This window comes from Zeus faber (assembly GCF_960531495.2).
Source record: "Zeus faber genome assembly, chromosome: 13".
In the NCBI taxonomy this organism is placed as follows: domain Eukaryota; kingdom Metazoa; phylum Chordata; class Actinopteri; order Zeiformes; family Zeidae; genus Zeus; species Zeus faber.
This window is the reverse complement of record NC_137198.1, coordinates 31075095-31147183: the sequence shown is the minus strand read 5'-3', so window position 1 is coordinate 31147183 and position 72089 is coordinate 31075095. Positions and strand designations below refer to the sequence as shown.

The 72089-nt window shown below is 44.1% G+C and overlaps 2 protein-coding genes across 7 annotated transcripts in view; both read right to left on the bottom strand.

The window, feature by feature from the left end:
• Nucleotides 1-3293, bottom strand: part of c9orf72 (C9orf72-SMCR8 complex subunit) — a 60832-nt gene extending 57539 nt beyond the window's left edge. For 4 of the 6 annotated variants that reach the window (XR_013844452.1, XM_080012186.1, XM_080012184.1 and 1 more), the window contains exons 1-3: nucleotides 3147-3293; nucleotides 2270-2734; nucleotides 1383-1478 (exon numbers count right to left, since the gene is read on the bottom strand). Coding sequence is in view for 5 of the 6 variants with exons in the window: in XM_080012186.1 (XP_079868312.1) it covers nucleotides 1383-1478; nucleotides 2270-2716 (543 nt within the window). In the remaining variant the exon portion in view is untranslated. The remainder of the gene's footprint in view (nucleotides 1-1382; nucleotides 1479-2269; nucleotides 2735-3146) is intronic. The other 2 variants (XM_080012185.1, XM_080012187.1) reach the window with 2 other exon arrangements.
• Nucleotides 3294-38291: 34998 nt separating this feature from the next.
• lingo2b (leucine rich repeat and Ig domain containing 2b) lies at nucleotides 38292-40160 on the bottom strand (the record flags this gene model as incomplete). Its single annotated transcript, XM_080012138.1, has 1 exon — nucleotides 38292-40160. The coding sequence occupies one exon, from the start codon at nucleotides 40158-40160 to the stop codon at nucleotides 38292-38294; it is 1869 nt and encodes a 622-aa protein (XP_079868264.1).
• Between the last annotated feature and the right edge of the window lie 31929 nt (nucleotides 40161-72089).

Sequence of the window (72089 nt, the reverse complement as noted above, 5' to 3'; positions counted from 1 at the left end):
CATAGGTTCACTTCGACTATAAGAGACAGAATGGGGGAAAAGAATCCAGGAAATCACATTGTAGGATTTTTAATGAATTAATTGGTAAATTCCTCGGTATTTGGTCACCTACAAACAAGCAAGATTTCTGGCTTTCACAGACCTGTAACTTTTTCTTTAAGAGGCTCCTCTGTCCTCCACTCGTTACCTGTAATAATGGCACCTGTTTGAACTCGTTATCAGTATAAAAGACACCTGTCCACAACCTCAAACAGTCACACTCCAAACTCCACTATGGCCAAGACCAAAGAGCTGTCAAAGGACACCAGAAACAAAATTGTAGACCTGCACCAGGCTGGGAAGATTAAATCTGCAATAGGTAAGCAGCTTGTTGTGAAGAAATCAACTGTGGGAGCAATTATTAGAAAATGGAAGACATACAAGACCACTGATAATCTCCCTCGATCTGGGGCTCCACGCACGATCTCACCCCCTGGGGTCAAAATGATCACAAGAACGGTGAGCAAACATCCCAAAACCACACGGGGGGACCTAGTGAATGACCTGCAGAGAGCTGGGACCAAAGTACCAAAGGCTACCATCAGTAACACACTACGCCGCCAGGGACTTCAATCCTGCAGTGCCAGACGTGTCCCCCTGCTTAAGCCAGTACATGTCCAGGCCCGTCTGAAGTTTGCTAGAGAGCATTTGGATGATCCAGAAGACTGGCCTAGCCAGTCTCCAGATCTCAACCCCATAGAAAATCTTTGGAGGGAGTTGAAAGTCCGTGTTGCCCAGCGACAGCCCCAAAACATCACTGCTCTAGAGGAGATCTGCATGGAGGAATGGGCCAGAATACCAGCAACAGTGTGTGAAAACCTTGTGAAGACTTACAGAAAATGTTTGACCTCTGTCATTGCAAACAAAGGGTATATAACAAAGTATTGAGTTGAACTTTTGTTATTGACCAAATACTTATTTTCCACCATAATTTGCAAATAAATTCTTTAAGAATCAGACAATGTGATTTTCTGGATTTTTTTCTCATATTGTCTCTCATAGTTGAGGTATACCTATGATGAAAATAACAGGCCTCTCTCATCTTTTTAAGTGGGAGAACTTGCACAATTGGTGGCTGACTAAATACTTTTTTACCCGTGTGTGTGTGTGTGTGTGTGTGTGTATATATATGTGTGTGTGTATATATATGTGTGTGTGTATATATATGTGTGTGTATATATATATGTGTGTGTATATGTGTATATATATATATATATATATATATATATATATATATATATATATATATATATATATATATATATAGTGAATGGCCCTCAAACACTGCTACCAAGGACTTTCGATGGGAAATTTATGTGTATTTCTGTATGTGTGTTGCTCACATCTATTTCCTCTGGCACGCTGTTCGTCTTCATAGATGCCAGCAACTCCATGATGGGAACAATTTCGGAGCTCAGCACAGAAATTATGTTGTAGCCCTAAAGTTCAAGGCAGGAAGGAATCAGGAACACGGCTGAACTTAATAACCTAATTTTTCCATTTCATAAAACAAAATTGAATAAGTAGAAAAAATGTCAAATACCACAAGCCCACATCCACCCCCAAGTCCATGATTTCATTGATAAAACTCATTCCTGAATAAAAGATTTGTGATCAATAATTGAATAAGTTATATCCTGGATTTAGAACTAACTAGACTGTTTTTTTTTTGTTTTTTTTTACATACACATCTCTTTTGACAAAATATAGCCTGAAACACTCAACTTTTGTCTCCCACATCAGGTTCCACATCAAGTGTCTAAAAACATTTACAACTTAAGAACGGGTTGGGCGGATTTTATGGGGGAAAAAAAAAAAAAAAAAAAAAAAAGTTTTAGTATGATACCATTATGTACACATTGACCTCCCAAATAACTGAATGTAAAACTGGAGTCTGTAACATGGAATTTTGTTGAGCAAATATATTTGATTTATATTGACTGAAGATCCTCAATGACTACTGTGACAAACCTTCCAGTCCTACTGTGAGTGTATAAAGTAAGCAGTCTACTACAAATGTAGAAAGAAGTTGATTAGAAAAGAGCCATAAGTAAAATACCCCCCATCACTTTGCAGTATACTCATTAAAAAGTGTATTCACAAAGATGCGAGGACAAAATGGACTGCATTTCATCTAAGACAAGAGAGTGGAAGTATGACACAGATAGCAAATGTGAAATATGGTGAAATGTTCACATATGTATACTGTATTATGAGAGTAGTGGCTCACCTTCTGCATCCAAATGCGGCCCTTGTGGATGACATGCTTGAACCTCCCCACGCAGATGGCATGCAGCGGAAGGTAGAAAGCCAGCTCTGTCTGGGGCAGAATAATCGACAGGGCGCATGTGTTCTTGTCGCCCTTCAGCTCTCCGTCAAAGATGAGAGAGACTATGATGACGCCTTTTTCCGCAAGGACAAAGAACTTGACGTCCACCGCTCCACACTCGGCGCTACGCAGAATCTCACCATTCAGCGTGTGGTTGGCTAAGAAAGTGACCTCCCCGTCACTGAGAAGCAGTGCTTGGTCACCCCTTGGCGCCCAGATGTGGCGCACCCGTGGACCCAAGATGTTGTCCCAGTAGGCAAACGTGGCAGCCAAAAGGGGGCACTCTCCATTTACCAATACCTCAGTCTTGGCCACAGCAGGCGACTGGGGCGGACAGCCAGAAGACATGATTAAGAGTCGCCTCTGCTGTTAAATTCAGATGACAGAAAAAAATGGCAGCAATATGTGAAGTCATTGTAAAGTGGACAATCAGATATTAACACCAGAAAAATCTATTCTTCTGGTCATATACGATTTGATATTGAATAAATCACATAATAAACATCGAAATGATTCATTCTTAAAACTCTCTGGTGCCACCTCAAGCAGACTTACTTTCGTTACATTTTGTCAATGTTGCGAAAGGAAAACGGAATAGAAACCTACCGGTTTTGTAGATGTGTTAGGGGTTTACAAGCACAAAGGTGGCCAGGTAGCTTTAACAATGTGTGTGTATCGTCATTGTAAGATAAAAGAAGCTGAACAGCTGGGAGATCACATCTGGCTAGCTCGATGGCTAACGTCGTAAACCGATCACTCGCGTAACCTACTTGCGTACCTGTAAATTCGCGGTCGCAATCTTATCACAGCTCAGTATTTATGAAGACATCGTCTCACTTATTCTTGAAGAGATGTTAAATATATTTTTTTTTTATTCTCGACACAGTATATATTTCACACGTATACCCTAATTAGACCTCATCATGTTTACTTCCTGGTTCCGCCGACGTCAGCGGAAAAGGCTAACGTCTTAACGTGGCCCTCTAGCGACCTTATAACTACGACACCATTTTTTTTTTGAAAATAATGAATTGTGTAGATTTCTTTCAGAACCTTTTATACACAACGCGGGACACTTTATGTACAAAATGTTCAGTTTGGTTTTTCATCAAATATGAGATTATATTGTTCATTTGATGGGTACATTTCATATTCATAAAACTATAAATAAATATATTCAAACCAATATTAATTTTTCTTTAAAGTAACACCAGACAGTTAATGGAAACTACAATTAATTTGACCAAACAAAAAGCAGAGAAAACTGTAATTACTTAATGTAATATTTTTGTATGAATATATTACCTCCCCTGGCTATTTGTCCGTTTTCGATTTGTTTGTCAATTATGTAAATTAATTAAAATGCACACTTTGTATCCATATCGTAATATATGTATATATTGCATGCACGAGACTGCACTCTAGAGTCAATGGGCCTTATTCAGAAACAGTGCAGTGCTCAAATCTGCTTAAACTATTTATTATTATATTAACTATTAAATTATTCATATTTTCATTCTATTATTATTATTATTATTATTATTATTATTATTTTATATGAAATAACTTGGAGCCACAACTCGATCACCAGACCAAAAGCACCCACCCAATGACCAAGTTCTCACATTTTAGGTTTCCTTGAAGCTGCATTTCAATGGGGAAAATAGAAAGGAGAGAGCCCCCTTTCTAACTAAGGAAGAAGCATGTAGGCCTGCACAGAGCAGAGTGGCAGAGGTGAGCAGGAAGGAGACGACAACGAAATGAGCCACCTTTGTCCCCCACCCATTTGGATTCACAAAACAGCTGCTTGGTTAGGAGAGCAGTGAGCAGCTGCAAGCACTGGGTTGCTGGGAGGAGCCGTGGCAACAGGGAGCGCTGGCCTCAACAGTGGCACAGTGTTGTGATACGACCAGGTCAGAGGCAAAGAATGGTGCTGGCTTGTTCAGGAGAAGCTGGAATCAAACAGCAACACACTGGCAGGATGAGACAACAAGAACATGGCATGGGATGGAGACAGTGAAGGCACTCAAGGTCACATTGACTGAGCTCTGGAAAACAACCCTGCAGCACATCAGCTTCCTGATCTGAAGTGTCTATGACATACTACCAAGCCCATCCTAACTCTTTGTATGGCTGTGTGCCTGTCACACGCCACCCAAGTGAGGTTTTCAGATACTTCCAGCAGAGAGACACAGACTATGGGGTTGTAGACACACCAGTTTATTGTAGTCAGTGGGCTAGATGGAATAAGCACAGGAGCAAATGGAGATGTGTCACGACAGGGCTCCCCTCCTGAGTGTGTGTGGGGATGGAGGTTTTACCTGTTACTCGTTAGACCAACCAACAAGCAACAGGTATGCAGCCACTCTGATCCTGGGCCCCCAATTACCTAGACCCAGGACAGGTCTGGCTTCTCAAACCACACCATGCCCACACCACAACCACCCAAACAGATCTACAGACGATGCCATCACCCTGACACTACACACCGCCTTTTCCCTCCTGGGCCTCACCTCCAACAATGATGAGACCGCCAACAGAGAGGAGATACGTGTCTTGGCAACATGGTGCCATGACAAAACCTCTCTCTCAATGTCTGCAAGACTAAGGAAATGATAGTCGACATTCAGGGTCATGCAGTAGGGGAGGGGTCATGCACCCATTCACATAGATGGAGCTGAAGTGGAGCTTCAAGTTCCTCAGTCTGTTCATCAAAGATGAGTCAGTGGTAAAAACTGTCCGAAAGTGCCTATACATCCCGAGGAGACGTTTGAAGTTTGTCTTCCCAAACACTCACCAACTTCTACAGATGCATTATTTATTGTAGAGAACAGTGGAGAGAGACAAGAAATGGGGTGAGAGGCAGACACGCAGCAGATGACCGCAGGCTTCATTCAAACCCCAGTCGCTTATCCGGTTGAGCCCATAGGACTCCCCAAAGACTAGCCAATGGCTTACCCCTTATCTGTCTCACCTACCTGCTGATCAAAGGGACAATATTGAAAGGCAAATTTGTGATTTTCCCAGTTTATTCTGTGATATCCCCTCACAAACCTCAGTTCTTAAATATGACATTAAACTTATCACTGATCGGCTCGTTAATCAGTGTGCTTACATGGTTGACCCAGATTAAAGGGAAGAAATGAAAAAGGAGGTAGAGTATATTTTCCTCAATGCAGGAAAACCCAGTTCAGTGCCAAACCCAGTTCTAGCCCATGGAGTTCACCATGTTTGTTGGATGCTAAAACAAATGGTAGTCCTAGATTTTGGATTGATTTCAGAAAGGTGAATGCTTAGACGATGCCAGATGCTTACCCATTGCGTCTCATGGATGACTGCATAGATGAGATTGGTTCGTCCACCCTACATAAGTAAGCTTGACATGCTTAAGGGATATTTTCAGGTTCTCTTGCTCTAGAAGCTGAGGAGATTTCAGGCTGAGTGACTCCTGTCTGTTTATTGCAGTATACAGTGATGCAGCGATGTTTCTGGATATGGCTGGATATTATTGCAGTTTCTCCAAGTATTTCTCATCGTGGAGGCCCATCTCACGGCCCTGATCAGTCCAAGGCAAATACTTATTGGGAAACAGAAGGTAACAGGTTAGAATGACAAAGAGCTAAAAAAGTACGTTGTCATTATGAGATTAAATGGGCAGTGTGGCTGAGGTGTGGGGATGGTGTGGTGAGCAGCCACACCATCCCTGCATCTAGGTGAGTGGGATCAGGGTGGCTGCATACCACACCATCCCCACACCACAGTGGCATTGGCAAAATTAGCCCTATAAAGCTGACGACAGTTTTGAGGAATGGAATTGGTGATGTTTTATATGGAAAGGTCCTTAAAGATAGCAATCTGATGGTGAGATGTGTTGGAAAGGAACTTAATAAAGCACTCAAAATGAAAATAAAGAAAAGGAAAATTCATTGTTGTAAGCTCTGGGAAAATGGGCATGCAAAGGCACAATTAAGGATTCAAAGGAGTAATATCGGGCATTTTCTGGATTTTCGGGTTAAAAACAGACCAATAATCTTTAAGTCTTGGAAAAGACAAGGAATTACTCATCTGGAACACATTTTTGAAAACAATTGGCTTATATCATTCCCAACCTTAACCCAAAGGTATAATGTCGGTGGTCAGAGTTTCCTGCAATTCCTTCAACTACCGTTGTCTCTAAAAGTTAAAATCAATTTGATGAACAACATCCTACAACCACCTCCAATGATTGAATATATTACTGATAGAGATCATTAAAAAAATACCATTTCAAGAATATACAAACTTTTATAAAAAACAGATGACACTTTATCTTTACCTAACATGGAATGGAAAGAACCCTTGTTGTTTCCACAATATCAACCTGTGGAAACTTATTTGCAACAACCCCTTTTCTGTGACCCGCAATTCCAAAATGTGACTAATGCAATATAAGATTCTGCACAGAGCTCATATCACCCAACACACAAAATGTTCAAAATGGGTTTTGTGGATAAAGACGCTGGTTCTCACTGTTCCCTTATTAGCAGAGATGGCAACTTTCATGGCATCTGGCTGTGCCCACCTATCCAATCATTCTTTTTTTTTTTTTTTTTTTTTTTTTTTAACCTGTGCTGTCAGCATGCTGGGCAAACAACACAAAGTATTTGTATGCCATTGCATTCAGGACAGAGTTAGTCTGCAAGTGGAGTTCAAGTGCAACTCTTTATTAATTCTTAAATCATCAAAAACTGCTGCAATAACTCTGTCCTGTGGACGACCTGTAGGATGACAAGAGTGCAGTTTTTTGTTGTACAGAACCGCCACCAATCCCCCTCTTTGGTGAACTATTGTACCATGTTTGGGTCTATAAACAACAAAAATCACTGCTCCAAGAGGGTGAGAATCACCACAGGTGAGACAAATAAACAACATGTACTTGGAAAAACATAAACATAGAAACAAACAACAACATGAACACGGAAAAACATAAACATCGGACGACAACATGCATCAAAAAAAAGATAATTAGGTCCAGGAAAACTGGAACAGCAACTGTGCACATGGCCTCTTCCTGTCATCGTTATGGCAGTAAATATGGAAGAAAAGGAGAGAGACGCAACCAGGATGGTGCTGGGGTGCGTACAGGACTTATGAGTGAGTGTACAGGACTTTCCCCAATTGGTTCTGGTCGGTATTATGTCGTGGCACCTCCAAGCAATGGAAAGGGCCCCGAAGGGCATTGCCCTTACTCTCCAGCGTTGCTCCTTGGGTCAATGGAATCTATCATGCTCCACAGCATATCAACAGCAGTTTGACTAAAGGAAGATTCTGGGAAGTGGGTTGGTTCTTCTTGGAACGCCTCTCCAACTGGATCTCCGGCCTCTGCATCTGGCTCTACCAGGGGCGCCTCTCTCTCTCAATTTCCAGCACCTGGACCTGGCTCTTCTTGGGATGCCTCTCCCTCTGGATCCTCAGCATCCGAACCTTCCACCTTGTTCCAAAGGTGGACCGTTACATAGTCCGCGAAGCACAGGTACAGGCATGGGTCGACCCATAAGCATTTTTTGCGTGGTTAGATACGTTACTCGGTTAGCTTGCATGCGGTAGCTTATTAGTGCTAATGGTAGTGCATCTACCTAGTTTATTTTTATGATTGCACATTATGGGAGTCTCTGCCCACAGGTAAGGGTTTAGGAAGGGCGACAGAGAGTTTTTGTAACCTTGAACAGTAAGGAACGCTGGCCAAGTATTAATCACAAATGATAATGATGAATATTATAATAATGATGATGATGATGATGATGATAATAATAATGATCATCTCAGGCGCAAGAGGAATGGCGTTATGCTGCTGGGCTGCTCGTGCCCAGCCCGTGTGCCGACCCCTTCTGCAAGACAGACAAACCTTAAGAAATCTCCCTGCCTCCCTGCCTCAAGTTGGACCAATCAGCGCTGATTGGGCTGATTCGAGAAAAGGGAACCGTGCTGTCGTCCGCAGCTGATGCCTGACCACGCCCCCTTGTCCGCCACACACATATTTAGTTTATTGTTTATTTTTTCTTTGAGTGTTTCATTTACTCTCTCAACAATTCCTTGTAATTGTGGATTGTGGATACACACATCCTCGTCTCTGTTTTATTCTTAGATTTTGCATCACCTGTTTCATGTTCTTTGCTCAAATGATGATCCATTGTCTGAACTTATTTCCTTTCGTATGCCAAATCTGGATTCCTAGTAGGGTTGAGGTGCTAATATTAGTCCATCATGGGCCCTCCACAGGCCATTATCAGCACACCTGTCACCTTTTTTTATATACATATTGTGTTACAATATGCCCATTTTCTCCTGCATTCTTTTGATGTCGTCTATGCTTGGTGACGTTTTGGGCATGATTAATGTCGCCGGAATTGCTGTTTGCACATTTTGACACTTGTTTCGTTGCCTCATCAGCTGCCTTATCGCCTATGATTATATAATCATTACCTGTTTATGTGCTTGACACTTGATTGTTGCCATTACTGTTTTGGTAACTGATGCCGTCATTAATTCATAAATTTGAGTGTAATGCAAGATGGGTGTACCATTGGTTTACTTTACTTACCTCTTTGTTTCCACACTGCCCCAAACAGATGACAAACGCCTGAGCATATGCAGAATCCGTAACGATATTCACAATTCATCTGTCACCCTCTTAACATGCTGCTGTTAAGGCTTTTAATTCCGCAAGCTGCGCTGAGCATGGTCGTGGACAGGCCTCACTTTGAATCATAATATACTGTTGGTTTGCTTGGCGGTGTACCACTGTAAAACCTGCAATGTGGCCAACGTGATCCTTGAACCACGATCCATCCACAAATAACTCATCGTCCACATCTGTTATTGGGGTGAACATGAAATCTGGTCTTAATTTGGTGTATGTAAGTGATCCCGCCAAACACTCACGTGGTGTGCCCTTGTACTCATGGGGAACCCTTTCTGCTGGGTTTACTGTTGAACAGCTTTTTATTGTGACATCTGGATACGTTAGCAGTGCCAAGCAGTAGCAGTTCCAAGAGCCTAGCATTGGTTAGCACAAACCCTCCTTGTTCTACAATTTCTGTTGCTTTGTGATGGGTAGACATCGTCACATGCATGGCAGCTAATCCCTGGTAACATTACATTACATTTAGCAGACGCTTTTATCCAAAGCGACTTACAATTATTCAAACACAGACGCACGGACGCAGCCATCAGGAGCAATTAGGGGTTAAGTGTCTTGCTCAAGGACACTACAGCATGCTAGCAGGAGGAGCCTGGGATCGAACCAGCGACCTTTAGATCACAAGACCACCAGCTCTACCGCCTGAGCTACCATCCCAACATGATGGGTCGCTTTGCGCTACTGCATTTAACTTGATGCTGTTGTATGCTATTGATTGTTTTTGGTGGCCACTGCATGTTTCCTGCATTAGAAACAGCTGAAGCATAGCCTTGACTGCGATTAGCCACATACAGGAGAAACGGTAAGGTGTAATCTGGGGTTGCTAGTGTGCTACCCACATCTGGTCTGTTCTTTTCATTATTTCCCTGAGTGGAGTGGTTTTGAGGGCATAGTTCTCGATCCAATCTGAGCTAAATCCTGTCGTTGCTAAGAACGTCATCATTTGTCTCACGGTCTGTGGATTTGGGGCTTTGCTGATTCCTTCCAGCTGGCTAGGAGCTATTGCTTTCGTTTCATGGGCATCATGTTACCTAAGTACTCTACCTCTGGTTGGCAGTATTGGTTGGCACTGGTTGGCACTTGTGGCGATAGTGGCGCTGCCCCTTGCGGTCGCCTGCGCCGGCACTCCGGTTGACTCTTGTATTACATTTCACTGCATATATGTATGAAAGTATGTATATGTATGTGACGAATAAACCTCTTGAATCTTGTACCTCTTTTCTTTATGTCCTAAATCTCTAGCTTCTGCAGTACTGCCATAGAGTCACTGGGGCACTGATCGTCTACGTATTGTATCAGTGTACCTTCCAATGTCAGTTCCTCTAAGTCTGCTCTCAGAACATGGTGAAGCATAATGAAGCATGATGAAGCATTCAACGCATGAAAACATCCAGGGAATGCTTAAAATCTTTAGGCATGCATGTATATGTGCAGTATATTGTATCCCCTTGTAGGTAAATGCAATTAAATGTTGGCTCTCCTGTGCCAGTGGTACATGAAAGATGCTCCGCATAAATCTGCTACCGTGTAATACTTTGCATCTGGAGGATTGTTTGTCAACAACGTGCAGGGATTTGGAATCTCTGCCTTCTGGTCCTCAACCTCTTAATTCACTGCCTGTAATTCACTGCCTATGCAGCAGCGGCCATTTCTGTTTATCCACCTTCAAAACTGGTAGCAAAGGGGTGTTACAACAGCTCAGAGTTTTTATCAGTACCCCTGCTTTTCTCAAACCTTCTATCGGGGCTGTGTGGGGATCATTTCCCTTCTTTCTGGCTGTGGTGCGCCAACATGGCGAGAGTCTGTATTGTCACCTTACACAATAAGGTACTCAGGTCACAAGTATAAATAACAAAATGATGATTATTATTATAATGCAGTTGATAATAACCATCTCAGGCGCAGGCAGAATGGCATTCCGCTGCTGGGCTGCTGATGAGCCCGTGCGCCAAACCCCTCTGCAAGACAGAAAAAACATAAAGAAATCTCCCTGCCTCAAGTCAGGGGGTTGATTGGGCCAACTCGAGGCAGCTTGTTGGTCTTGGGAAAGGGAATTGTGCTGTCGTCTGCAGCGGGTGCTTGACCACGCCCCTTTTCCGTCATATACCCCCATTGTTAAAATTAAACAGCTATAAACTTTGTTTGTGGACGGACTAATCATTACAGAGGAAATTGGAGACAAATACTTTAGGTTAATAAAGTATTTAATCTTGTACAAGAGGAGCAGTTTCAGTGTAACAACACAACGGAATGTCACAGAGGAAGTGCTCAGTTCTCACTGGAGAGCTAAGCATTTTAAACAGTCTTCTTGGAGTGGCGAAACTGAGGAGCCGCTGGGATGAAGGTCAGCAGATGTCGCAACACCCCTGCATAGATCATTGATGGGGTAGTTTTGTTGAGACCGTCTATCTGTTGAGGTTCACGTCCTCCTCATTACGTCCTTTCTCGACATGAACTCTGCACCCATCTCCCGACTAAGGCCAGGGAGCCGTCCTAACGACAGCCAACTCCCCCCCCCCCCCCCCCCCCACCACAGCAAGAAAGACAGTCACGACCATCTGCGCTGCCAGGCCAATGGACCACCCAGAAGTTAAAGGACTGGAGAGCCAGGTACCACGTCCGGTTTTTTGTGTCCTTCATGCAGTGGAGCCACTGCAGCGAGGTGTGCTTCAAACAGAGGGTGAAAGCTCGTCCCAGGAGGTAGGAGTGGAGGGAACCGAGTGCCCACTTGATGGCACTCCTCCACCGTGCTGTACCTTGACTCCCGCTCTGAGAGCTTGTTGTGGATGTACAGCACCAGACGCTCGGTCCCCTCCACCTCCTGGGACAAGACTGCGCCCAGCCCTCTGTTCGACGCACGGGTCTGCAGACAAAAAGGGAGAGAGAAGTTAGGGTTAAACGCAACTGGCTTCCCAAAGAGAGCTGACTTAACACTTGCAAATGCCTGTTGGCACTTCTCTAACCACTGGACTGGATCTGGAGCACCCTTTGGAGTTAAGTCGGTCAAGGGGCTGGTTAGCTCCAAAAAGTTGGGGACCAACCTCCTGTAGTAGCTGGCCAGCCCCAAGAACTGCCTCACCTCCTTCTTGTTTGGTCTTCCTTGGTCTCGGCATGTTTGTGTTTTGGTTTTATCAAGCTGGGGTCGGGCCAGGCTTTGCCGAAGTGGTACCCCAGATACCGTACCTTCCACCGACCCATGGCACACTTCTTTGGGATGTTCTATGTAGGCCTGTTTTTGTAGAAGACTTAAGTTCTTTCTGGTATTTTATTACTTCCTTTTTTAAGGTTTTACACCATACATTTTTTTAAATGTTTTTTAATACATATGTCTTTAATATTGGTGGTTTGGTATAACATGGAATCCGTTTCTTTTAATGTGGGGGTTAATAATTAACCACTACATCCCCCCCCTTTTTGACTTCTAAAGTGGCATTCTAACAAAATAACAAGGATAAACAAATGACTTTAAGTGGTAGCACTGGTTACACTGGATGACATAAAACTTTAAATTATTTCAATGAGTATGGTGTATAACATAGGACTTTAAATGATAACAATGAGTATGCTGGGTAACATATGGCTTTTATATGGTAACAATAATTATGCTGGATAACATATGGCTTTTAAATGGTAACAATGAGTATGCTGGATATGTTGTATACAAACAAGCAGAAAACATAGATTTAGCTGTGAGTAATGTCATGATCTCCGCCTTCTTCTACCTTCCCCTGCCTCTCCTTACCTGTCTTTAGCCCAACTCTATTCACCTGCGCACACAGCTTTTCCAGATCTGCAATCTAACCACTAAATATGCCTCTCTCACCAGTCATCCATTGCCAGATTGTCTTTGATGCTTGCACCAGACTCTCCAGCGTTATCCGGACTGATTCCCCGCTACCGACTCTGCCTCGCTCCGACCACATATCCTGCCTGCCCCCCCGCCTGTCTTCTGTCTGTACTCCTCGTTTTCAAACCTGCCTGTCCCCGACGATGTATCCTGCCCGCCCACTGTCTGTCTTCCGTCTGCTCTACAAATATAAGACATTACCAAATATCCCTGCCTGTCTTTGTGCTGCAATTGGGTGCTAACCACACCTGTTACAAGCAAATGTTTCATAAAACAACTGTAGCGAGTGCACGAACACTACAAAGATATATGTGGTCCAATAATATGCTGTGAATTATGTGAGAAAATATGAGTATGAAGTTTTGCATTTTATGCATAAACATTAGAGTGGTCATATTTGGTTATCAGAAAAATACTCGATAATATTTGTAATGGATAAAAATATGCAAAACCATCTTTTCTGTGGTATAAACAGAAAAAGATGACCAAATATCAACTTTAATACAACAACAACCTTGATATAACAGGAAAATAAGAAACAATTCATCTGCCGTAGCCTTTGGCGGTGAAGTTCACCAAGCCACCCTTTGCAGCCGCTGAATACACAGCAGTTGTTGATTGAGGGTGGTCACCTTCTGACACAGATTGTTGTTGATGGTATTGAGTATGTCCACTTGATCTTTGTATGATGTCAGCTGATAGAGATGAGCCTTAGCTTTGCGGCAGGCCCTTAGTGACTGGAGCCGCTGTTGTTCCCTGATGCATATTTGACGTAGGCGGATGGCTGTAGCTTGTGGGACCCTGGCCAGCAGGGACCAGAAAGCAGGCAAAGACATAGCTGCAGGGTGAGCAGAGAGTGGATCCACTGTGGTTTCTGGGCCTTCTTGTGTGGAGTTGTCCGACGAGGAGCTGGATGACAAGGAGCTGGATGATGTGTCAGAGGATGCTGGTGTAGTGGCACTGAGACTGAGGGGTCGCATCCAGTCGTCCTGGTTGATAATGATGCGGGAGGAGTCCACGGGGGCTGGAGTTGTACAGGTGAGGGGAGTCAGCCATGCGTGGGATGCGATGTGTCCTCCGAGTGATAAGGCGTCGCGGTAAGGGTCGAGGTGGTGGGGTGGTTTTGGTCTGGAGCTGGGTGGGTGGTGTTGGGAGCGCATGATTCGGCACTGCTGTTGGGATCCCAGGTGGTGGACCTGAAAAGGTGGAGCCTGCGCTTTGGTCAATGGGTTGTAGGCCTACGGGGAATGGGATCTTTGGCAAGTAATATTTCTATAACAAATCTGTTTTGCCGGTTGATAATAGAAACTGCATGCAGTTTTTTCTCTCACTCCCTCTAAAGCCTGTATGGTGTGGTTTATAAGTTGATTATACCATAAGTAATTAACCCATCTGCTGTTGTGAGCTAGATACTGAGCATTTACTACCTGTCCGTACATGGGAATCAAGCCTGCGACTTGTCCCGACACTATCCAATGCTCGCCTATTACCCGATGGTCATTGGGTACACCATAAGTCTTGGTTAAATGCACCTGAGGATCTAGTAGCCATGGAGTGGTCACATTTCTTTTGCGCCTTGTACTTGGTTGCTCTGGTGGAGGGGCTAGTTTTGTTAATTGTCCTGTTAACATAACTGAGGTGCAAATTCCTGTCCAGTTAGGCTTATGGCTGTCCTATTTTTCTTGTAAACGACATTGCCCCCATTTGGTGCTAGCTGTTGACATTTGATCTGTGCCGTTTCTGTGGTGGAGCACAGTTTGATATAGGCTGTGGTGGTTTTATTTGGGAACCATGTTTCATTTTTACATTGCACTAAACCTTCTGTGTCATTAGGGCTTGGGATGTTCTTTGTTCACCCAGTCATACCTGACGCTTTGTCCATTTGCCCCTTTTCCCCTGTAAACCTGTGTGGTGGGCGTAATCAGCCTGTGGCCGTTCTACATTACCCCTACTGCTAATGTCCTATTGGCTGGCTGTACCCTTGTTCTGTTACCAGTGGTTGGAACCAGGGTCAGACCTGGTCCCCTAGATGTAATTTCATTGGCCCTTCCCCTTGGATAATGTGTTATGCCCTCATTGTCGCCCCTTCTCAGGACTGGTTGTTTGCCCATTCTGACTTCCTGCTGGGCTAGTGGTTTCACTTCTTCCAAAGCTGCTGCCTGTTGGGCTGCTATCTGTGATGTCTCCACTCTCATGCTCTGTGGCTCTCCACCTTGCAGCCAGTCTCTTTGATCATCTCTCTCCCTGAGACGATGGGGAAGGTGCCACCTTCCCCATCGTCTTGTGTTCCTGTCCCTGTGAGGGCGGTCATACCCACCCCTTCCTGTTTTGTTCCCTATGGGGCGGTTTCACCTGCCCCTTCTACAACAGAGAAGGTCGCTCTTCTCCTATAAGAAGCAGGGATTTAGGTGGAACCAGAATTTCTTACCCTCTACTTTAAGGGGAGTTCTGGTTGACCACTTTCTTTTGAACACCTAAACATACACCCAGTCCCCTGGTTGTATTCTTTTTAGGTCCTCTGGGGTGTCTGCTTCTCAGTCATCCGTGGCATCTTTCACCTGTTGGAACACAGCTTTATGTATTTGTGTTAGATGTGATAGGTAGCTTTGCAGCTCCCTTTCCAGTTGCTTAAGCGGAGGTCCTTCATAAGGACCTCTGAGGTAAGGCACAGGCATGGATCGACCCGTAAGCATTTCATGCAGGGTTAGGTGTGTTATTCTGTTAGTGCTTGATCCCATGGACAGTAGTGCTGGTGGCAGGGCCTGCATTCAATTTAACGCGCCATTATCTTGGCAAATTTTGCCTTCAAAATTCTATTAGCATGCCCAACTGTCCCTTGTGACTGAGGATGATACACAGATCCAAATTTTTGTTTGATTCCTAGCACTTTTAACGCTGTCCTAAATGTCTCAGCCACAAAATGTGGTCTGTTGTCTGAGCTTGTGCTGTCAGGAATGCCAAATCATGGAAATACTTCCCTGCACCAAAACTTTGCTGCCGAAACTGGCCCTAGTGTGGGCACTGCCTCTACCCACCTGCTGAAATGATCGACTACTACCAGGATGTATCTCATTCTCCCTATGCTTTGCATCATGTCCACGTAGTCACACATATCATAGCATGTCTAAAAGGGCCACCTGGTGTCGGAATGTGTGCTATGGGACCAAAAAATTGCTTTCCTGATGTTGTAATGTGCACATACTTCACATTCATGCTGCTTAAAACAGTGATCACCATACAGCTTAGAGATGTCTTATAACCTCTCCTCTTGCACAATGATCTCTGTGCGAATTCCTAATGGCAAAGGGTAGCACAAAATGGCTACACAAGCCTTTATTTGTCACATGGCACAACACATGTGGTGACAGCAACCAACACACATGCTTCAAATGGTGGCTGGTGAAATTAGTTCTCTGCTTTTAACCCATCCTGGCTTGTCCTTCCTCTGGGGGGCAGCCAAGAGCAGGGGGCACCATACAGCAATGTGTCTAGGGACCAGTTACATATGTCCACTGCTGGTCAGATGACAATATTCTGCATGTTGTGAGCACATACAAAGTCCACACAGAAAGGCCCCTTATTACGAGATAACTGTGTGGTGCCAACAGGGGGGTTCCCAGGAGGGAATCAAACCCAGGAGTTTCTTGCTGTGAGGCAGCAGTTCAATGCACTGTGCCACCATACCCCTAGGGTACTTTTCTGGGTCCCATCTTGCGGATTCGGAATCGCCCCTTTTTATATCCACACAGATTTTTCCAGAGCACTAGCTCTGCTCTGGTCCTGTATGAGGGAAGGCAGAGTCATGATGGTTGGAAGTTGATACAAATCATTGACGTGTCATAATACATATTTATCACTGTTGGGCTATCTTCAAATAAAAACTATAAAGATGGTATATGAGGTGAGCGTATCATTTTATACCAGGTCAGTTGAAAAAATGCCGCATTTGTTAAGGAAGGCTTTTAACAATCTTAACCACCCGGTTCTTTCGCAGGGTGGTTTGGGGCGGAAGGTTGATTAGCGGAGCAGGATGCTTACACTTTACACAATGTGGCTTGAAAAGTATACCCAAGGAATCGTGTGTTTGTTCTTCAGAGTATGTTCCAGTTCCTAGCGGATCTGTGTGACATGCAAGCCCTGAGTGGATGCAATGACGGATTCAAATACTTGCTGACTATCATATAGTCTCATTTCCACCAGTTTTGAGGCTGAAGTACTGCCGCGCCAAGCCAAGTCGTGCCGATTAGACCGCTTGTTCTTGGTTATGGTTTCCATCCAGTTTCCATCACTGGTGGAACTGGAATCAGCACCAGGAAGTCCTGAAGAAAAACAACAGTTATGACAACAATTGACGTGATGTGTCAGTAACGACGTTTGTCTACATCATGCGTATGTAACAGTTGTCGGCAAGAGCGGGAGTATGGGCTTCCACTGCCCTGACGCACCTTATATACCTTGGACCCAGCGGGATGAACAACTGCTTAGGATGGAGGATATGGTGCAACGGAAGGGGCTGGAGAGTAAAAGATGGAGGTATCGTCTCTGGAAAGACCTAAGACAGGACCGCAGTAAGGAGAAGAAAGTGGTTCTTGTGGAAGACCGCACACCAGAACCAACACCCATCATAAGTACAACTAAGCCCAAGAAAATTAGCAGTGGTGAGAAGAAGGCCACAGGCAAGACAAGGGTTAAAACAAGGGCCCAGACAAAGGAAGAAATAAAAGAAAAAGAGAAAGAAAGAAAGGAGAATAGGAAGGCATCTGCTGGGGCCAGTGGAAAAGAACGAGATCAGCTACCTACCAGCTACCAAGTTAACACGAGAACCGGAGGCAGTGCAGAAGAAGGGAATCACACCAGGATGGAGTGAAGGAGTACATGACATTACCCCTTTGCAACGCTAGAAGAAATACTTTACCTGCATTTAAAGTATCAGTTAGTTATCATTTTAGTATAGAGAAACAAGTCACCTAAGCCTAAGTACGCTTCTTGTAGATAGTAAAAAGTAAGGAATAGCGCATTATAGGATCTAAATGGTTAGCTTAGCCCCCATATAAAAACATCTCCTTAGGCAAAAGTGTACTTGTCGTTAAATGAAAACCCAGCAACCACAAAAATCTGGCACTCACTAGAATAGAGCTGTCGTTGGAGTGGCTTTTTGGGTTATATCCTTTAGTTTGTAAAGTTACTGAGGGGGTATAATTCAGGGCTGAAACAGGGGAGGCTGCAGGAAGGAGAGAGTTAGCAGCTGGGCGAGTCTATTCACTAAAGAGTCTAAGCAATCTTAACAATCCTGTACAATTGTAATACCGGGCAGGCTGAAGATCTAACCCGTTAGATGGAGGACTAGTCCAGAGCATTGTAGGGTGCTATTGCCGGGAGACACAGTTGTTATCATTTCCGTAGGCGTAGATATATCGACCCACAGTCTTCTTAATGGAGAATTTCGATTCGTTTGAGTTTCTCAGATTTGTTCTTGCTGCTCTGTTCATTTATGTATGTAAGCAGCCACTACAGCTATGTAGCAAGTATCATTTTTATTTCTAGCTACACACTGTCTGTTGACGCATCAATAAATATGTTTAAACAATCAAAAAAAACAAAAACTACATATATACATACAGTATATGCACACACAGAAATATACCCATAGATCTATACACACACACACACACACACACACACACACACACACACACACACACACACACGCACACGCTCACAGGCGGTCCCATCACACACACGCACACGCACACGCACACACCACCACACCACACTTGCTTCGAGTGCACCCCAGCACCCTCCTGGTTGCATTCCTCTCCTTTCCTCCCTCATTTACTGACATAACTATGACAGGAAGAGGCCACGTGACCAGTTGTAGATCCAGTTTTCCTGGACCAAATTAACTGTTTTTTAATACATGTTGTCGTCCAATGTTTATCTGTTTGTGTAAATGTTTTTTGGTTCTATGTTTATTTGTCTCACCCATGGTGATTCTTCCCCTCTTGGAGTGATGAGTTGTTTATAAACCCAAACTGGTTAAATTGTTCTCCAAACAGGGGGGTTGGTGGTGGTTCTTTATAACCAAAAACTGTGCTCTTGTCATTCTACAGGTCATCCACAGGACAGAGTTATTTCAGCAGTTCTTGATGATTTAAGAATTAATAAAGAGTTGCATTGCAGGTTGAGAACTTGAACTCCACTTGCAGACTAACTCTGGCCTGAATGCAATGGCATACAAATACTATGTGTTGTATGCCCAGCATGCTGAGAGCACCGGTTAAAAAATAAATAAATAAATAAAAAATAGAATGGGGGTGCCCACAGTTTTTCGGCTTGCAAGCCATTTTTAAAATTACCAGGTCAAAATGATCGACCTGAATTAAAAAATGCTAAATATATTTATTTATATATATACTAAGTATACTTTATAGATACAACATATGTTGGCATATCTTGCATCACTGCATGAACCCTTACGACACAATACAATTAAATACATTCATGGTGACTAACTTACTTTGATGACTTGCACTGAATGGAGTCGGTCAGGGTTGCATAGTCCAGACAGTAGTTGCTGGAAGCCAGCTTCAAGCAGGCTTCAGCGGCACTCAGCGGCCGCTCTCCGCAGCCTCACCAGGTTGCAGCACATCTTAAGCCACCAGGCGCAAGCCGCCAGGACTCCAGCTTAGCCGGCAGGGGGGCCCACCCGACCGGCCGCCGGCCAACCACACCCCCCACACAAACCCGCTAGCGATCGGCCACCCCGGAAAACCCCAGTGCTCAATGTGTGCTGTTGGTAATTGTAGTTAAAATTGCGGGGTTGGGGGTGTGAGTCCTTCAGGCAAGTCGAACCCGAATCACCTGCCCCACAGACCCTGGTCCGGTGGAGTGTTGTTCGGAATAGGATTGGTGTGCGAGTGTTGTGAAGGAAATTCTTCCGCAATGATCGGTGAGGTTAATCTGACCACTACAAGAAGACAAAACTGAGAATATCCAAGATTATTTATTCTGCAGAATAAAGAGAAAGATTCAGTACTGCTCCAAAGCAGCACTCGGATCAATCTAATATCACAGAGAAAGACAGGAGGCTTTATACAGAAGAAACAGGGTGTGGTTTGGGTTAGAGGTCTCCGACGAGTCTGCCTCCCCCCTAACTGTCTTCCTGGGTGCCCCCCCTTCCTAGAATGTAAAAAACAGGTACTTGCAACCTTGACCTGGCAGAATGGGGGTTGCATGACAATGCAGTTCCCCAGGAGTGTCCCTCATCTCTATAGAAGGTAAACAGGCCAAGTGTGATCGGTTTCTTTCATATTAGAATTGACATTGTAGGAGCAAAAACATTTCTCTTTACATAACTCTGGGGGGTTCCTGGGGGGACAGACAAATGTTTTCAAACCCCCTTTTGGAGGTAGAGGCCTTTGTCCTCATTCAAAATAGTTGATCGTAATCATTTTTCCCTCACATTTCCTCCTCTTGTTCCTACTGGAACAACACCATAAGGAAAAATGTAATAATGCTAAAATTCCATATAATGTAATTTGGATACAATCCAATTACACTTCAGAGATATCATTCAATTCTATCTTATTGGAATCTACTCGTAAAAAATATCCGCATCTAATACGAAATTTAACTATATGAACTCGTAACCAATTCCAGATATAATTTAAGGATATCTCCACCTCAAATTGGCCAAACCTCTGTTCTCACATTTGGCTGGAGAAAAGTAAAAGACCAGTAAGGGTTATCTACTATACTATGACAACGCACAGGACAAAAACCCCTGGTCATACAGAGGAAAAATCCTGTGTGGCCATTTTACAATTCTAACTAGAAAACACACACACACAGAAGGAAATTCATCATGAATCACATAATGAAATAAACAAAGCAAACCTAGAGATTTCACTAATACATAATGCTATGCAGATTAATCAATGGTTTTCACTCAATAATGACAACAGCAAAATGCGTTGTGCACGTAATGACTAACACATGCTATAAGTAACGATAAACATGATTAGACAAAACATCTCCATATTTCAGCATCTCAGCATCTCAACCTGTTCGTTATTAAAAGGTGGTTTCCACTCATCTAGTCACCATTTTAGTAATCATCTTACGAAAGATAGGTACTATACACGCTAGACAGCAACATAGCATTAAACGCATTATCACTACAGGTATCAATATCTTTATGAGCGTAGAAATTTATGGCCCCAGTGCATTTCTTAGCCAAGCAAATGGATCCCAAGTGTTAGCTTGATCGTTTATTAAATTATCACGTAACTCTTTCATAGCTTGTATGGCTAAAGACAAATTTCCTGATTCTACATCATTGGCTGGAATGTATGTACAGCATGACTCACCTGTCATAGCACATACACCTCCTTGAGCCGCACTCACTATGTCTACTACCATGTGATTCTGGAGAACTATCAAACGGATCGAAATTAATTCTTGTTTAACAGCTTCTTCTGCTAATGAACAGTAACAACCTATAATGTATGATATTTAACCACTTAAAAGCTGTAGATGTACCTACGGGCCCTAATATAGACGTAAAAAATTGTTCTGCTCCACCTACAATCCTATGCTCAGCTGGAACCGATGTCACAGACATATATGTTCCTGATTGTCTTACACGTACATCTTGATGGGTCTTGGTCAGATTATACATACAGATTAAATTGGCATAGAAAGACAGATGATCACACAGGCGTGTCCAATATTTTCCTGTTGATGGGGCATCATCCTTTTCAAGTATAAATACTGTGGTGGCATATCCTCTTCACAGAACCGAGGTTACTAGCACATATCCCGCAAGGATCGTGATCTCAGTTCAAGTCCGATGATTCTCTGTTGTTGTCGTTTATCTGGTCCTCTGGAAGGTTGCAGACTTTCTTGCAATGGGACGCGTGTACCCACGTTGGTCGTTCTGCCATCTTAACTGCCACTGCGGTGGTGAGGAGGATCTGGAACGGTCCCAGGAATCTGGCGGAGTTCCAGCTTTTCCTCAGGCAGTCACTACCCAGCTACCTGGTCAGAGGTGGTGTAGTGGTCCTTTGAGTGGGATGGGTAGGACTGCTTTGACCTGGGCACATAGACTTAAACACTTGGGTGAGAGACACATTTTGACAACATTGTTTCGTGTAGGGCCAACAGTTATGTTGAATAACCGACTACAGACTCCACACAAAGGTTTATGTATGCACCCTAGTGTAACAACAATAATATTATCACAATGTCTAATATGTAGGAGATAATGTCCATAGAATCTCGATTAGGCTACAAAACAACCGACAGTGTGTAAATTATGCTTATCAAACTAACGCTTTTCAAATTTTCCTAGAATGAATTTCTCGAATGTTGTCTGAACATAATCCCATCCACACAATCCATTAATAAAGTAAATCTAACAATGATAAATACTAAACTGGACAATGTGATCACTACTGGTTTACGTGACGTAATTCATATCTGGCTTTTGTCGACAGAAGACAGACGTAACCGCATTGGTCTCCTGGTCAGAAATTCATGCGGGGACAGTCGTGTCACACCATGTGATCGTCCTCGCATTCCCATCATCACTAATGAGAGGAATAAAAACTCAGTAGAGCTTACCTGTACTGGGATTCCATTCTGAAAAACATGTCAATTATCACCAAACAATATTTTAATCATGACAAAGCGTCATCTTGATAAGTCCATCATGAGGTTCCTGCATTGTTCTAACATTCTTCTAACGTTCTATCATTATGTTTACTTAATTCTCTAACTATATCGCTCCCTTTTGACAAATGGTACCTACCATATGTCAAACAAGTAAAACAATGAAAAAACTTGTGGGAAAGATACAGCTCAGTACATATTGTACCAAGCGGCTCTGCCACTCCAATAATTTAGTGCAGGATGCCTTTGAGTAAAGGAAAAAAAAACAAGTTAGTGAGCCTGTGTCCTCATCTGTGTGGGAGACAACCATCATTATACAGAGCATAAATAGGGTACGGCGGCTTTGTTGGCTGCATTGGCTCCAACATTTCCTATAGAGATGGGGTCAAGTACATTAATGTAAACAACACAAATAGGAAGATCAAAATGGGGGGTTTATGACATCACAACATTAAACAGATGTTCTGTATGTCTCATCAAACAGGTACGCCGCACCGTATCTCACTTGCCTGTACATATTCATGCAATCAAAATAAAAACAAAAAACAGTTTACCACAGATAGAAACACAAACAGAAACCGGTTGTACAAAGATAGACACACTGTTTTATACAAAAACAGATGACGGACAAACAAACCAAAACAAAAACCCTCCTTTTGTTGTACTCATGAGTTCAAATCATTGTAGTTGAACTTTTCAAGAATTTCAGTAGCAAGATCTGGGCGAAGCCACAAGAGCTATCACTGTCAAGCAATCATGTGAATCTCCATAAGAGTGAAGAAGAGATGTTGGAGTAAGCAAAGTGAAAGTTGCACATGTCGATGATGGAGAGGTGATGTCTGAGAGAAACAAACCGGTTTGCTTCGTAGCAAGATAAAAGCTACAGCATGTAATCAACCCAATGACCCCAGCACCGAGTTTCCGAGCATAGTATGCAACAAGACGTAGTTCATTTCCATAAGATTGCAACAACACAGCTTACATTAAACCATCTTATTCATCCACAGTTAAAGTAATCCAGCAAACCCAACATGGAGCTGGTGCAAAACATTTTTCGAAAAGCAACAAAAGGTTCTACCGTGTAATGGCTTGGCAAGCGTTGCCTCGTTCCATGATCCAAAAACAACAATAACCACAACAGCCAAGAAAGGCCATGCCAGGGTGCGACACTGAGAAGACAAAATTAAAATAAAATAAATGTCATGACTCAAATAATGAACGTTCTTTTGTGACGGCTAGAGTTATAAGGGAAAACATTGAAACTGTAAACATCTTGTTCTAAGTATGTTAGGAATTCCTGTGTATCTATGACACAAGTAGATCAATAAACTACAATATTCTAATAAGCGTGCTGCCATTGATAAATTCAAAATCAGTCAAAATAAAATTTCCGTAATGTGGCGGAAGAAAACATTCCCGGAGGCTCCACATAACTTCAACAACGAGTTGAGCAACTAGAGAGGGTAAAGAAAAATGTGATTCACATACTAAAACATTTTAATATTTAGCGCTCAATACTATATTCCCATTTAAATTTATTATTTATTTATTTGTGTAATCTTACTTATACCCTTAAAGGTACAATAAATAACCGCAAACAATAAGCCTGAGATGTCAGCAGTCACCAATCTAATAGAACCCTAACGTCATCAATCTAATAGGAGCCTGACTGGCGTTGATGAATAACATTTGATAAACTATCGATTTCTCATGGTTAATTTACGTTACTCAACTCCTAAAAGTACATATATTATGTGCTAAGCTTTGAACTGCTAGTCTTACCTTTTGGACAGAGAGTATTCAACTATAAGTCCCATCATTCTGCAGTCTGATTAGAAAAAATGGAGAGGTTATTTGGCATTCCAATCAAGTTAACACCTTTTTAAAACAAATATATATGTATAATGAAAATGACAGAGCCAGCATTCAAACTGAGACCATCTAAAACCTAGAAGGGCTATTGATAACATATTTATCAATTAATGATCACTTTCATCTATAATCTGTGCCTAAGTATGTTTCTACTTAATTATTGAATTTACAAACTATTCAAAAACCTTTTCCTAAAATTTTGGAAAATTATTTAATTTAAATTTGGCAATATTCTTACTAGAATGTAGTATTTCTTAGAAATAATCTGTGTATTATCAGGATAGACAGATTGATAAAACAATGGCTGAGAAAACACAGAAGCATCCTTATGGTAATCACACAGATATCATTCCCAGCAGGACTTCAGGTGCTCAGTCATTCCACAGCTCTCAGTTGGAGAAGAAATTCCAGTTGCAGTCATCCAGTTTCATCATGTCTGATGCAGTGACATCATTGAATCCAATTCCAAAGAAGAACAGTTGATTAGGCTCCTCAACTGTGCACAACATACAGTATTTCCCAATTGTGCGTCTGCTGTACTTGGAGGCCAAACACTTCATGCTCGTTGGTGGAGGGGAGGATCAGCAGGAGTCAATGCTTGCATTTGATTTTCCATAACAGAAGCTTTTTCGTTGTTCAGAAAATGTCCCAAGTCTTTTCTTTTTCTATTCAGCATGATGTTGGCCAAACTGGATCTCTGTATACAAGGTTTTCACAGACCTTCTTGGAAATGCAGGAGTAGGCAAGTCTCTCAGCAGGATATCAGGCTTTTGGTCTGGTGTGAAAAACCCTTAAGGTGCTTAATGTATTGTTCTCATACATTATCATAAGATGAAAGGAAAAGTCTACCACTGTAAGAAGCAGTGTCATAGAGATAAACACTCCAGGGTGCTCTGACAACAGTGTCCCTGAGTGTTAACACAGTAATCCTTAACTCAGCTTCTAAAGATTGTTTCAACAACTAGACTAGACAACTAGAATGTCATATTAAAATAAGAACTAATCAAGAATTATTCTGGTTCTATAATGCACTCTATAATATCTGATGCTTTTATACATTTTAACGATTGAGCTCAATAGGGGATATAGAGCTAAATCCAATCAAGGTCTCTCCATTTATATACTTGCATGCATATCATCTCAAAATAATTCCAATTGAGCCTATTAAATAATTAAATTTTCAAATCAGTTAAATACAAATAGTAATAACATCAATAATGTACAAGGACCTTTGAATGCTGGACATGTTATGGCCTTACTCATTTGTAGAGCAATTTTCTTTGATCTGATCTCTTTGTCAGTCCTCCAGGTCTTCTCAATCAGATGCTGTCACATCTACACTGGTCAAAACTACAGTCAGTGGATTCCTGCTTAAAAACTGTGGAAATAGAACACTGAATAGATGGGTTAGTTAATTCATCAATATATAATTACAACATTACTCGAATCACAAGATATTTTCATGTTTAAACTTAAAACATTTGAATGTCCAAATTAAAAAAAAACAACAACATAATTTTGTGTATAGTGTTCAATCTATACCATTTAGTTATTTATCATATCCTTTGATTTAGAATTACCAATTTACTAATGCTTTGTGCCATTCAGTTTGTTACTGCTGTAACACTGCAGACTATCCCACTGTGGGATAGAAAAAAGATTATCCTATCTCAACCAGCAGATCACTTTGACACAAGAACACAAAAGGGAAAAAATGAAGTAAATTTAAAAAAGAACAACTCTTTATAAACCAAAAACGAATTCATTTCTGCTGCTCCTATGCATCATATCTGCTCTCCGCGATGTCTTAAAACATATTTTGGAAGCAATTCCTTTTTAGTTCATTTTGATCAATTTAGTTTTACCAATTTTGGAATGCTTTTCCATAAAATCAATTAACAAAACACCAACTATTGTTCTCAAAAAACAAAACTCACCACACTCCTAACCTTACCAAAACAATTTAATGAACCAAAAACACTTTCCAGCAATTTAAGAAGAAAGAGTCTTTATTTATCACGCAACACACCACACTACAACACATGCTTGCACACACACGCACATGCTTTTGATGGTGGCCGGTGAAATGGATTCTCTGCTTCCTCCGGGGGCACAGCCAGGAGCAGTGGGCAGCGTACGTGGACGCGCCCGGGGACCAGATGATAAATGTCCATCGCTGGTCAGACGATGATGGGTGCATGTTTTTGGTGGAGGAAACCCCATGTGAGCACGGGGAGAACATGCAAACTCCACACAGAAAGGCTCCTATTTGGGAGATAACCCACCGGAGCACCGTGCCAACAGCGCCCCAGGCGGGAATCGAACCCAGGACCTTCTTGCTGTGAGGCAGCAGTGCAATGCACTGCGCCACCGTGACAATTTAAAACCGCAACACTATTGTAAACATCACAATCATCTCTCTAAACACAATCCAACAGTTCAAACCGTGCAATATCTATTCATACTACCACAGCATAGATCTCTGTTGTACACCATTGGACTTTTAGTTAAATTATTCAGTTCTGCAGCTTCCTCTGCTGAACCAATATCCTACTAAACTAACTTTTACACGCACTCTTCTCCAAGTTTCATCCTAAACAAAGAATCCCAAATGCATCATGGGCAAACTTTTTCACTTTCATTGTCAAGATTTAAAAAAAATGAAAATAAAAATGTCCTAATTCATTCAAAACCTTACGGTATCCTTTTTAGCAATCCTACCAGATATTTTCAGATTATAATGCTACCTTTACACCAAGGACTCCCGTGTGAAACTAGTTTAAAATGTTATGTACAGCACACATACCACGCTTATCTTGCAATTATACATTCGCTTGTTTCATTGAGATTCTATCAGCCAGCAGGCTAAACAAAACCCAAGAAACGGTCTCTCCGAACTGACTTCTCATCCATACGTGTTCCAGAGTGATCAATCGGCCAGACACCAATTTGATCACACAGAATTTATGTGAAAGTGTTTTATACTGCAAATAGAGTCACACAGTGGGCCCTTGAACTCCGTCTTCCTCCTAACTATTTAAAACTTACTGAAACTAGTTAGAAAGTAAGTCGTATAGCTGGATTATCAATACCTCCAAAGTGAAATCTAAACAAAATAGTAAAAAACAATAAACAAAACAATAATTCAAATTATGATAATAACAATTATTATTATTGTCTTTGATTTGATTTTTATTCCCTTTTTCTTTATAATCAACTTTACTCTAGTTATTAATTACATTTATTGTATTTCTACAACACCAGAAGTTCCTCAACGCTCCTGCTAGGAGGAATCAACAATACTCTATAATATTATGTATTCAATAATGTTGAGTTATTATTGAATAAAAACACATATATACTTATATTAAAAATAAAATAAAACGTCCACATCCACGGTTTTTTAGACCGATATATCCACTACCCTTCCTGATTACGCTGCACGTAACAGGCCATACATCTATGTGAGGGGTATGGTTTCTGAGTAAAAAATAAATTAATTAATTAATCAAAGCTATTATTAACAATAGCTTCTACTTCGATCGTCTTGATCGACAATATCTCAGTAAGTCCTCACCTTAATTTGTTCCAAGATCTCGTGTTGCTCTCTGCTGGATCTGCCAGTCATGCCAGCCGACTCCTTCTTCCTATATCTCTACGGTCAGTTCCTGCCTGCCGTTGTGCACATAACCTGGGCATTAAGAGTTCCAACAGAGGCAAGCAGAGATCCTGCCGACAACGCCAAACCGTGAAGGAAATTCTTCCGCAATGATCGGTGAGGTTAATCTGCCCACTACAAGAAGACAAAACTGAGAATATCCAAGATTATTTATTCTGCAGAATAAAGAGAAAGATTCAGTACTGCTCCAAAGCAGCGCTCGGATCAATCTAATATCACAGAGAAAGACAGGAGGCTTTATACAGAAGAAACAGGGTGTGGCTTGGGTTAGAGGTCTCTGACGAATCTGCCTCCCCCCTAACTGTCTTCCTGGGTGCCTCCCCCTTCATAGAATGTAAAAAACAGGTACTTAGCTGGCAGAATGGGGGTTGCATGACAATGCAGTTCCCCAGGAGTGTCCCTCATCTCTATAGAAGGTGAACAGGCCAAGTGTGATCGGTTTCTTTCATATTAAAATTGACATTGTAGGAGCAAAAACATTTCTCTTTACATAACTCTGGGGGGTTCCTGGGGGGGCAAACACAAATGTTTTCAAACCCCCTTTTGGAGGTAGAGGCCTTTGTCCTCATTCAAAATAGTTGATCGCAATCATTTTTCCCTCACATTTCCTCCTCTTGTTCCTACTGGAACAACACCATAAGGAAAAATGTAATAATGCTAAAATTCCATATAATGTATTTTGGATACAATCCAATTACACTTCAGAGATATCATTCAATTCTATCTTATTGGAATCTACTCGTAAAAAATATCCGCATCTAATACGAAATTTAACTATATGAACTCGTAACCAATTCCAGATATAATTTAAGGATATCTCCACCTCAAATTGGCCAAACCTCTCTTCTCACATTTGGCTGGATTGTAATCATTTTTTTCCTCACAGTGTATGTGTGCTAAACTAACATGAGTGTGATTAAAATTTTGGGACGGACAAGAAGCACGCTTGGGCAGGAGTGTGACAGGCAAGATGGCAGCTGCCCATCACATCCCCACCCACACAGCTTGCACCCCGCCAATCCCACAAGCCCTTGGCCTATTGTGTGGTGTATGTGCTGAGTATGAGTTTTGGCACTGGGAGAGATAGGGGAATCGCGCCCGGATCGATCAAGGACTGGAATGCTGCAACCTAGAAGGGTTGAGAGCTTCTTGGGGATGTTGGTCCAGAATGCTAGGATCAGTGGGCAGAGCCAGAAGGCATGAAAGTAGTCATCTCTGGTATCAAAGGAGTGAGAGCAATTGTCTTTATCCACAAAACCCATTTTGAACATTTTGTGTTCTGTGATATGAGCTCTGTGCAAGATCTTATATTGGAGTTGTGGGTCATAGAAAAGGTTTTGCAAATAAGCTTCCACAGGTTGATATCAGTGGGGAGAGCAAGGTCTCTTTCCCATTCCATTGTCGGTAAAGATAAGGTGTCATCTGTTTTTAATAAAAGTTTGTATATTCTGGAAAAGGGATTTTTCAAGTGACCGACATGAGTGAGATGTTCAATCATTTGAGGTTGTTGTAGGATGTTGTTCGTCAATTTGATTTTAACTTTTAGAGACTGCTGTAATTGAAGGAATTGGAGGAAGCCGTGGCCACCGATATTATATCTTTGGGTTAAGGTTGGGAATGATATAAGCAAATTGTTTTCAAAAATGTGTTCCAGATGAGTAATTCCTTGTCTTTTCCAAGACCTAAAGATTATTGGTCTGCCTTTAACCAAAAAACGCAGACTAATGAATTTGTTTGGAGATAGAGTGTGACCACTGAGTTTGAGGAATTTCCACCAGGCTGACAGAGTTGTTGCGATAAATGGGTTTTTAAAGCAATTATGTTTCCTTATTGATTCAGTAAGGAATGGGAGATCAGATAATGAACTCCTGACATTCTGTTTGTTCAATGTCTCACCATCCATGGGCTAATTGTTGCTCTGGTTCTAACCATTTAATTATAAATTGAAGATGGTTTTGGGAGATAGTAGTATGTAAAGTTTGGGGCTGCTAGGCCACCACAGTCTTTGTTTTACTGTAGTGTTGCTAGTTTAATTCTTGGATTCTTGTATTTCCAATAAAATGTATTGACTGTTGAGTCTAGAGTATTAAACCAATGTACTGTTGGTTGCACTGGGGTCAATTAAAATACATAGTTTATTTTTGGAAGTATATTCATTTTCACTGTGCTATTCAACCAATTAGTGAGATGGGTAGGTTGTTCCATCGAATGGATTTGAGCAATAGAGTGAAGTTAAGGGTAAACAAATCTGACAGATTGGTGGAGATATCAATACCAAGGTATCTAATATTGCCCTTTGTGATGGTTAAGGGAAGTTTCTGGGTTGCAGCATTGCAGTCCCCCCACTGAGTGGTAAGACTGTGGTTTTAGTCCAATTTATTGAATAGTCTGAGATAGCTGAGAATTTAGATATAAGATTGAACACCTCCGGTATGGATGGTATTGGGTTCCGTATGTACAACAAGATATTGTCTGCATACAAACTGATTTTGTGAACAGAGTTTCCTGTTTGTATGCCTACGATATTACTGTTTTGACGGATGGCCGCTGCGAGCGGTTCAATAAAGATGGCGAATAGTAAAGGGGAGAGTGGACATCCTTGTCTTGTGCCGCGTTGTAGAGTGAACCGCTGTGAAGTGTAACCATTGGTGATGACAGAAGCAGATGGAGAGTTGTAGAGGATTCTGATCCATTGAATGAGTGACTCTCCAAAGCCAAATTTGTTGAGGATTGAAAAGAGATATGTCCAATTAACTCTGTCAAATGCTTTTTCGGCATCCAAAAAGGCAATAATAGTATTAAAGTTGTTCCTTTGAGATATGCTGATCAGAATGAATAGATGATGCATATTGCTGGAGTGTCTGCCTTTGACAAAGCCTGTTTGGTCAGGGTGAATTATAAATGGAATTACTTTTTCAATTCTGTTGGTTAGTGTTTTACTTATAATTTTAACGTTGCAATTAATAAGGCTTATGGGTCTATTACTGGAGGTGAGGGTTGGGTCCTTAATGGGCTTGAGCAAAACCAAAATGAGAGTATTCATGTGCGGAGGCATGGTGGAGGTTGACTTGACCTCTGTAACCATTCTGATGAATAATGGAGAGATAAGTGGCCAGAAGTGTTTATAAAATTCCACTGGGTAGCCATCTGATCCAGGTGAATTATTGTTGGGAATAGAGAAGAGAGCTTTCCTGAGTTCTTCTAGAGTAAGTGATTGATCAAAGGTGGTAGCCTGCTCCGTCGAAAGTTTAGAAAAGTCAATATCATCAAGGAATGCGTGAATGTTTGATATATTAGATGCATTATCCCAGTGATATAGGTTAATATAAAAGTCTCTAAATATGTTATTGATATATATTGCGGAGAGTATGTTTACCTACCCTGTGGATTTTTGATGGCTGTAATAAGTGTTTTTTCTCTACTGCGTTTCAATTGATTGGCAGGAAATTTACCTGATTTGTCATTGAATTCAAAGTAATTTGTTCTTGTTCGTTGCATAAGGAATTGTGTCTTTTGATGGATGATATTATCAAGTTGAGATGTAATTGTCCGGATCTCATTTCTCATTTGCTCAGTGGATGAGTGAGCTTGTTGGGAGTGCAAGTCTCCTCCCAATATGATAATAATAAAATAATAATATTGATTCAGAGAACTCTAAGCGTTTTGAAAATATATTGTGAAAGAAATTTGGGTCATCCTCATTGGGGCCATAAATATTAGCGATGGTTAATTTGATGTTACCTAAAATTCATTAATCATTATGTAACGCACTTCTGGGTCTGATATTGTGGTTTTATTTTGATATGGGATACTTTTATTGATCAATTAAGAGACACCTCTTTTTTTTGAGTTGTATGATGCGGAAAACATCTGATTAACCCATATAAGCTCTGAGTTTGAGGTGCTCAGTTGCGGTTTGGTGGGTTTCTTGCAGTAAACAGAAGCTGGGGTTCATCCTGGTGAGGTGAGTTAGGATTTTGCTACGTTCAGCAGGTGAGCCCAAGCCTCTCACATTCCAACTAACAAACTTAATGGGTGTCATTGAAGTTAGTTCAGGGGTGATGGCACAGTGCATCCAATGCAATAGCTATCCTACCGTTCCCATGCTTTCCCATAGTCTGGGATTTCCTCCTTTACGTTCCTTTTCACTGTCATAGTATTACAGGAAGCTTGTAGGGATACATAACTACACAAACAAATGACAAGTAGACAAAGAACATTGCTGGATCAGACATACATAAAGTGAGAGACATAATAGAGTGAGAGTGATAGAAGTGAGGAGAGAGGGATGTGGGAGGTGAGATAATGACAAAAGTAAGGGAATTAGGAAGGTGAGATGAGAGTGAGCGATTTTAATCCTGACATAGCATGCCTATTCCTACATCTTGCAGTATATAATAACCAGAATAACAAGAATACATACATAATGATCAAAATAACCAGGGTGTGGTGGAGGAGTCTCAGTATAACAGACCGTCTATACATAGTTTATCAACAACCATCGATACGCATTTACCCTTCTGCCGGTTCCCCTTCAGGATGGGATACAGCACCTTCTGTTGGTCATTGATCGTTCATACCTAGCGTGGTTCCTTTCAGCTCCTGTCCTTTGCTTTTAACCAGCTCCTTGTGCTTGAAGTGTTCGAACTTGGCAATGATGGAACGGGGACAGTTCCCCATGCAGTCTCCCAGTCGATTAACCTGGTGGAAGGTGATCTGCTTCACGGTGTCCGTCTGGAGTTTCAGGGCAGTGCTTACTTCTGGATTGTATATCCAGGATAGTGTCTTTCATTATTTTATTTTATTTTTTTACAACTTCCATCTCCGCTGTGAGACACTTTGCGGAGGGTTTTTTCCGCATTGTCTTTTTGCATCTCACTGACCGTGCGGTGCAGGAAATCAGGGCTGGCTTTGATCTTGGTAATGTCTCGGAGAAGTGGACCAAGCATGTTAAGCTTCTTTTTAATCTCATCCAAGACACTCACCTCTATAGCAACCGGTATGAGATCGTCTGTGTCCGTTACTGAGTCGGTCTTCTTCCTTTTCGCGGGATTATTGCGGTCCTGGTCATCTTCCATCACGTATTCATTATTAAAAAAATCTATAAAATCCTCAAGGTCCTCTACTTTGGTTTCGCGCAGTGTTCCCTTTCTTATATTTATATATATAAATATTATTTGCAATTCGATTTGTTATCTTGTCTGGGATGGAGCTGCCAGTGTGTTAGTCAGTGTACCAGGGCGCCGCCATGTTAGGTCTCCACTCATTACTCACTTCCACTTCCGTCTTCTCAAGAGATCACAGCATGCTCCCGTCTCCTCCTGCTTAATAATCTTCATGTGGGAAAAGGCTGACTCATATAAATAAGTAGATCTGAATAATGCAATCAAGGAGGTAGCACATTTTCTCATGTTTGGGTGCCTGTCCTCTGTAAGTTCCAAAACTGTCCATGAGCCCTGGACCTAGCTGAATGTCAGTCTGTAGTGTCAACATCTCATCTTCACTGCAGACGAGTTCAGGTGAAACTGTTGCAATTCTTGATGTGAGTGAATTGACCTCAATATCTTCCCTAAATGGGTAGCACATAAATGTTGGCTCGAGTAAAGCAAAGTCTTGTCAAAGTCTGACAGACAATCTGCTCTGTGTAGGGCACACTGTCAAGTTGCGCACACACCTTCCTTTGGGTCTCCAGCTCTGATGCAAGGTTTTGAAAGTTCCCCAAATCATGGTGCTGCAGCTTTGAGGGCAGAAGTTGCATTTGTCGTTTGAAAGCATTAACTGAACTGATCATGTTGACCACGGTTTTGTATTTTCCTTGCAGCTCTAAATTGAGCTCATTCAACATGATGGTCAGATCGGCTAAAAAAAAAAAAAAAAAAAAGAATGGTGCGCGAGCTACCCGCACTACCTTTGTGATCTACCGGTCGATCACGATCAACATATTGGGCACCCCTGGTCTCGAACATATTGTGCATAATCACGGGGTGCATTGCATTGACATTTCACTGCATATATGTATGGAAGTATGTATATGTATGTGACAAATAAACCTCTTTAATCTTGAATCAAATGGTTGAAAAAGCAGGAACAGTCAATCAAAGGATAGGGTCCACTCGCAGTCATATGTTTCAAGTTTTTGTTATTTTTTTATTTCAGTTTTTTTTTCTCAAGCTAGCTAACCTAGCTAAGCTACCCTTTTGCTTCTGACTTCTCAGCCATACTTAAAAAAAAGGAAAATTCCCACCTCTGTGTGATGTCAGGGCACCCCACACATAAAGCGGGGTTTTGGATCACATAGATAGATACATACTTTATTCATCCCCTTGAGGAAATTCAGGATGGATCCTTGGGGGTTGTGGAGACACGTGAATCCTGGGGGGTGTGGTCTGGGTGTGGATGAAACATGACCATGACTATGTTGATGACATCACTTGACTTTTGACCTCAACTCAGTCAAAATCATCGATCACATTTTGACACTTACCGGGCCATTTGTCTCTCATGGTGATCAACCTAGACTTCAACCGTGTCCCCCACTGCAAAACCATGAAGATCCTCATCTAATATGTGAACTGCAAGACAGGGGAGAACAAGTTCCTGGACCTGTATCCACCACTTTGACCACCTCGGCAGATCAGACCACAACCGGATACATCTTGTACCTGTGTTCGAGCCTGTCGTCAGGCAGCAGTCTGCCACCACCAGGGCGGTAAAGATGTGGTCTAAGGTCACTGAGGAGGACCTCCGGGAGTGCATCCAGACTATGAACTGGGACTTGTTCCTGGAGGAACAGAGGAGGAGGAGGTGAGGACATTGAAGGGCTCTCTCACAGTGTTACGATATAGTCTGGCGAACCCAAATGCAGAGACGGAGATGGAGGAGGCTCAGGAGTAGGTGCAAGGGTAAAGGCTTTATTGAGGAACAAGCAGGGGTAAACACCAGGGGAACAGTCAAAGGGAAAACTTATCGGCAGGTAACAGGCAGAGGATCAGGGTCCAGAAATAGGCAGGGAATCGATACAGTAGAAACTATTGACTATAGTATAAACTACTTAAGACAGAGAATTCTATCCAGACAGAGTTAATGAGGAACAGATTCAATACAAGAGGAGTGACAAGGAAGGTGAAGACAGGTGGTGAGATTGCATACTGGGGACAGGTGTGCAGTGACAGGGATGTGGAACCAGAGACAGGAAGACAGAGGGAGCTTTAGAGGGACATAGGGACCTAGAGACAGAAGGAGCTAGAGAGACAGAGGGTGACAGAGAAAGATAGATAAACAAGCACAGGGCAGGATCCTGAACACAGTGTTACGGAATACATCTGTTTCTGTGAGGATAGCATTGTGCCCACCAAGAAGGTGCGCTGCTTCCATAATAATGAACCCCTGGATTTACAAGGACATTAAAACCCTCTTCAACAAGAAAAAGAGGGCTTTCATGGCAGGAGATAGGTAGGAGGCCAAGTCAAAGAGGGAACTGAGGGAAGCCAGAAACTGTTACAGGGAGAGGACTGAAGGTAAGCTGCAGCAGAACAATGCCAGAAAGATGTGGAATGGGAGAAGAAAATGATGATTCCAGAAATTACTGCTTCATTGTTCGCTACATCAAGACAATGAGGACTATGAGGAGGAGTAAAGAGTTCTGGTAGAGAGCTTCTTCATATGGTGCAACAACCACCTGCAGATTAACATCCAGAAGACGAAGGAGCTGGTTGTGGATTTCTGCCGGAGCAAGAAGCCCCCAAACCCTGTCTCCATCCATAGAGAGGAGGTGGACTTCTACAATTTTACTGGACTGGACTCACAACAAATTGCCCCTCAACAGGAAAGTACAGAGCGGGCTCTTCTTCTGAGGAGACTCGGGTTGCTGCAGATGTTCTACCAGTTGGAGGTAGCCAGTGCACTCTTCTTTCTTTGTGTGCGTTGAAGATGGCATCAAGGCTGGCGATGTCAACAGGCTCAACAAGCTGGTGAGGAAGGAGGCTGGAGGTAGTTGCAGAGAGAAGGATTAGGACAAATCCCTTCTCTGACAGGGAGTACCTTCAGCCACAGGCTCATCCCTCCACAGTGTACAACAGAACACTTCAGGCATTCTTTTGTGCTGACAGCTGACTGTTTGCGACCCCAGCACCTGTCAACTGTGAACCCCCCCCCCCCTATTTTTCTTGATTGCACTGTTTTTTGATGCTGTAACACCTACATTTCCCTCCAGGGATTGCTAAAATGTTATCTTATATGTTCCTATCTTATCTCATTAGAGTATATGTATCTTAAACAACTGATTTGCACAAGACTCCTGACTCCTGATAAGCCTGATGAAATACACATTTTGCTTTTTTCTGTAACAACATAACATAAAGACTGTTTTACAATATTGTGAGCTTCAGATTTTTTAAATAAATTATAGTGTAAAAAAAAATAAAATCCCGGTTGCCCAATTGGACAGCATTTACGCAATGAAGCAGAAAGGTAAGTTTCTTAATAGTAAAGCTTTCAGCCATGCTTCCCTATAAACATTTATTAATTACCAGCCAGCATTTTAATAATGCCTGGGCTGAAAGATGGCAATCCAATCCTTTAAGATGAGAGATAAACACGGAGACTTATTTAAGGGAGTCATGATTACAATTTATTTCCTTTTGAAAATATACCCATAAATTTGCCATAAGAAAACATTTATACAACCTTTTACATTTTTATCACAACGGAATCACATGTTGACACCCATGTCCCTGCGTTACAAATTAATTGCCCTTTATTTTTCTTTGTCTAAACATTAAAAACATGTTCAACAGAAAACCTAAACAATACGATATTTTACCAAAACTTTCAAATGCCATCTATTAAATAGTCAGCATCCCCCGACACCCGAGGGAGCATCTGGACACAGCAGCTTGAGGTAGCCGCATTCAAAAAGAAATGAGAAGGGGCTGGGATGTGGATTCAACCCATGAATCACTGAAGCTCTACTTCATGAGTAATTTTTTTTACCTTGAGTTTGGTCAGCAGCCAACCTTTTTGTGCAATATCAAGGGATTCAGTTGGCAGGAAACATTATTCTGCCAGTGATTTATATTGTTATAAAATTGGGCTTAACATTCCATTTCCGTAGTCCAAAGTCAAGAGGTATTGTACTTTCAAAGCCACTACTGACATAATTTTTAAGGAAGATCGCCTGATACTGGTCTAAGATGGGGTCTATAGCAAGAAAAAAATCTAATTTCATGTTGTAAATATTCAATTGATTTTATTTCTATTGCCCTTATGTTGCATTGATTCCAAGGGAACAATAACGCCGTTTATATTTGATTGAGAAGTATTGAAAATTGTCATGATTTTTGTATACAAACATAGATAATACTCTTTAGTCAACATCGTCAACTCTGTTGTTACAATGACGGACTTTAAAAAAACATGGCAAAAAAAAATCAAAGGCCTGGAAAACAGCTTTGGACCCTTTTTCCTTTTGAATTGCCCTATCGAGTTAGAAAGGCAATGCGTGCACATGCACATAGAAACACAAATACAACACACACACACACACACACACACACACACACACACACACACACACACACACACACACACACACACACACACACACACACACACACACACACACACACACACACACACACACACACACACACACACACACACACACACACACACACACACAAAGGCACGTACTCACACACGTACTCACTCTTATGCACAAACTTTCATACTGCAGCTCAAATGGGTATTAGACAATTTAGTCCTGGCGTGGCAGCAGCAATGCCTCCCTTTCCACCCCAAGATGTCCCCTGTCACTCCTCAGTGACTCTTTTACTTTATCCTTGATGCCATGGTGAGTCGACAACATTATTCAGCACTTCACCACAGAAATACATGCCAAGTGCAGCACGATATTATCCCATATTGATATGTTGGTTATAGTATAATATCCAGTGTAATGTATGAAAACATTATTTTAATAATATAAACACACCCACGGTTTCATATATCACTTTGATATTCACATGTCCACTTTATCACTAGATCACCTTCATATCAACACCCACTACATTGGTACACCATTTTTTTTTTTCGTTTATTCACAAATTCACTGTCAAAAAGAAAGAAAAATATGTTTTTTGGCTGATATGTGAGCACTGTTATCATGAGACACAATTCAAATCATTTTCATGTTCACGCGTCGAGGGCCACTGGTTTCTGTCACATCGGCTGCTGTCCCGTTGGATTTACGTGGTACATACTCAATGTCAAAGTTACTCTTATGGCGACCCTTCCCTCGGCTCCAGGCAAACAGCAAGAGGAAGCAGAAGATGACTACACCTAGGAAGGACAAGCAGCCCATTGCCGTAGATATGATGATAGTTTTCAGGTCTATGGGGAATGTCATGTTATATAGTACCGTCTCGTTTCCCCAGGTGTTATTAGTGTCTGTCAGATAATTTGTGCTCCTGTTGCTATAAAGCCATCTGTCACTGATGCCCAAGCTCTTTACTTCTAAAGAGGCGGACAAGCTTGCATTGCCAGCTGCGTTACTGGCAATACAAAGGTATACACCACTGTCATGCAACTCTGCTGCCTTGATCTCAAGGGTCCCATCTGATTGGACCTCCACCCTACCACTGCTTTTGGTTGTTATGTAGCGTCTATGTGGAGTGATCCATACCACAGAGGGACGAGGAGCCCCTTCTGCAATGCAGCTCAAACGGGCAGGTTGCCCCTCATCGGCCATCAGCAACTGTGTAATATTTGGTCCAATCCGGGGCTGGGTGCAGGTCATATATCTCGAAATCAGTGGCTCCTTGAGGTCACGCAGTGGTTTTCCAATAAGGCGCTCAGGGGCACTGCATTCGGGCTGGACATCCAAGAACTGCAGGGAGGGCGGTTTGTGCCCATTCAACAGCCAAAGCAGACGGCAGTCACAAACCAGCGGATTACCACCCAGACAAAGCTTATGGATGCTATCTGTTGAGGCAAATACATTCCTTTCCAGTGAGTCCAGGTGATTCTGTGACACATCTAGCAGCTGCAAAGCCTTGAGACCCACAAAGGCCATTGGTTCAATGGACATCAGCTGTGCTCCTTGCAAGTGAAGTTCTAGCAGGTGTGGAAGGTGGCTGAGTTCTCCTTGCTGAATGTACTGGAGGCGGCAGTAGGACAAGTTCAGATGGGTGAGGTACGGCAGGTTGCGAAGTGCAGCGCTAGGGAAGGCAGACAGGTTGGTGTTGGTTATGAACAGAGTCGTAAGGTTGAGACCATGCAGTGAAAGGGGTGGGACTGCATCCAGCCAGGGCCAGTAATCAATTTCTAGGTGGCGTAGATTCCCTACTCTCTTAAAGGAATACGGCTTCAAGAAACTAATGCTCAGGTGAAGCATACGCAAATTTACGAGGCTATGTAGGTGCGTTAGAGCATCCGTTGGGACCACTGTCAAGTTGGAACGTTCCAGGGTTAGAGATTGGAGCGCCAGTAGTCCAGTGAAGGCCCTCTGTGAGATAAACACCAGCTCATTGTCACCTACCTCCAGGGAGTTCAGCTTTCGTAAATCATGGAAGCCATGGTCCAATAGGACCACCAGACGGTTGTGACTGAGGTCAAGGCGTGTGAGATTGGTCAGACCTGACAGCACCCCGAAAGGAATTAGCTGGAGCAAGTTGCTGCGAAAAGTAAGAGAGCGCAGAGCCACCTGAAAGCGAAAAGATCCTGGCTCCAATGTGGTAATGAGGTTGTCGCTGAGGTCCAGGTCCTCCAGCTGCTGGAAAGAAGAGAAGTTGTCTGGGGTGATGCTCCTGAGTTTGTTTTTACTGAGGTCAAGGACACGGGTCTCAATGGGGATCCCTTCAGGGACAGTGGGCAGGCGCTTGCGATGGCAGCTGACTGACTTGCTGTGGGCAGAGCACTCACATCGGGCAGGGCAGCATAGAGTAGAGACGGCAAAGAGGAGCAGCAAGGCCCCACCCAGGAGAAGGCGGCAGCAGTGTGTAGCTGGTTGTTGCATGACTTCTCTACGTCCGTTGCCCTCTGTCATGGCACAGAATCTCATCCATGCAGACACCGTTCATGATCAAGCCCTGCAGCACACAAAGCAAAAAAAAAGGTGAATTTTTAAATTATAATTTGTTGTTTTAATGGACATGGCTTTGTTGACAAATCACTGATTCTGTGTTTGAGGACTGTGTTTGCTATGCATGTATAGTCTTTGTCAACAATTCCTATTAACACCTACTGCAAACTTAGATATTATACATTAAAAAGTGCATGGGATATAGGATGAGTTCTTTACAGATGGTTTTCAGGGAGTAGCTCCATATAGAGTGTACAGTGGGACAATTAATTGGTTAATTGGTTGTGTGTGTCCTAAATTGGTGGAAGTTGCAGTGCATGGGGTATGACAGCACCCCATTGTTGACAGCACCCCCCACCCCAGTGCATTGCACTGCTGCCTCACAGCAAGAAGGTTCTGGGTTCGATTCCCACCTGGGGCGCTGTTGGCACCATGCTCTAGCGGGTTATCTCCCAAATAGGAGCCTTTCTGTGTGGAGTTTGCATGTTCTCCCTGTGCTCACATGGGGTTTCCTCCACCTACCATTAGTAAGGACCCCCACCAAAACATGCACACATCATTGTCTGACCAGCGATGGACACTTGTTACCAGGTCCCCGGCCACGTCGACGAATGCTGCCCACTGCTCCTGGCTGCCCCCCCGGAGGAAGGACAAGCCAGGATGGGTCAAATGCAGAGGCCTCATTTCACCGGCCACCATCCAAAGCATGTGTGTGTGTGTATGCATGTGTTGTAGTGTGGTGTGTTGCGTGACAATTAAAGATTCTTCTTCTTCTTCTTGTGGTAGACCCACATTCTTTACAAGTACATCCTTCTAATTCACTTCACTAAAACTAAAGGGCAAGACATGGTTCTGTGTAAACTACATCAGTATGTCCTCTGTGGTGTCTCTGACGGTGCTGAACTTTTCAGGGTTCTGCAGTAGTTCTGCGCGCTGACTGGAGTGCGCCACCAGAATACTAGATGGCAGTATTTCTTCGGTTTGCACTCTGTCCTGCTGTCTAATATGGGGAAAGAGCCAGCAGAGAAAATAGAGGCTATTTTTTTCCCTCCTGCATCCCCACTTCTCTTCTCCTATGTTTTATTCTGGTACTCAGAAAATATTTTTTCTCCCAACACAAATGGAGAGTGTGAGAATGTGGTGTGGGGATGGTATGGTTTGAGCAGCCACACCTGTCCTGGCTAATTGGGGCGCAGGATCAGTGTGGCTAAACCTGTTGCTCGTTGGCCAGTCTAACAAGTGACAGGTAAAACCCCCATCCCCAAACAAACTCTCGATAGGAGCCCTTGTCATGACATGTTCAAAGGTCAAAGTTCAAAGTGTTTTATGAGTCAAGTGTACATACAACACTAGGTCATTCAATACAATTCAATTATTACGGCATGACAGGCAACAACTAGATAGTGGGCATAAAAAAGATAAAATATCAAGGCAAAGATGAGGAGGAAATTAAAAAAAAATTAATAAAATAATAGTTGAATATAAAAAAAGTAATAGTCGAGTTACAAATAAGGGCGAGAGGTCGCAGTGTATGTACATATCTGAATGTACATATGTACATTCAGATGTTGCAGGTTGAGAAGTCTGATGGCCTGAGGGTAAAAACTGTTTGTGAATCTGGTAGTCCTTGCCCGGATGCTCCGGTAACTGGTAATTTACCAGACGGCAGCAGTATGAACAGTCCGTAGCCTGGGTGGCTGTAGTTCGTTATGATTTTCCGTGCTTTCCTAAGGCATCGTGTGCGGTGGAATCCTTGCACGGAGGGAAGGTGGCAACGAATGATGCGCTCGGCTGTCTTCACCACCCTCTGGAGTCCTTGTGATCAGCAACGGAGCAGCTGCTGTACCAGGCAGTGATGCAGCCAGTGAGAATGCTCTCGATGGTGCTTCAGTAGAAGTTGGTGAGAGTCCTGACAGACGTGCCAAACTTCTTGAGTCTTCTCAGGAAGAATAGGCGCTTTTGGGCAGTTTTTATTGCCACGTCCGATTGCCTGGACCACGAGAGGTCATCACTGATGAACACACCGGTGCGACCTTACGACGGCGCACCTGGAAGCTCCATGTTGTCCATCTGCTCCTTGGCCTATTCCATCTAGCCCACTATACTATAAACTGGTATCTTCTCAACACCATTGTCTGTGTCTTTGCGCCGGAGGCCCCTGAAAACGCCACTCGGGTAACATGTGGCAGGAGAAACTGCCACAGGGCCAAATTGTGTCGCCCTATGTGCAGTTAAGATCTTTGGAGAGGTGTGCATTAGCACTGGTAGTGGTCTTCGCGGTGTTTTGACGGGCGACCATAAATCTGGCTTGACCCAGGTTCCTGATTTGCGGGCCTTACTGCAAATCCTGCGAATCCCACCTGATTACAACAGCTCTCCCAGGACCTGTGGCCCTGGTGGTTTTGCTTTTAAAAAAACCCAAAAACATTCTAGATGGCTGTTCGTGAGGCAGTTCTGGCTCATACTGCCTTGAAAACTCATATATCAAAGTGTTAAATTAATTATTTTTGATATTATTTTGACCATGACCTATACTGCTAACTGGCAAACTATTTGGTTGTAGCGAGCACATCTTTTAAATGACTCAGAAGTCGGGGGTCACTCTGCCAAAAGAGTCGTTGTTCGGGACTGGATATTTGCAGCTAGGCACACACGCATTTACTGAGACTCAACTCCTGAACCGATTTGTGAGGCATCATCATGAGTCGCAAATCATGCCTGAAGTAATTTGGGAATGAGAGTCCTGAGTTGCAAGACAAGCATGCGCCTCAAGCACCTCAGCCTTCGAGTGAGTGAATCTTATACACGCAAACAGAAATTAATTACTGAGGATTAAATTAATGTGAAAAAAGGGTGAAGGAATTTGGCAAAATTCATATTGAATGTGACTGATTTACGCCTTGTATTCCAATTCCCATTTCGTGAGAATTTCATTCACAAGTCAGAGCCATCCAACTTTTTTTACCAATTGAACAAAGAAAGAGCAGTGGCGTCTCTAGATTAGGGGCCGATGGGGCCCCTAATGTAGGAGATAGCGCTGTTATGCAGTCCTTGTTTTAACTATATAAACTGAATCAAATGTACATTGAGAACCTCAACCTTTGCTTGATATTGACATGAATTATTATTTTAAGATACAAACAGAAATAAAATTTTTGAGGTACGGTGAAAAAATCCATACAACTTGTTTCCTGCGTAGCTCGATGGTCGCTATGTGGTGGCGCTCGTGGTGATGCTCATGGTGATGCTTGTTGCGAGGCTAGCCCCTCAACCACAATACGCCAGAGAAGCCCCTCTGCGTATGTCAGACAGATTTTATATGAAGGCTGAGAGGTCGGCCGATCGTGTCGGCCCCATGCCTGGTAATGCCCACCTTCGTGTATGAACTACTAAAACAACCACAAGTCATCCATTGGTGGTGTCAAGCAACCGTCAAGATGGCTTTAAGAGATTGCATTGACGGCAATGTAGGAGCCTGTGGGCGTGCCAGACTTTATGTTATTTTGAAACTTATTGTCTTCCAAGTATTTACACACTTGTTGCGTGTTGTATTTTAATTCTAAAAGTTAATATGTACCTGTCTACTACATGCCCTCAAATAAATGCAATTCCAACGAGTAATAAGCACATTGTCTCTGTGGAAGGAAATCACTAATTGTTGGAAGTTACCGCTATTAAGCTAAGATAAGATAAAGATAAAGGTACTTTATTAATCCCCAAGGGAAATTCCAGTGCTGCAGCAGAAATTACATGCATGACAAAACACACATAATTTACAAAAACACACATTGTTTGCACAACATGTGTTTTAATACGTATAAAATGACTAAATAAATAAATAATTGAAATAATAATAATATAAATAAATAGAATACAATCGAATCCAACTTAGTGAAAGGTAATGCTTACAGTGGGAGTTAAATGTAAAGTAAAAATGTGCCTTGTGCATTGCCATTCAGAGGAGGAGTTTCCTCTCACAGAGGGGAGTCAATGTAGGTGGCTATTGCGGTGGGCAGGAATGACCTCCTGTAACGGTCCTTATTGCAGCGGAGCTGAAGGAGCCTCTGGCTGAATACACTCTGTTATCTGACCAGTAGGTTGTGAAGGAGGTGTGCAGTGTTGTCCATTATGCTGAGCAGCTTATGCAACATCCATCTGATCAGCCCCCAGCACAGAGCCTGCCTTCTTTAGCAGTTTGTTCTGTATCTTGGAGTTGCTGGCTCAAATGCTGCTGCCCCAACAGAAGACTGTAAAGAAAATTGCACGAGCCACAACAGACTGGTAGAAGATATCCAAATTCTTGCTGCACACATTGAAGGATCTGAGCTTCCTCAAGAAGTAGAGTCTGCTCTGTCCCTTCCTGTAGGCAGCCTTGCATTTCCAGTCCAGTCTCTTGTCCAGGTGAACACCCAGGTACCTGTAACCACCTCACCTCTTCTCCCAGGATGGAAAAAGTGTTCGGCTTAGTCCTGGTCCTCCTGAAGGCCATAACCATCTCCTTCGTTTTGGTTGCATTTAAGAGGGGGTGGTTGTTTCCACACCATGCCACAAAGCGGTCCTTCATCCGAAGATTTCTGCAGATGACAGGACTCCGATTTGTATTGGAAGTCTAAGGTATACAGGGTGAAGAGCAAAGAGTCTCCTGCGGTGCTCCTGTGTTGCTTACTACCCGCTCAGACACGCAGTACCTCAGCCGCACAAACTATGGTCTGTCCATCAGATAGTCAATAATCCAGGAGGTTGTGGAGAAGTCTACCCTTATCTCTTGGAGCTTCTCTCGCAGCAGTGCAGGTGAGAGTGGGCTCACTGAAGCAAGTAGATGATGACTTCAACTCCAACCTTGGGGCGATAGGCAAACTGCAGTGGGTCCAGAGAGGTGCTCACATGAGGTGTGAGATGGGCCAATATCAGTCTCTCCAGGTCTTTCATGATGTGTTATGTTAAGGTAACCAGTCTGTAGTCATTGAGGGCAGATGGAGAGGACTTCTAAGACTTCTTAGGTACAGGAACAAGGCAGGATGTCTTCCACAGCACTGGAACCTCCCCCTGGCTCAGGCTGAGGTTAAAGAGATGCTGTAGAATCCCACATAGCTGGTCCGCGCAGACCTTCAGGACCCTGGGGCTGTTACCATCCAGACCCGAAGCCTTGTTCTGGTGCAGTCTCTCCAGCTGCCTCTTCACCTGACTACAGGAAACAGACCAGTGTGTGGTAGAGGGGGGCTCTTTGTTTCTTGACGCGGGGCGAGGTGTTGATGGGGCTGTATTTAAGTCCATGGTGGGGGTGAGGGGATGAGGGGAGGCACAGTGTGAGTCCGTGGTCTTGGTCACCGGGGAGGTGTTAGAGGGAAGCAGCTGTGGGGTCTGTGGGGCTGGGGGTAGGGGAGAAGGCAGCTGAGGGTACTGTGCTGAACGTGTTGAAGAACAAGTTGAACTCATTGGCTCTGTCTCACCTTGAAGCCTGTGATCTTTTTCATACCTGACCACACATCCCGCATATTGTTTTACTAGAGCTTGCCTGCCTGTATGGCTCCTTGCTCTCCTTCAGTCTCACTTTCAGCTCCTTCTGCACACTCCTCAGTAATCCCTGTCCCCGTCCCCGAAGGCTCTCTTCTTATTATTCAGCAGCTCCTTGAGGTTGGTGGTGGCTTATTATAGCGGAAACATCGCACTGTCCTGGTGGGGATGGTGTTATCCACACAAAAGTTGATTGACTCTGTTATACAGTCAGTCATGGAGTTGATGTCATCACAATGGGACTCAGAGTACATCTCAGTCTGTGGCCTCAAAACACTCCTGAAGAGTCTCATTTGCTTCCTGTGATCACCTCCTCACAATCCTTGTGGTCACAGGTTACTTCCGAACAATGGGTTTGTAGGTGGGGCTAAGAAATACCAGATTGTGTTCTGATCTGCAAAGGCGTTGTGGAGCTGTATGCATCCCTCAAATTTGCATAAAGCAAGTCCAGCGTTTTATTTTCTCTGGTGGGGCTGTTTACAATTAACTGAAAAGTTGGAAGTGTAGCAGAGACAGTAGTGTGGTTAAAGTCTCCAGAAATTGCTATGAATGCATTCTGGTGTTTTGCTTGTAGTCTGGCAGTGACTGAGTTGATGATGTCACACACCGCGTCGGCAACAGCTGATGGTGGGATGTAAACAGCAATAATGATGGCGCATGTGAACTCCCTCGGCAGAAAATATGGACGAAAGCTCAATGGCTAACAGTGCGACGTCTGGGCTACAGAAACGCTCCTTCACAGTAACATGTCCGGGATTATACCATACGTTGTTCACAAACACAGCGATCCCCCCTCCATTCTTCTTACCGCTCCGTCTGCAATCTCTGTCAGCCCGTACCGTCTGAAAGCCGGGGACGGTGGTGTTAACGTCTGGAATGTGTTCCTGCAGTCACGTCACGGTGAAACACATAATACTGCATTCCCAATATTCCTGCTGTGTCCTCGTCAGCGCTCCGTCAGCGCGCCGAGCTCGTCCATCTTATTCGCCAGGGACCTCACATTCCCCATGACAATCGAGGGAAGAAATGGATCTGATGCACCTCGATTGTCTGCACCTCTTTGCACTCTGTTTGGCACCGGCCCTGCATCCCCGACGTCTTCTCTTCAACTCGTCAGGGATTTGAGGTCTTGCTCCGGGCAGCAGTGTAGGCTTGGAGAGCGCAATCAGCTGGTCGCGGAGGTAAATAAAACCGCCATACCTGTTGGCATAGCAACCTGGCACAACAAAAGTAAAAAGCGCCAGGAGTATCAACAGAAATCCGTTCAGCTGCACAGTCTCCATATTAGCATTATTTTTATTATTTATTATAATTTTATTTATTTATTTATTTATTTTATTGTATTTCTTTGTAATATCTGTTTCTTTGAATATCTGTCACTATGTGATTAATTGATAAGTGTAAAATAGCTGTCTTTTTATTTAGTTTATTTCAACATAAATGTTTAATTAAAATGGTCTAGAACCAAAATTGTAATTAATTAGACTTTATTTTGAAACACAAAACAACTGCTTGTCTCAGATGATGTCTGATGAAAAAAATAAAGGCCATCAGCAAGGTGTTCATTTACCAGCAAGGTGCCCCACCAGAATTTCAGTGCCAAAAACACCACTGACAAAGAGTTGGAAAATTGTATGAATCTTTTTACTGAGTCACTCGTAAAGAGCCAAATCTCTGAAGAGAGCTGGACATATATGTATGACCGTATATATATATATGTGACAAATAATCTCTTGAACTTGAACTTGAACTTGAACATTCCATCAATAGTGCACCAACTGTATATTTATAATTCTGATTTGAGTTACTTCCAAGTTAAAGTCTCTTTCCCATTATTTTGTTTACCCCATGTATACCGCGCTCTGCTAAGCCAGCCTGTCAAAGTGAGTTTCAGATTGTTGTTGTTGTGGTCATTGCTGTGGTAACATGTTAGTGCCATATAATTCCATTAAGGGATACGTGCACCACTACAAAATTGTATTTCAGGAGCTGCTTTCAGAAAATCAGATTTTGCAGTACTTTAAGCCAATCATGTTCCATTAAGCATCAAAGCTGCTTCCTGTTATGAGCCAGTCCGGTTTCACCTTGTGGATATCTATTGTTTGGCCAACCTTCTAAAACTGATAGTTCACTAGCCGAGCATTTATTACAAAAAAAATGCATAATTGTGTTTAACACCGGCCGATGCGGAACTGCCACAGCCGAATTTGAGTTTTATCGATTTCGTCATTGATGGTCAATGTCGAAAAAATGTGAGGTCTTAAATGACATCGTTTTTAACAATGCTTTAAGGGACAGGATAGCAATATTAATGAAAGAAGAGATACCCTCTGAAAGTGGACGAGTCGAATCATCCCTCGGAAGCAAGCCCTTCTGTCGACTAAGATTCTTCAAGTTGAGCAGTTGGTTTTTTGTTTTTTTTGTCAGTCGGCTCGGCTCTTCTGAAAGGCAAGATAGGCAGCTGCCTATCTTGCCTATAGGAAGAGCCGAGGTGAGACCATACTGTACACAGGACTATGCCTCAACTGTCAGACTCAATTTTTTAAATGCCGCAAGTCAATTCGGCAGGTTTTTGAAAAAGTTGCTGTATGGCGAATTGTGATTTCCCATGTGGCACACATTGAAACATTGAAGAGATACAAAACTTGCTTTCATTGAACATATGGCCCTATGATGGACCTGCTTGTATTTCTCCCTGATAAAATATCCTACGATGAGAGAAAAAAAGGGAAAATTATGTTGAAACTGAAATTTTCTAAATTACCAGCAAAACTACTTAAGTACAATAAAAGCATCCAAATACCGTCATTGAGTGTTGATGTAATATGTGTCCCACCACTGCAAAACTCGCCATCTTGCACATTTCTAAAATCGCCAGTAGCAGCCAAATAATTTGAAAAAACCTTTCTTGAAGGAAAATTCAATTTTTCCAGATTTATGTTCCTTTGTGTTTATTTTTATCTCTCAACGCATTTTCAAAACCGAGTTGGATTTATATATAGTAGAAAAATGTAATACTGTGGAGTTAAATATTCCCATTAGATTACATGGGGAAACGCAGTTCACTTACCAGGATGCGGAACAGTGCTAAATAACGCCGATCGATCGTTTCCTTTAAAGCGAGGTTCCAGGTGAAGATCATTCATCCATATTCCATGTGATGTAAAGTCACAATGTGAAACCGTGAAACACACGGAGCCACTGTTAATGATGTGTGTGGGAACCAACATTTTAGCAAGGCCTCAGCTGAAAAGTAGCAAACATATACTGAAAAAAGCTACTGTGTCGTATCTTTGGAATTTGGAACCTTACCATTTAACCGTAAAATGGTAAGGTGCCCCAATTCCCAGAGGTGGAAACTCCAGGTTCAGCAAGTAACATTGCTGATCCTGGATTCCCTTTTCAATGAAAAAGGCATGAGTGTTTGGGGATTTGGCTCTGAATTGGATTATTGCTACAGTCAAAGTTACAAAAAATGTGAAAATGATCCATGAGTCAACAGTGCGAGAGATGGGCAGAGGCAGTGTGGGAGGAGAATGGGATGGGACAATTTCCACATTAACCAAGAATGGAATAGAAGAGAAATTGGGAAAGCCACGCTCGTCAGATTTGCTGAAGACCCTGTCTATTTGCTGAGTTGACTTTCTAATATGATTATCCCATTACCAGAGGAAACAGATTACAGTACTGGCCAGAGGTCTATGAAACAAGAGATGGTTTTAACATTCAGGATTATAAGCAAAAAAAAATGGGTGAAAATGCCGCCAAGTAATTACATAGCTAATTACAGTAGTTTACGATTCAATCATGAATGATTCAATGATCAATCTCTAATTAAATGGTGGTGCTATCGGCAAAGTTACATTTTTACTTATACGTAATTAGGTGATAAATGTACTGTGCCATTAAATACTGAAAATATGAAAATACTAAAAAGTGTTCTAATTCACACAATCATGCCTATAAATAACGATAATGTAATTATGTTAGATCTCCTTATATTTTTAGATACATTGTTCTGTTATATAAGGAGACCATCCATTTACTATTTCAATCCAAATCTACCTAACTGAAGCTAAAGTGTACTGTGTGTTATGGCACTTCCAGTTACAAGGTTGTTTCACACAAGGGCTCCCACATAGAGATGATTTGTGCTACAGTACAGTATAAACATCTCCCATAACTTATTCTGCATCATAACATTCTCACTAACCTGAAAAACAGATCTCGTCAAGCCAGATTTCCCACCCATGATCTTTGTTGAATCAACATGTTTATGCGTAACAGATTTGCCTTACTGTACAATTTGTTATGCCTGATATGAAATTAAATACATTTTTCATACAAGCAACATACAGGAGGCAGTTCTTGCCACAAGATGCCACCCAAGTGGCATTTTCAGGGCCCTCTGGCACAAAGACACAGGTGGTGGTTGTTAACACCAGTTTATTGTAGAGAGAAGGCTATGTGGAATTAGCCAGGAGCAGATTGAACATGTCATGACATGGGCTACTAATGGAATGGGGGCTTTAATCTGTTGCTTGTTATTACAACCAACGAGCAACAGGTATACAGCCACACTGATCCTAAATTTCCTGGATCCAGGTCAGGTTTGGCTGCTCTCCACACCATCTCCACACCAAAATACACAAAAACAACTCTCGGAAACTGCGCGAGTATCCTACTGGATTTCCAGCAGCCAAACCAGGTCCTCATATGGGGAGTTCTAGATGCTTCTGTTGGAGGTTCAGCCTCCATAGATGTGGTACTAGGTTATGACTTTAGAATGCATACACATTTATTGTACTAGATTACCGTATTGACTACTGTCCGGTGAAGCAACTTTCCTCTCAGGGAAGTCTACTCTTCCAAATAAGCCTACAGTAGTGTGGGACTGACAGAGTCAATGCAAGGCTGTTTCTTATCTCATCCTCCACCGTGTGGCATGTTGCCTGTTGACTGGCCTGCTGTGAGACGACTCACCAGTTGCTTAGGCCCTACAGACTCAGGATTAAGAAAGGTCTTAACACTTTTTGTATTTCTTCATAGGGGTGGTAAGTGTGCGACGAGCACCTCAAAATGTTCTTCTTCAGAAACAAAACATAAAGACAAGAAATATATTATATATTGGAGTAGGATAGAAAATTATAAAATTGCACACCGCCCTTATGCAAATCAAATGTGTTTTCTATGAATGGATATTTCAATTAGGGATGTTAACCATTAATCTACTATCAATTAATTGCTTCTAAGGATTCAATAATTTATATAATTCAATAATTTCAAATTAAACAATTAACTGAAAAATCTGCAGTTTTGTTGTAATTGTATCAACAGGAGTTTTCCGCCTGTGCACCAGCACGAGAATATCTCCTTGGGGCAAAAGTATAGTTATTACTACTACTTACTAAATACAAACTGCTGAAGATGAAATAGGGGATGCCAGCACCTATAAGTGACCTACACTAGAGTACCACCCAAAAGCCACTTCAATTAACGAAAGCTCTTCCCTAATCGAGCCTAATCGGTGTGGTTTCTAGGAATTCATTTCGTATAGTATATAGTAGGCATTTAGTATAGTAGGCAAGTATACTTTTGCCCCAAGGCGATATTTGAATAAGGGAGGCTAGACTTTTTTTCTGGTATACCGAGAGGAATATCAATGCTTGAGTGACTGTTGTTTTATTCTAAAACAGATTACTGGGACTTTAAATGCAGGTATAATATTTATGTTAGCATAAGCAATACAGTGGGCAGTCAATCAGTACATAATACAGACAGGTTATAATCATGGGCAAGAATAAAATCAATAAATCAATTGAATCAAAAATTTATAAAACAATAATATAGAAATAACATACCCTGCTTTATTTCCCGACTCCTCTGATTCAAACTAATTTAGAAAGGAAAAGAGTGACAATGGCCAAGAGCTCCCACTTCCTTCTAACAGCTCGCTTCACTGTACAAGGAACTCAGGCACTTCAGTCCCATGATCTACAATGCTGCAATTCCGTCGATGCCTCAGCTGGTGGCCGTAGAAGGCCGGGTGGGCCCTCTGTCAGGTCACTCCAGTGCCAATTACCAAACATGTTCTAAGGTCAGACAACCGCTGGGCTGGGGGATTCTGTCTTTAATTCTGAGGAGACGGCTTTGGCTTGACTTGATTTTGCAACAGCTTGCAAAAGTGAACTAGTTTGTCTTGCGATGGCTTGCAAAAATAAAAACTTGACTATGTGGAGACAAAAATTCACTTGGATCACTTTCAAAAAGAAAAACTTAGTCTCTCGATTCACTCACAACAAGAGCAACGTGGTCTTTGTCTTGAAATGATCGCATCCGTCTTGGGGTAGAATGCCCAACGATTGCGATAGGTCTTCTACTTTTATCTTGGTTAAAATAGTCTCCTCCTTTAGACCTCCCCTTGTGACTCACATACCGCTCAACCATCAAGGTATCCTTCCTAAGCCCTATCTCTTACCATAGGAAAATTACTCGTTCCCTGACAACACCTACAGCCTCTGGGTTCTTTAGTTACTTTCCAAATGTTCTGAAATGACCCTATGACTCATAAAGTGCTCCATCTTGAACCCTACTTTTCGAAGAACCTAAGATGGCTTAACCATGTTTCACCCACATTAGAGCTATTATATGCAATTTTCTATTACACGCTATTTCTTTGTTCACTTTTTCGGATTTCCTATGGCCGGACACATTTACATATCTTGAATCTTAGTTAAAAAAACACAGTTCACAGTTTCCTTCACTTTAACAATTACATTATTATACGTATTTGTGGTTATAACATTTGAATCATTTTAAAATCATGTATAATCACAAGAGAATTATTGGAACATCATTATTACGATACATCATACAGTATACATGTAATTATTAATCTTGCATTATCGGCAATTTGAATTCCTAATCGATAAAGGCTTGGTTGGCAAACCTCTCTGCCCTCTGACCTTTCTATTTCCTCTTGCAGCTCAGCGAGGATTTCATGCACTCCTCGACCAGCGGTTCTTCCTCTTTTACTGGCTGTGGTCTCTTTCTCTTTCTTTGTCTGCACGTTTGTCTTTGCACTTGTCTTGTCTTTGCTAGTGCTTGGTGTTGGCTCAAGGACGAGGCTCCCAGAAGGTGTAGCCTCCTTTTCTTAATGTCGGTATTGCCTTGGTTCTTTCCAGGGTTCGATTTCAAATGTCATGTTTGGACACCAGGTCTGTTTCATATCCGTATGGTTGTTGTTTCATCATGCCAATGAAACTATAAACGATAACTGGAAGTGCTGCTTGGCACCGCCCCTTGTGATCGCCTGCGCGAATGCTCCATGTGATTACGCACATTTTAGCATTTATTTCATTTTACATCGTTATGTCCGTCAAAAACTCTTTGGTAGTGATGTCCTATGACCGCGATGCACTCGTGGATATAAAAAATTCCCTGAAAGAACAACTTTGGAACATTTTATCCACGGATCCAGAGTGGCCCGGCGGAGATTCTACATGCCAACACAATCAACAAGTACAATAACTTCAATACAATCGCTGTTCCACGGGTGCGACGATGGAGGAAGCACAGCAGTAAATGAGGCGGCATTTGGATCAGAATGGGGATGCAACCTTAGCGTCCTGTTGTGGTGGCTGGGGACTTTAACAGGGTGAACCTTAAATTTTTTTTCGCTAATTACCACCAACAGATCATGTGTGCCCCCAAGGGAGGAACAACTTTGGACCACTGCTACACACCCTACAAGAACGGATACAAGACCGTCTTGCTCCCTGCTTTGGGGAAAGCCGATCACACCACCGTCTCGTTGCTTCCTGTTAACAAGCCTTACATCGTGCGTAGAAAGGTAGTGACAAGGGACCTAAAGCGGTGATCAGACCAATCAGAGGCCGCGCTTCAGGACGCTCCGAGTGACGTCCACTGGGACATGTTCCAATCAAGTCCCAGTGACGTCAGCCTGTTTACAGAAGAAGCTATGAGCTTCATAGCCACGGTAGTGGACAGCATCGTACCCACGGTGAAAGTTTGGATATTTCCAAACCAGAAACCATGGGTGGATGAATCCATCCGCGGCGCTCTGAATGCTTGCACGGCCGCTTACAACAAAGGTCTTGTAGCCGGCAACATGGACAATTACAAAGCGGCATCATACTAACTGCGGAAGGCAGTGAGGGACGCTAAACGGACATACGGAGAGACAGTGGAGTGACAGATGGAACAATGGGACACCAGATGCTTGTGTCAGAAGCTGCGGACTATTACTAACTACAAGAGCAGCCCCTCCCCAGCGACGAGTGTGGACACCCCCCTAGCCAACGAACAGAACTCCTTTTATGCGCGGTTTCAGGCTGGAAACAACACAGCTAGCTCGCCGGCTAATTGGAGTTACACCACTGGGGATGAGCGCACTCTCAGTGTCTGAGCATGATGTCAGGAGGGCTCTGATGCGTGTGAACACCAGGAAAGCTGCGGGCCCAGATGGCATATCTACTATCATATCTAGTACTGAAGACCTGTGCTAACCAGCTAGCCCCTGTGCTCACTCAGATATTAAACACCTCCCTGGCCGAGTCGGTGGTCCCGTCCTGCTTCAAGAGGTCCACCATCATCCCTGTGCAGAAGATCGCCTCTCCAGCCTGCTTGAATGACAACCGTCCAGTGGCCCTCACTCGGTGGTCATGAAGTGCTTCGAGAGGCTGATTAAGCATTACATCAGCACCTCCCTCGCCCGCACCATTCACCCGCTGCAGTTTGCGTACCGCCCGTACAGATCCTTTTTACATTACTGTACATATCTGTATATACATAATTGTTTATTCCTCTTATTTCTATTTTGCATCCCTGTTCAGTATATTACCTTTTTATGCTATTTTATTCTATTTATTTACTGAATTACGTTTTAGGAATCAGTTAGTTTAGTTAGGTAGTAAATTATTTAGCTATTGTATCTTATTGTGCATAATCTCCAGGTGCGTTACAATTACATTTCACTACAGATATGTTTCAAGATTCAAGATTCAAGAGGTTTATTTGTCACATACATACTACATACTTTCATGCATATATGCAGTGAAATGTCTTTGCAACACACCCGGAGATTATGCACAATAGTTACTAAACCGAACATAATAGCTAACCTAATTCCTACCTTGCTAACTAATTGAAACTAACTGATTCCTAAAACGTAATGCATTTAGTAAATAGAATAATATAAATAAAATAAAATAAAAATAAAAATAAGACTCAAAAAGATAATACAAAGTGGGGGTACAAAGTAGAAGGGAATAGAGTCATGTATATGGGATAGGCTATTTGTATATACAGATATATCCATAAAGTGCATGTGAATAAAGTGTGTATGGAGTTATACAGTACAGTATAGAACAGTATGACACAGCAATACAATAACACCGAACAGAACAGCAATACAGCGCAGTATGCACTAACCCAGTACAGTGACACAGTATGCAGTACAGTATGCAGTATGGCAGTGCTTTTTGTTCGGACCCCTGGGGAGTTCAGCATTGACAGTCCTTAGGGCCGTATGTATGTATTTGTATGTTGATGTATGTTTATGTATGCCCGTATATATAAGTATGTGATAAATAAACATCTTGAATCTTGAATCCTGAATCCTCACCAACGTGAGCTCCCGGGATCGTGCTGCCTCTGGCCGATCTCCCGCCGCAGCCGACCGGGAGCTGGCCAGAGGTCAAACCCGTGTCCGACCCCAGGACCCACGCAGGGTCCCCAGCCTGTTCCGATGGCCCGGAGGAGAATGTCCGGGGGGGTAAAAAAGGGAAGGGAAAAAACTATAGGGTACAGGCTTCGGTTAGTTCCTGCCTGTCGCACTCCTTGATTTTGGGCACAGATTGGCCAGGGTTTGATGCGTTGATAAGACAGGCTGGGGGAGTGCATTCACGGTCGGTAGGGAAATGTGAGGGTTGCGTGGCACATGGTGATGCGGAGGGGTCGTCGGTGGCTGGATGGGTGCAGGGGTGGCAGGATCCCAAGTAGGATCCCCCCGGCTCCCTTTAACCTCCCCTATCGATGATTTTCCACTGGAGCAGCCGCGAGATGACACGCTACGCAGGGCCGTTGAGGGGGTAGTTAAAATCAATGGTGTATGACGCGCCCAGACGGCGTGCTTACTCACCCGTATTTTTCTGTGATTAGGGGCAGGTTATATCGAGTGAGCTGTGACACTCAGACAGGAGAGGAGATAACCCAGTTATTGGTGCCGAAGAGCCACCGGGAAATGCTCTCCCAGGCGGCTCACCATAACCCGATGGCCGGTCACCTTGGCCATGAGAAAACACGACAGCGGATAATGGCCCGCTTGTATTGGCCGGGCATTTTGGTAGATGTGCATAAATGGTGGTCCTGAGTGCCAGTTAGTCAACCCTCCTGCTATGCCATGAGCGCCGTTGAGGCCCCTCCCTCTTGTCGAGGTCCTGTTCGAAAGACTCGGTATGGACCCACAGGTATCGTTTCGTGTTAGTGCTAGTGGATTATGCAACCCAGTACCCAGAAGCAGTGCCCCTGCGCAGTATTACGGCCAAAAATGTGGCACAGGCGCTGTTTCAGGTCATCTCCCGAGTCAGGATTCCGAAGGAAATCCTGACCGACCAGGGCACTACCTTTATGTCACATACACTTTGGAAACTTTACGAGTTAAGATTCAAGATTCAAGAGGTTTATTCGTCACATACCTATACATACTTTCATACATATATGTAGTGAAATGTCAATGCAATGCACCCGGTGATTACACATCACCGGGTGCTACTGTGTTCTAGACTGAACACAGTGGCTACCTAAGAATTTCTACTTGACTGACTAACTGATTCCTAAAACGTAGTGCAGTCGAATACTATAGGACAAAATAAAAATATATAGAATAAAATAAAATTAAATTAAATAAGTACTTAAGGGTAATGCAGCTTTACAAAATAGATAAAGGGAATAGGCTTTTGTATATGGGATAGACTTATGTATATGGATAGGCTATTTATGTATATACAGATATGTGCATTAAAGTGGCGAGTGAGATATACAGCACAGTATACAACAGTAAGGCGCAGCGATACGGTAACACTGAACACCCCAGAACAGTGACACAGTATGCAGTACAGTATGCTACATACAGTACAGTAAGGTAGTGGAGCCTATGTGTGTGGCTCAGTGAGGACCCCTGGTGAGGTCAGCATTGACAGTTCTTATGGCTTGCGGGAAGAGACTCCGTCTCAGTCTCTCTGTTCTCGCTGTGTGACTGCGGAGGCGCTTGCCTGACCGCAGCAGCTGGAACAGTCCGTTGTTGGGGTGATGAGGATCCTTCATGATCCTGCGGGCTCTGCTACTACACCTCCTGGTGTATAAGTCCTGCAGGGAGGGGAGTGTAGTTCCAGTGCTAAGTTCAGCTAAACACACCACCCTCTGAAGGGCCCGCCTGTCCTAAACAATACAGTTCCCAAACCAGGCAGTGATGTTGCCTGTCAGGATGCTCTCCACTACTCCAGAGTAGAAGGACTTGAGGATCCTCACCAAGACCCGGAATTTCCTCAGCTGCCTGAGGTGGTAAAGACGCTGCCTCGCCTTCCTCACCAGAGTGTCTGTTTGTAAAGTCCATATTAAATCCTCTGTGATGTGGACTCCCAGCTACTTGAAGCTGCTCACCCTGTCGACAGAAGTCCCATTAATCCACAAGGGTGCGTGCGCCCTCGGTTGTAATCCTCGCCTAAAGTCCACAATCAGCTCCTTAGCTTTGCTGACATTCAGGTGGAGGCTGTTGTCCTGGCACCAGAGTGACAGGTCAGTCACCTCCTCACGGTAGGCCTTCTCATCGCCGTCGGTGATCAGGCCCACGACAACGGTGTCATCAGCAAACTTGATGATGGTGTTGGACCTGGCCTCACAGTCAAGTGTGTACAGGGAGTACAGTAGGGGGCTGAGGACGCAGCCCTAGGGGGATCGTGTGTTGAGAGTGAGGGAGCTGGACATGTGCTTCCTCACCCTAACCACCTGGGGCCGGGCTGAGAGGAAGTCCAGGATCCAGGCACACAGCGGAGTATTCAGTCCGAGCTCCATCAGCTTGACAGCCAGTCTGGTGGGGACTGTGGTATTTAAAGCTGAACTATAATCGATGAACAGCAATCTCATATAGGCCACCTTCCAGCCATCCAGCTGTGTGAGCGTGGTGTGCAGTACCTGGGAGACCGCGTCATCCATGGATCTGTTCTGCTGGTACGCGAACTGCAATGGGTCCAAGCCGCGGGGGAGGGAGGCGCAGATATAATCCTTAATCAGCCTCTCGAAACACTTCATGACCACCGAGGTGAGGGCCACTGGACGGTAGTCATTCAGGCAGGCAGGAGAGGCGATCTTCGGGACAGGAACGATGGTGGACCTCTTGAAGCAGGACAGGACCACTAATTCAGCCAGGGAGATGTTGAAATTTGTAGTGAACACCGGGGCTAGCTGGTTAGCACAGGTCTTCAGTACTCGCCCAGATATGCCGTCTGGGCCTGCAGCTTTCCTGGTGTTTCCCGCATCAGAGCCCTCCTGACGTCATGCTCTGACACGGAGAGTGCGTGCTCATCCCCAGCGGTGTAACTCCAATTAGTCGGCGAGCTAGTGGTGCTGTTGCCAGACTAAAACCACGCATAAAATAAGTTCAGTTCGTTGACGAGGGAGGCGTCCACACTCGTGGCTGGGGAGGAGCTGCTCTTGTAGTTTGTTATAGTCTGCAGCCCCTGCCACAAGCGTCTGGTGTCCTGTTGCTCCATCTGTAGCTCCACAGTGTCTCTGTACGTCCGTTTAGCAAACTGGGTGTCCATTCAATTCAGACCAGCGTTTGCCATCCCCAGACCGATGGCATGGTAGAGTGCTTTAATAAAATGCTGAAAAACATGGTTCGAAAGTTCGTTCATGACGATAGCCGTAATTGGGAAGTGGTTGGATCCACTGTAGTTTGTGGTGCGGGAGGTTCCTCAGGCCTCCATGGGATTTTCACCCTTTGAACTCCTCTTTGGCAGGGGATCCCAGTTGGTGCTAGACCTAATTATAGAAAACTGGGAGGAAAGTCTGAGCACCAGTAAGAATGAAATACAGTATGTTATGGACCTTAAACAAAGTTACATGTGCTGATTCGGCCGTTATCACGAGAACATTTGCCCCGGGCTCAGGAACGCCAGCGCCACTTATACGACTCAGACAATTTGCACCGGGAGACAAGGTGTTAGTGTTGCTCCCTACATCCAGCTCTAAATTGCTCGTGGCACTAAAGTGGCAAGGGCCTTTTATGGTCACACGGCGGGTTGGCGAGGTTGATTATGAGGTTGAACGGTCTGACAGGCATGGTGCGATACAGATTTATCACCTAAACCTCTTAAAAGAATGGAGGGAGGGGGCGTCCGTGGCTCTGGTCACGCCGGTCATTGAGCGGGAGGAGTTGGGGCCGGAGGTTCAAAAAGCGGCCGATCGTACCGCGGCCCTGCTAAGTGATCATCTCGCTCCTGTCCCAGAGGGCGGACGTAGCTGCATTTCAGCATTGTTTTCTGATGTTTTCTCCTCCCTGCCAGGCCTCACGTCCCTCATAAACCACAATGTGGAGACGACCCCGGGGATGAAGGTGCACTCTCGGCCGTGTCGCCTGCGCGAATACAAATGCAAGATCGTGCAGACGGAATTAGGGGCCATGCTGGACATGGGCATAATATAGGAGTCCACGGGTGACTGGTCTAGACCCATCGTGCTGGTGGGTAAGCGTGGACTACCCAAGGGTGAACGCGGGGTCCAAGTTCGACGCCTGCCCGATGCCCCGGGTCAATGAACTTAGGTACAGCTAATTTTTTCATGACACTGGATTTATCCAAGGGCTACTGGCAGATTCTCTTGTCTCAGGAGTCAAAGGAAAAATCAGCGTTTGGCTTATACCACTTTCACACACTTCCCTTCAGGTTGTTCGGTGCCCCAGCCACCTTTCAGAGACTCATGGCCCACGTCCTGTGTCCGCATGCAGCATACGCCGCGGCCTACCTAGATGACGTTATCATTCATAGCAACACCTGGGAGTGGCATATGCTGCATGTGGGCGCTGTGCTTGAGTCCCTGAGGTGGGCTGGGCTCACCGTCAACCCAAAGAAGTGTGCCGTGGGACAGCGGGAGGTATGGTATCTGGGGTACCACTTCGGCGAAGGCCTGGTCCAACCCCAGCTTCATAAAACCACTGCGGTCGCAAACACACCGAGACCCAAGACCAAGAAGGAGGTGAGGCAGTTCTTGGGGCTGGCCGGCTATAAGAGGAGGTTTGTCCCCAACTTTTTGGAGCTAACCAGCCCCTTGACCGACTAAACTCGAAAGGGTGCTCCAGATCCGATCCAGTGGAGAAGTGCCAGCAGGTGTTTGTGAGTGTAAAATCAGCTCTCTGTGGGAAGCCAGTGCTGTTTAACTTTAACTCTCTCCCTTTCTGTCTGCAGACCGATGAGTTGAACAGAGGGCTGGGCGCAGTCTTTTCCCAGGAGGTGGAGGGGACTGAGTATTCGGTGCTGTACCTCAGCCGCAAGATCTCAGAGCGGGAGTCGAGGTACAGCACTGTGGAGAAGGAGTGTTTAAACATCAAGTGGGCAGTCGATTCCCTCCGCTACTACCTCCTGGGACAATCTTTCACCCTCTGTTCGGACCACACCCTGCTGCAGTTACTCCACCGTCTGTACGACACAAACGCCTGGATCATCCAGTGGTACATGGCTATCTAGCCCTTTAACTTCCGAGTGGTCCATAGGCCAGCAGCGCAGATGGTCGGGGCTGACTTTCTCTCCCGCTCAGGGGGGGGCGGGCGCAGTTGGGCGGAGAGACGGCTCCCCAGCCTATGTCGGGTGTTGGGGGTATGTGGCGGACAAAGGGGCGTGGTCATGACAGCACGGTTCCCGCCTCGAAGCGGCGCTGATTGTTCCGACTCGAGGCAGGGAGATTTCTTAATGTTTGTCTGTCTTGCAGATGGGGCTCGGCGCACAGGCTTGTCAGCAGCCCAGCAGCGGAACGCTCTATATATATATATATAGGAGTGGGAATATATATCATCTGGGACCTCATCATACAAGGCAACGTGTTTTTGCACATGAGGGGACTCAATGAGGTGCACTAGGACCTGGAGGAGCTCACCGAGAACCTGGCACCGGAGACGCAGATGAGACATCATCCAGCGAGGTTTCAGCACTAATCCGTGTTGTTTCACCTTACCACTCTACTAAAATTAGTTTCTGAACAAATTTGAGGCAGGAAATAATCAATCCAATTGCTGAATCTTCACTCATATTATATTTACAAAATAAAATGTAAAACTTTGTTCCTACTTTCGTAAAGCACGGGCTCGCTCACTCGGCGACTTTTCTGTTTGATTCAATTCATTTTGTAAAATTAAATAAATACATCGACAATAAAAATACTATTTTTATTTCATTATTTGTCCCATCACCAGCACACTCATCAGTGAAGGCTAAGTCTCTGTCCTGGAGTAGGAGCTGAATGAGTTTCTCAAAACGGAGTTCTAAGAACTACGATCGTCCCTACAGTAGTGCCTGCAGCGGGGACACAATAAAAGGGACGGTTCTTCCAAAAACTCCTTAGAACGATGAAAAAGTTCCTGCGGCGCGAAAACGCACTACAGTTTTGCAATACATTAAGTATTGCACAGTGTTTTCATTCGCTTTATGCAATTAAATACATCTGAAAAAAAAAAAAAAAGGATTCATTCATCCTTTCAAACCATTCGTTCTTTAAATTCAGATATGTATATATTGATTGTATTAGATGTACAGAACATATGTTCCGTTCCAAAACATTTATATTTTTCATTAAATAAACGCAGGAATATATGCAAGTTGTTTTACGTTTTGAACCACTGCTCCCCCGGTGGATAGATAAAGCATTGCAACTGCTTTATCTATCTTTATGTTCGAACCTGTCACGGTTCTTGCATGGGTCAGCCACGCCCCAATCACTGGTCTGCCTGGGCTCTGTCATGCGTCATTTGTCCTCTCCAAATTGCTCCCACTGTAAGACTTAACTCGAAAGGGTGCTCCACTTCGGGTCCAGTGGTCAGAAGTGCCAGCAGGCGTTTGCGAGGGTAAAGTCAGCTCTCTATAAGAAGCCAGTGCTGTTTAACCCTGACTTCTCTCTCCCTTTCTGTCTGCAGACCAACGCGTAGACCAGAGGGCCAGGCGCAGTCTTGTCCTAGAAGGTGGAGGGGACTGAACGACCGGCGCTGTACCTCAGTCATAAGCTCTCAGAGTGGGAGTCAAAGTACAGCACACCTCCTGAGACAAGCTTTCACCCTCTGTTCGGACCACGCCCCGCTGCAGTGGCTCCACTGCATGAAGGACACATGCTCAAAAGCCCTTTAACTTCCGATGGTCCATAGGCGGGGGTGTAGTCCACTGTCGGCCGGATGGCTTCCCGGCCTAATTTGGGCGACGGGGGTATGTGGCGGACCAGGGGTCCTGGTCAGGCACCGGCTGCAGACGACAGCACGGTTCCCTTTCCCGTGGCCAAGCTGCCTCGAATTGGTCTCATCAGCTGATTGGTCCGACTCAAGGCAGGGAGATTTCTTAATGTTTGTCTGTCTTGCAGAGGTGATCGGCGCACGGGCTCGTCAGCCGACCAGGACCAAGACTGGAAGGTCATTCCTCCTGCGCCAGAAATCATCATCATTATTATTATCTATTATTTATACTTGTGGTCAGCAAGCCGTTTTGATATTCCTTATAAAAAAAACTCTCGCCATGTTGCCAAACTACGTAAAGAAAGACTCCGTCTCCCACCCTAAAACCCTACCAGTGGACAGGGACTCCCACAATGACCTAAAAGACAGAGGACCTTTGATTCTGGGTAGAGTATATCTTCTCCATGCAGTGCAACTAGTACTGGGCGATAAAATGATAATGTTAATAATCGTTATATTTTTTCCTCAAATAATTTCAATAGTCGTCCACAGATTTGTTCATTTATAGATGTGTTGGGCAAATGGCAATGAAAAGCCAATCAATTTGGAAGATCTAAAGCTGACCTTTCATCCAACTCCTGCCTGGGTAGGTTGCCCTTGTAAACATACCAGCAGCGGAGACAGAGTGGCAGAGTGGCAGCGTCCAAAATGAGCAACTCAGAGAAGGAGAAAGATGATGTATCGTTGACAAATGAGGACCACATACATTGATTGTTTGGTGTTTTTTGGATATTTAAGTTCCAACCCAAAGCAGATGGTTAATATCCATTGTGTAAAATATGTCGACGAAATTCGAAACACCACAAATTGTATTATTTATTTTGATTTTCTGATATTTATTTTGTTTGTGACTTTTTCTAAATTGCATTTTAGTGATATGATAATGAAGCATAATGCAGGTGCATTGTTACTTCTCCTCTCCGGGAACCATCACCTTACCGTGGTGGAGAGGTTTGTGCGTCCCTGTGACCCTGGGAGCTATGTTGTCTGGAGCCTTGTGCTCCTGGTAGGGTTTCCCATGGCAAACTGGTCTCAGGCGAGGGGCCTGACGAAGAATGTTTCAGGGCAGGCCCTAAAGGGGGCAGCCCCCCCAGCTGGCTATCTGGCAGTGGGCTAACAACCTACTCCAGAGAACCTCTCCTTGTTACGAAACCAATAAGAAATAGCCGGGCTGAACCTTGGTATCGACCCTTGCACGCCCCTGACTCACAAACAATCAATCTCCAACATCCCTTCCGTGTTGCTACATGGAATGTGCAAAAACTTTGACGCACAGGACACGCTACTCTTCTGTCTCGTGAACTGTCTCGTTACAACATCTCCATCGGGTCAGAATGAAGCCGCAACCTTACCGTCCATCTCTGCCAAGCATCCTTCTTGCTAACATCCAGTCCCTGGAGAACAAGATGGATGAACTTCGAGTGAGGATTAAATTCCAGCGAGACACGAGGAACTGTTGCGTCCTCTGTCTGACGGAAACATGGCTGAACCCACTGGTGCCGGATGAAGCCATACGTCCAGCCGAGGCCTTCTCCGTGTTCCGCAGCGACAGAACGGGAGAGTCGGGGAAATCCAAAGGTGGAGGCGTCTGCCTAATGGTAAACAACCGCTGGTGTAACGCCAACAACACCAAATTCCTCTCCCACTCCTGCTCGCCGAACCTGGAACAGCTGACCATACTATGCCGTCCATTTTATCTCCCCCGGGAATTCAGCACGGTCATCATTACAGCCGTTTATATCCCACCGCAAGCGGACACCGACGCAGCTCTGTTGGTTCTGTACAATGTGTTGTGCGGATTTCAGAACAGACATCCCGACGCGGCTGTGGTGGTGACTGGGGACTTTAACAGGGCCAACCTTAAAAAAGTTCTGCCTAATTTCCACCAACACATCACGTGTGCCACCAGGGGAGATAGAACTTTGGACCATTGTTACACACCTTACAAGAACGGATACAAGACCGTCTCGCTCCCTGCTTTCGGGAAATCAGATCACGCCACGATCTCGCTGGTTCCTGTTTACAGGCCTCTGCGCGGGATCTGGTGATGACGAGGGAAGTGAAGCGGTGGACGGACCAATCGGAGGCTGCGCTTCAGGACGCTCTGACTGACGTAGACTGGGACATGTTCCAATCAAGTTCAAGTGACGTCAGCGAGTTTACGGAGGTTGTAGTAAGTTTTGTAGCTACGCTAGCGGATAATATCGTTCCCACGGTGAAAGTTCGGACATTTCCAAACCAGAAACCGTGGGTTGATAAATCCATCCGCTGCACTCTGAATGCTCGCACGGCCGCTTACAACGACGGTCTTGTATCTGGTAATATGGACAATTACAAAGCGGCGTCGTACAATCTGCGGAGGGCGGTGAGGGACGCCAAACGGACGGACAGAGAGACAGTGGAGCTACAGATGGAGCGGGGGGACACAAGACGCTTGTGGCAGGGGCTGCGGACTATTACGAATTACAAGAGCAGCTCCCCCCCAGCCACGAGTGTGGACGCCTCCCTAGCCAACCAACTGAACTCCTTTTATGAGCGGTTCGAGTCTGGCAGCAACACCGCTAGCTCGCCGGCTAATTGGAGTTACACCGCTGGGGATGAGCGCGCACTCTGTGTCCGTGCACGAGGTCAGGAGGGCTTTGATGCGGGTGAACACCAAGAAAGCTGCGGGCCCAGATGGCATATCTGGGCGAGTACTGAAGACCTCTGCTAACCAGCTAGCTCCGGTGTTCACTACAATATTCAACATCTCCCTGGCTGAATTAGTGGTCCCGTCCTGCTTCAAGAGGTCCACCGTCGTTCCTGTCCCGAAGATCGCCTCTCCAACCTGCCTGAATGACTACCGTCCGGTGGCCCTCACCTCGGTGGTCATGAAGTGTTTCGAGAGGCTGATCAAGGATTACATCTGCGCCTCCCTTCGCTGCACCTTGGACCTGTTGCAGTTCGCGTACCGGCAAAACAGATCCACGGATGATGCGGTCTCACAGGTACTGCACACCACGCTCACGCATCTGGATGGCCAGAAGGGGGCCTATGTGACAATGCTGTTCATCGATTATAGTTCAGCCTTTAACACCATAGTCCCCACCAGACTGGCTGTCAAGCTGATGGAGCTCGGACTGAATGCTCCGCTGTGCGCCTGGATCCTGGACTTCCTCAAAGCCCGCCCCCAGGTGGTCAGGGTGGGGATGTACATGTCAAGCTCCCTCACCCTGAATACAGGATCCCACCAGGGCTGTGTCCTCAGCCCCCTACTGTACTCCCTGTACACACATGACTGTGTGGCCAGGTCCAGCTCCAACACCATCATCAAGTTTGCTGACGACACCGTGGTCGTGGGCCTGATCACCGACTGCCAGGACAACAGCCTCCACCTGAACGTCAGCAAAACCAAGGAGCTGATTGTGGACTTTAGCCGTGGATCACAATCGAGGACGCACGCACCCTTGTGGATTAATGGGACGTCTGTCGACAGGGTGAGCAGCTTCAGATATCTGGGAGTCCACATCACAGAGGACTTAACATGGACTGTACACACAGACACTCTGGTGAGAAAGGCGAGGCAGCGTCTTTACCACCTCAGGCAGCTGAGGAAATTCCGGGTCTCGGTGAGGATCCTCAAGTCCTTCTACTCTGGAGCAGTGGAGAGCATCCTGACAGGCAACATCACTGCCTGGTTTGGGAACTGTACTGCCCAGGACAGGCGGGCCCTGCAGAGGGTGGTGCGTTCAGCTGAAAGTACCACTGGAACTACCCTCCCCCCCTTGCAGGAGTTATACACCAGGTTGTAGCAGAGCCCGCAGGATCATGAAGGATCCTCATCACCCCAACAACGGACTGTTCCGGCTGCTGCGGTCAGGCAAGCGCCTCCGCAGCCACACAGCTAGAACAGATTGACTGAGACGGAGTTTTTTCCCGCAAGCCATTAGAACTGTCAATGCTGACATCACCAGGGGTCCTAACTGAGCCATACACATAGGCTCCTCTACCTACTGTACTATATGTAGCATACTGTACCGCATACTGTGTCACTGTTCAGGGTTGTTCGTGATGCCGTATTGCTGCGCCGTACTGTTGTATACTGTGCTGTATTATCCCAAACACTACCTCACTCTATTCACATTCACATGCCACTTTAAGTCACATGCCACTTTAATGCACATATCTGTATATACATAGGCATATTCCCTCTATCTATTCCATTTTATTTATTTTTATTTTTATTGTATTTTATTCTATATATTTTTATTTTATTCTATAAGTATTCAACTTACTGTATTACGTTTTAGGAGTCAGTTAGTCGGCCTATAGAAATAATTAAAAAAAAAAAAAATGTTTTTCCTAGGACATATTGTGTGCTATTACCGGGTGCGTTGCATTACATTTCACTGCATATATGTATGTAAGTATGTATATGTATGTGACAAATAAAAATCTTGAATCTTGAATCGCGGGACTCTGCGAATCACGCTGGCGCGATAGCGGTGAGAAGAAAGAGGGAGACCACGGTTACAAATGATAACAGAGGGCTATATGGTGTCACCCTAGCAACTCCATGCCATGTTAGGAATCCCTTATAGGATGGACCCCAGTCAGCGAACGGCTGCTAACCGCCCGTTTCCACCGCCAACACGGCAAGTTAACAGTCAATGCTGCCTATGCACCAACAGAGGTTGCAGACGACCAAGCAAAGAACACTTTCTTTGATCAACTACATCTGGCCATCCAGCAGATACCCCCTCATGACATCACTATTGTGCTAGCAGACTTCAACGCCACCGTCTCCTCTGCTTCTCGGGACTCACAGACCAAAAACATCATTGGCCCAGAATGTCCAGATCCCATCACCAACAACAACGGTTGTTGGTGATGACAACAATTGGTTGTCCAGTTGAGACTGAAGTTAAAGGCTGTTCCATCATCACGGGCACCACCTCGACTGAGATCCTCTCATCTCCAGGATCCAACCATCACCTCAGTGTTTACCCGCTCCATCTCCAACCGGTATAATGCCCTGGCCAAAGAAGAACTCACCAACTGGAACCTTTTTGTGTCCACAATTAACCAGGCAGCTGCTGACTCCATCCAACGCCCTCACCATACACCTAGGCGCCCCTGGATAACACCAACAACGCTAGAAATAATAGAGCTCCGTAGAGCAGCACGTCTTAGGTGCGACATGACTAAATACTGTCGCCTAAATCGCATGTGCAACACCGCGATACAAGAAGACAGGGAGAGATTCTGGCAAGGATAAGCAGAATGCCTGGAGTCTGCCGCCAAAAATAACAACTTCTCCCAAGTGTATCAAACCCTGAGGCAAGTGAAATCAGGCCCCCAACAGAAGGCAGTCCAGGTAAAGGACACACAGGGTATCATTTTGAACTCCGAGGATGAATGCATCAGCTGCTGGAAGGAGCACTTCAGTGACCTCCTGCATCACCCTGCACCCCAAACCGACCCCACTCTCACCATTTCATCTGAAAATGCCAGCGCAAATGACAACTGCAGCATAGACCCCGTCACAAAAGTAGAGGTCATGCAAGCTCTGACCAAACTGAGAAATGACAGAGCCCCTGGTATTTGCAACATCACAGCTGAAATAATTAAATTGGGCGGTGACAACACCATTGACTGGCTCGCCAAAATCATCAATCATGTCTGGATAACTGAGCACCCCCCGGAAGACTGGACCAGGGGTATCATCCTCCCCTTCTGGAAACATAAGGGTGATAAAATGGTCTGCAGCAACCACAGAGGCATCACACTCCTGTCTATCCCAGGCAAGATCTTCACCCGCATACTTCTCACCCGGGCCCTTCCGGCCATTAGAAGCGAAAGACGCCCCCAACAGGCCGGCTTCATGCCAAACCGCTCCACAACGGACCAGATCTCTGCCCTCCGCCTCATCATTGAGAAGGTACACGAGTTCCGCCAAAACAGACACCTCTACATTGCCTTTCTTGATCTTAAGGCACCTTTTGACACCGTGAACCACTCCTCCCTCTGGAAGATCCTCACCATCCTTGGAGCTCCAAGAAAGATTACCTTTCTCTTCCAAAAGCTCTACAGCGATGCTGAAAGCTGTGTTTGTGTCAATGGCACAAACTCTACCTGGTTCCCAATCAACAGCGGAGTGAGGCAGGGATGCGGAGCTGCATCAAACCTTTTTAACTGCATCATCGACCACCTGATGGAACGGATATGTGCACGCATTCCTGGGGTTAAACTAGGCAGTTACACCCTCACAGATCTGGAATATGCGGACGACACCACACTATTCTGCTCCACTCTTGACCAGCTAAAAGAAGCCTTGGAAACCTACCAAGAGGAAGCCAACAAATTGGGTCTGAAGGTCAGCTGGCCCAAAACAAAATTAATGCACATTGGAGGTGCCGCCCCCCTCCGCTGCATATCAGTGGAGAGGAGGTTGAGTTTGTGACCTCCTTCACCTACCTCCGGGCCACCATCACCAACGATGGCAACATTTCACCAGAAATAAACCAGAGACGTGCCCTGGCAGCCAGTGCCATGAAAACACTTTAGAAGCCGCTGTGGAGACACCACTCCATATCAAGAGCGACCAAACTAAGGATTTATAACACCTCAGTTCTCTCCATCCTCCTCTACGGAGCAGAAACCTGGCCTCTCAACAAGACCCTGGCTGCCAGAATCTATGGCTTTGACACCAGAGCACTGCGCTCAATAGAGGGGATAAAATGGCAAGATAGGGTGCCAACATCATGCTGCGGGAACGCACCCAACAGCCCCCTGCGTCCCACCTGGCAGCACAGCGTCGGATGCGCTGGTATGGCCATGTCAAAAGGCTCCCCTCGGATCACCCTACTCCCGCTATCCTCCACTTCCAACCTAAAGCTGCCGGCTGGAAAACCCGCGGTGCCCCCCGCACCCGATGGATTGATGCCGTCACTAGGGACCTACACCAAATGGACCTGTCGCTTGTTGAAGCCGAGTCCCTAGCACTGGACTGACCCAAATGGAGAAGATTGGTGAAACTGATTGGCTCCATGAATGGTGTCGCCCCCGTCGCCGAGCAAGAGACCTGATGATGATGATGATGATGATTATTACTTCTTGTTCACTTCTGAAGCCCCTTTCCTGTATGGAATCCGTAACATTGCTGGATGAAGAAATATCCGGTAAAAGCAGTAGGTAGTCATTCACACATGGCCTCCGTTTCGGAACAGTTCTGTATCAAGTCTGGTCCCACATAGATGACTGTTCCGGTTACATTACATCATGCTCGTGCGAGAGGTGTCTAATATTACACAAGACTAGGCAATAGAATTGTTTTTTGGACCAGCACTTCCCTCCCTGTCTCCCCGCCTCACGGACTCTTCCCTCAGCTGACTGAGAGGGGACAGAGCCCCCCTTCCCAAATGCAATAACCCTATCCAAATGTTATTAAATCAGTGTGATCATTTTCAACCTGCCCTACACTCTCTGCCTCTGGAGAAATAACGTTCCCCACCCCGTTCCACCTCTCCTTGTCACTTCGCTCCCTCCCCAGAACTGCGCTGTGACGACCAACACCCCTAACTGTAAAATATATGTCTAGTGTCGGAGTGGCATTTTTAAGAAGAAAAATAATAAAATGTAAGAATATAAAGACCTGTCTGAACTCAGGCTGGATGTGTTTCAATTTCTCGTCTTGCAGCCGAGCTCCACGGTTCGGATATTTTTCCAATTTTTTTTCTTTCCGGAAAAAAAAGAAAATACATTTAAATATTTGTACAAAATAAATATTTTCTAAAAACCCACTATTTGGGCTTCATTTGGATTCGGCTCCACCCCTATTTTACGGAACTTTTACTGCTTCCATTCCCACATATTTCAATTCACAGCCTTACCAGCAATTTGCCAGAAATTATACTACACAGGCCTCTTCATTTGACCTAAGTTGATTTATAACGCCCTACCGCTTTCACACCTTTCACTCTCCAAAATCAAATTCCAAAACACGTCAGAATCTCATCCCATCGCACTCCGGGGTGCCGCAGCGGACATCATGCCTTCCTCACTGCAGTCATCAACTCCTCCCTGTCTTCAGGATCCTCTCTATCCAAACAGTGATGCCCCCAGAATTTTTTCATAGGGGTGGCTTGATGGTGCCACTAAAAATCTCGGGGTGGCACAACAAAATTGAATTTCAGGAATTCTATTCTGCTGTTCCGGCGGTGTCAATGTTAGTAATTCCACATGTTGTGCAATGGCTATATATTTTAATGGATGATAAATCAAAGCTTACCAAGGCACATCCCTATGCTGGTATATCTAGTGCACAACATGTGAAATTACTAAAATATAGTTGCAGCCAGTTTCCTTTTTGGAGAAAGCATCCACTCCTCCAAATATCACAATGTTGAATCTGGGAAGCAATAAAGTATAAAATAATATTTATATGTAAAATTAAATCACAATCAATGTGCAGATGCATTTAAGGGGGTTAGAAACTTTTATAAAAAATAAAAAATAAACAAATTGACTGTGGACATACAGTATGCAATCATTGTGCATTTTAACAACGTCTTCTGATATGTTCTATAGTATAAAAGTGACCCCACCTCCAAAGTCTCAAAAGTCAACGTGACAAGTGAGTTAGTGCTTGGCGCGTAGGTAGGGTCGAGCTCGCGCTCGTCACAATCCTGTGCTTGCGGGATCACATTTGTGCACACGGGATAGTTTTCTTGCAAACACTGTTCTGTGTTCGGCAAGGGGGAGCCATTGATTACATCAGGGTGGCCGTGGGCCCCCCTTGGAGGTGCCCTTGTATCCAAAACCCTCAAGTGGGGCGTCTCCTCTCAGGACAACCTCCTTGACCTTTTTCAATCTGGCTTCAAGTCTGTCAACTCCGTCAAGACTGTTCTCTTTGCTGTCAGAGAGGCTTTCCACACTGCCAAGGCTTCAACCCTCTCTTCTGTCCTTTCTCTTCTGGATTTTTCTGCTGCCTTTGAAACAGATGACAAGCAAATCCTTCTCTCCACCTTCTCTGAGCTTGTAATTAAATGATCCGCGCACTCCTGGGTTACATCATACTTGGCTAATCGCCCATACCAGGTCTCATGGAGAGGATCCTTGTCCAGAACTTGCATGCTAAACTAGGGCCCAACCAATATGGATTTCTTGTCATTGATACCGATACTGATTTTATGAGGCAAAAAAATAAAAAATAAAGCTCTTGATAACCGATATTATCTACCGATATATTTTATACAGGTACTCCTCACTTAACGACCTACCTGTTTAACAACCGTTCAGACTTGCGACCAGCTCTCTGACCAGTCTGTATTGTGCGCTGCGTAGAATACCATGGCGTGCGCCCTGTGTGCGCGGCGTCTCAGCGTCAAGCATCTCATCGCGCATCACTGTTCTCAGTCTCAGTCTCATTCCCACAGTCGCTCAGTATTCACTACACAAGCGTTCACAATCGCCACGCCCCCTTACCGTGAAATAACACAGGTCCTCGCTTATCAACCAATTTGCTTAACAACCTGGTTGTAGGAACGGAACTCGAGTGAGGCGCACCTGTATATATTTTTATACTTTTTATTTTGGCAGACAATAAATGGTCTTGGGAAATCATTTCTTTATTGAACAAAATTAACATGAATGTGTATGAATACAGTTGAATGTAACAAAATAAATAACATCAGTTGGAACCATTTATATAATTAACTCAAATAACAGCCACACAAATTTGAGTTATCATAAAAAGCACTGGCCAGTGTCCTCTATGGCATAGTACGCACACGTTTATTTAACAAATCTAAAATGAAAAAAGCATTTTATTAAAGAAAAACACATTTTTTAAATTCCTATTCTTAATTTGTTACTGTTGTATTTTTGTTTTT